This window comes from Andrographis paniculata, unplaced genomic scaffold (assembly GCF_009805555.1).
Source record: "Andrographis paniculata isolate CXL003 unplaced genomic scaffold, ASM980555v1 Contig74END, whole genome shotgun sequence".
Lineage (NCBI taxonomy): Eukaryota > Viridiplantae > Streptophyta > Magnoliopsida > Lamiales > Acanthaceae > Andrographis > Andrographis paniculata.
The window spans coordinates 578,032-650,120 of NW_026137611.1; the positions used below are offsets into that span (position 1 = coordinate 578,032).

Below are 72,089 nucleotides of genomic sequence, written 5' to 3' on the forward strand. Positions count from 1 at the left end.
TCGGATAGCGGCTGCGGGTTTCCACCTCATTTAAAAAAAAAAACACATTACATAATATTTGTTATTTACTTGATTTACTGAAAACATTCTAAAAAAGGAAATATAAGTATATCAATGATCGGTTGAAACAATCAAATTATAATAATTTTGTTGTGAACATATTTATGAAATATTGGTCTTAGAAAATAATTTTCAAAACTAAAGTTATTGAAAACTTATTGAATATCTTGTATGTCTCAATAATAGTTAAATGGCTTGGCTATATTGTGTATTGAAAAAAATGTTAGAAAAATTTGCTATCAATACAATACAGATGATTTTATACATAAAAATATCATAACAAAGAATTTAATTTAATTATTTATGTTCTTTTTACATGTAAAAATATTACTATACTATATTTAGGGGTCCCAATTTTAATATCGTCCTAGATCCCTGGGAACTGTATAAATCCATCCTATTTAATTGAGAATCTTTTCGACCTGCACGTTGGAATAACTCATCCTAATTTGGAAGCCACGTGGACTCATACACCACTAGGATTCGTCGAAATTTCAGCCATGCATGTACGACGAAATTCCGATCCGTCATTAATTACATAAACAATTTATTAATAACGCCGTTGCAGCTAATAGTATTATTACTAACTTGCATGTGTACCCTTCCCCAATAATAATAATAATAATAATAATAATAATAATAATAATTCAGAAACCAATCGGTAATGGAAAATGAAATTAATTAAAGCAACATTTACTTGTAAGTCATTAGGACACGTGGCTTTAGGGACGGTGATGGGACGGGTTTTGCAGACTCCGGGATCTTTCCTACACCGGCTTGCTTCAGCTTGGTCCCAAAATTTGTTATGTTTCGAATTCTCCGAGTTCAAAGTCAATCCGAAAATTTTGTTTTCTTTTTAAAAATAAAATATAACTTATTTAATAATATAATACTAAAAGAAAGTTTTTGAAGTATCAAAAAATTGTAGTTAAAAAAATAAAGATAATCAAATGTTAAGGGTGGTCCTTTGTAATGGCTGTTGATGACAAGCAAGATATAATTTTAGTTCAAAAAATAAAAATAATCAAATATTGTCGGTAGTTTGTAGCGATGGTGATCAGCGGCAGACGAGGGATGACAGATATCTCCATTGTGAAGATAATTGAAAAAGAAACAAACAAATTTGATTTAGAAAATAGGGTTCTATTTTATATTTTTAAAATCTTTTAAATAAATATGTAATATTATAATTTAATTATTAAAATATCTGAATTTGGATCTAGATCCAGGGTGAAATGGATTTTTAGTAAAATTTGTAATCAGCCTAAACACGGCTAAAAGTTGAAATTTAAAATTCACAATTGTTAAAATATTTTGCGGAAACTCAAAAGCTTGCCTTTGTTGATAATCAAAATAAGAGGCCTGTATATAGACAACCTAAAACAGGCTCGATAGACTCAAATCTAAACAACGTAATCTAATGGATATGACCAAATCTAAATCTAAATCTAACAAATCTAAAACTAAATATTGAAAATCTCTCGACACCCCCTCTCAAACTCGAGTGGGATCATAGAAACCAACTTGAGTTTGACAAGAAAGTTAAACAAAAACCAAAAGACGCAAACGCATATAACAGTTGCTTAATCCGTCGTTGGCGTCGCCGCTCTCGACTGAGCTTTTATTCTCGCACATAATAGTTGCTCGTATGACGTCGCCTTTGCCGCTCTCAACTAAGCTCCTGTTCTCGAACGTAGACATGATTTCTAACGCAAACGCAAATAACAGTTGCTTTGTCCGTCGTTGCCGCCGCCGCTCCGGACTGAGCTCCTATTCTCACACATAATAGTTGCTCGTCCGACGTCACCTTTGCCGCTTTCAACTAAGCTTTTGTTCTCGAACGCAGACACAAACTCTAATGCAAATGCAAATAACAATTGTTTTGTCCGTTGTTGCCGCCGCCGCTCCCGACCGAACTTCTGTTCTCGCACATAACAGTTGCTTGTCCGACGTCGCTCTCAACAAAGCTTTTGTTCTTGAATGCAGACAAACTCTATGCAAACTCAAACTCGGACAAAATTGTAGATATATCTCAAAATTAAAGATCTCCGGGTACATTCCAGGTTGAATGTACTCGGAGCAACGAGGTTTAGTAGGCTATGTCCATCCCAAGAAAAAAATAGACTTTGATATCATGTTAAAATATTTTGCGGAAACTTGAAAGTTTGCCTTTGTTGATAATCAAAATAAGAAGCCTATATATAGACAACCTAAAACAGACTCGATAGACTGAAATCTAAATAACGTAATCTAATGGATATGACTCAAATATGCGTTTGCGTTTTTTGGTTTTTTGTTTAACTTTTTTGTTAAACTCAAATTGGTTCCTACGATCCCACTCGAGTTTGAGATGGGGTGTCGAGGGATTTTTGATATTTAGTTTTAGATTTGTTAGATTTAGATTTATATTTGGTAATATCCATTAGATTACGTTATTTAAATTTGAATTTATCGAGTCTGTTTTAAATTGCTTATATATAGGTCCTTTATTTTAATTATCAATAATACAAATTTTAGAATTTTTGCTAAATATTTTAACAACAATGAGCCTCGAAATATATTTTTTAGATCCATATATGCCCCCATTAAAAAATAGATCTGGGACGGATCCCAGGCCAATCCGTCACATTTGACATCCTACGTTGTCAGTGTCAAATGAAATTGAGAGATTCATTAATTTCTACGACTAGAGTTACAACACGCACGCCACATTTCCATTAATAATTAATCTTATCGTGAAAACAACTTAATTAAACAGATGAAAAGATCAAATTAATTAATTAATAAAAAATAAAAATAATAAAAAAACCAATAATTTCATGAAACGTAAGGGCATTATTCGAAACCGATATGTCAATAAATAACAATTATTGGATGAAACGTAAAATAAAATTTGATGACACGTAAAAAAACATTATTGCACATTAAGCTGAGGTAATTAAATATTAATTAAATCAATGGTAATGGATCTAACAAACTATATATATATATATATATAGATAGGCAGCCCCACATATGCACTACCCACCACACTTGCCTATATATACACACACAAACACAACAATACAGACGTGGATCTGTCCCTGGGAGCTCAACCAAACCCTTTTTTTATTTTTATTTTTTTTATTTATAATTTTATTTTTGTTTGGATAGAGAATTACAAATTGAGTAGGCCGCAGCCACTTTAGGACATAATGGGTGCCGGTGGGTTTCATTTCAGCGCCGCCGTGGCCCTTCTTTTCCTAAATTCAATTGCGGCGGCGGCGGCGGCGGCGGTGAACGTGACGGGCAGCCTGCAGGGGTGCAACATATTCCGGGGGAAGTGGGTGTACGATGCGTCGTATCCACTCTACAATTACGCCACGTGTCCCTTCATCGACGACGAATTTAACTGCCTCAAATTCAAGAGGCCGGACCAGGCCTACCTTAAGTACAGGTGGCAGCCCTTCTCCTGCAACCTCCCCAGGTATAATTAATACATACATATATATACATAGGTTCAGCTGGGTTTAACCAGACCCATTTTTGGGTAGCGATGGCTGATTTTAACGTCATTAAAAAAAAATATATGTATATATGTCTTTGTTTGTCTATATATATATATATATATATATTATGGTAATTAATTAATATGATAATTGTTTTGATGGATTGAGCAGGTTTAATGGGGTGGCGTTCTTGCAGAGGTTTAAGGGGAAGAAGATCATGTTTGTGGGTGACTCACTGAGTTTCAATATGTGGCAATCATTGGGGTGCATGATTCATTCCTGGGTCCCCAGCTCCAGGACCTCCTTCACCAGACGGGATGGACTCTCCGAGATCGCCTTCCTGGTAAATATTAAGTTACATTTTGGATAATTACATTTACAAATTACAATTACATTAACTTCACCATCAAAAAACATATGCATATATGTGTATATATATATATATATTATGTGGATTTTTTTATTTTTTTTAATTAAATTTGTTTTCTTACGCATGTATGTCCGTTGTCTTTACACTTTTGCATCTATTCTGCGTCACATCAACATTTCTTTCATATTAGATAATTGGATAGGATGAATTTTTAAATTTGAATATTCTTTCTCTAAAAGTTTTGATGTCCATGCATGAATCATTTTGTGGTGCCATGACTTGCATTCCAATTCAAGATTTTGGTAGTGTTTTAATATTTTGGGTATTCTTTTTGGATTTTTATTTTTTTTTAATATAATGATATTTATTTGATATATATATATATATATATATATTTAGAAAAAAAATATTGTATTCTGTAGGAACTCCAAAAGAATAGAGAACAAAACTATAGAGTCTTATATAGCAATTTTTTTATGCGGAGATGTCATTAATTTAAACATGATAACTAAAAGAATAAATAAATAAAAGCACTCAAATATTAGTTAACAATATTGGGAATAAATTTTCAATTTGGAATTTGCTTTAGTTTTGACTTTTTGAGAAAAAGGAGAATAAAGAAAATGATTCATATTTTTATAAATCCTTACAAACAATATATATGTATATCTATATATAGTATATAAAGAGCCTGTGGGGTAGGGTGGGGGTGGTGGGATAGAATTTTAAGTTTATAGTTTATACAGACATTAATCAGCTGGAAATGAAAGTTTTAGGTATATAGTTAAGTGTAGGAAAACTTTAAGGCCCACAAATCCACTTTATTAGTATAATTAATTAATTAGAGTAGAACAGCTAATTTTCGACTTTATTATATATAGGCTGGCCATGGCTACATCAAAATAAATAAATATTTCCTATGTCTTTTTATTAGAGATCTAGATATGATTTTTATCAATTGGTTAAGATGCTCAATCGATCTTTTTCTCTATTTAGAAGCTCCAATTCCACTTAAAAAAGTGATCTTGTGGTTTCTTCCACTTAAAAGTGATTTGGGATGTTACCAAAATTTGAAATATATATATATATATACATATGAATTAAATATATACACACAAATACACAATAAGTTTTCAAATCAAAGTGCATGGCAACTGTAATTTCATTTTGTCAAAGATAGAAATATCCAGCCAAAAAAAATTACTAAACAAAAAGGGTAAGGAAATCATTACGATCAAGAAAATGAATTTAATCAATCAATCAATGAAGAATGGCAGAAATTTAGGTGCATGATTGATATACAAATATATAGAATATATCAAGTTGAAGCAAAATAATGTGAATAACAACCAATATTCAAAAAGAATTTCAAGATGATCACCTCATGATTTCGACATTGAATTTTATATATATGACACAAATAATTAATCTTGATTGCACATAACAAATAAATAAAAACCCACTTCGATTGAGACTTTTATCATGTTAATTCTTCTATTTTTTCTTTGGATTTGCTTTAAAAATAGTAAAAAGTTTCAATTATATATATACAGATATTCTAATTTGATTAATTTAGTATATGAATACCACACGTACATTAAATTATATTATTTTATATGTATTTTCTATTCTGAAAATTATTCTTAGTCACGTGTTTTGAGTTATTATATATATATATATATATTTTATAAAATATATATGTGGTGATGTTTGAACTATAAACTGAATGATTGGACTTAATTTGGAGATGTGTAGGGAATAGTGGGTGCGGGGTGAGGTATTCATTAATTGAATAATTCATTTATGGGTAGGGTCCATATATAATTAATTCTACATATAATTTGGAGTTTCTTTTATGGACTTTTCTGGGCTATAGTATATCATTCATAGTATTTTGTACTTATTATATAAACAATCTTAGAAAATAATAATAATAATAATAATAAAAAAATTAAAAATAAAGAAATTAATGAAGAAAGTCAATACTTTGCCTATAAATTTCTGAATCTCTTTATTAATTGAGAGAAATTTCTCGATGTTATCTGAAACTAATGAAATAAACATTTCAAGAGAGAATTGGTTTATTGAAAGTTAGTTAGGTTAGGTGTATAGATGAAAGACAATTTGGACATTACATAAAGTGCGAATGGTCCAATAAGATCACATTATTGTTATTATTATTATTATTATTATTATTTTCATAATATAATATTAAATAAAAAATTAATAATTAAAAAATAATTGATAGTAGAATAGATCCTGACCCAAAATCAAATTAATGTTTGAACAGTGGACCAAGACCTGTAGAGTTGGCTGAAAAAGCCTGAACTATTGTTGAGTGTGATATGACTTAAATTTTGTTTTTGAGAAATTTTTGGGTTGGGCTATTTTTATTTAGAGTTTGGTTATATTTTTTTTAGTATATAATTTTTATAAAAATATATTAATATCAAATTCAAATCAGCTTCAACCCAAAAATCTGGGGAAAAAAAATAATAAAAATAAATCAAACTACAAATAAACAAATTCAAAATATTTAGCAACCTTTTTATTGGGACTTAGTTCGCAAACTACTGTGTTTGATCCAAAATTTATTCAAAATGTAATCGAAAATTGTTTTGTTTTTAATTTTTTTCTATATTGTTTTGTTTCTTGAGGTGATATCAAATCAATATATATATATATATATAATAGAGATATATAATACACATTTCTGTATAATACGGTATTAGACACATATAATAGAAATATATAATATTATGTTTTATAGAAGTATATATTTTATAGTTTATATATTGTATTGCGTTGAAATTAAAAATATATTGAATTGTGTCCAACTTAATAATGAGTTTGTTTGGTTAGTGTTTTGATTTGAAAATATTTTTGTTTTTATCTAAAAAAAAATTAGAAAATTACTTAAAAGTAATATAAAAATATTTTTAGCTAATAAAAATATATATTTTGTTAATTGTAGGAAAAGCAAAAGCAAAAGGAAACTAACTCGTTTTTTATTTAATTATTTCGAATAAAAAAATTTAAATATAAAACAACAATTTTCTAAATAAAAAATTATTATAAAATTGAATAATAAATGCACCAATCAAAAGGGAATTAAAGAGAAAGACACTTGTTTGAATTTCGAAAGCCTTATATGTCTTCTGATTCATATATTGTGAGTCTGTCGTTACAACTTCTCTATTTTATCAAACAGATTATTAACAAAATGAAATTCAAATGCAAATGCAAATGCAGGATTATGACTTCCGGTTGCTGCTGTATCGGACGCCATACTTGGTGGACATGGAGAAGCAGCAGAACGTGGGCACAGTTCTGAAGCTGGACTCCATCCGAAGCGGCGACTCCTGGCTCGGAATGGACATGCTCATCTTCAACACCTGGCACTGGTGGACTCACACCAAGGCTTCTCAATCTCAGCCGTACGATCGATCACCTACAATCATCATATGAAATATACACATATATCTATCTCTGTATCTATCTATATGTATCTATTTCGATTTGCAGGTGGGATTACATCGAAGAAGGAGGCAAGCTCTACAAGGACATGAACCGTCTGGTAGCATTCTACAAAGGCCTAACGACGTGGGCAAGATGGGTCAATCGCAACGTCGATCCTTCCAAAACCAAGGTCTTCTTCCAAGGGATTTCCCCCACGCATTATCTGTAAGCACTGTAGCCATTTTTCTGATTTCAGATTGTTCAATTAATTTCTTTCAATAATTTTCAAATTGAATTTGGAATGGAATGGCAGAGGGAGGGAGTGGAACGAGCCGTCCAAGTCCTGCAAAGGGGAGAGTCAGCCGTACTTCGGATTGAAGTATCCGGCGGGGACTCCGATGGCGGGCGTGGTGGTGGAGAAGGTGCTGAGCAGGATTAAGAAGCCGGTGTACTTGCTGGACGTCACGCTGCTGTCGCAGTACAGGAAGGATGGTCATCCGACGTCTTACAGCATCCACAACGGGCTCGACTGCAGCCATTGGTGCCTCCCCGGATTGCCGGATACCTGGAATTTGTTGCTCTATACAGCACTATTTTCCGGCTAGGAATAGGATACTTTTGGATTGGATTGTCCATTTCTGTTTTGTGTTTTTTTGTGGGGAGAAGTGTTGAATAAGAAGAACTAATTGATGATCGATGATGTATCGATAGATGATTGTATTCAATTGTGTAGGATGAAAGGCAGACAGAGAAATTCATTGTTTTTTATATATATATTTATATTTATATGAAGTGGGAATTCGCAGTCGCTGCCCGAAAGTGCACACTGCTTAAACTTTCGGCCAAAGAAAAATTAATTGTTTTTGACATCATGGTGTATGGTGGTTTTACAAAAATGCAGAATTAATTAAGTAATCAGTCTGATGATTTGTTGAATATTATCCCAGAAATATATGGGACTTAAATTTAAAATATTTTGCTTGCTTGGATCTCAAGGGGTGTTATCTTTTTGGACTTTCCCCTCTTTTGCAAAATAAATTTTTCTAGATATATATGTGTGTATTTTTTTTAATAATATTTGCAGGAATCGAATATAGTGAAATCAATAAACACACTCTAAAACGTCCCAATTTGAAATTTTGGAAATGATTGAAATGAAATATTTAAGGCTTTGTTTTTCCAATTTTTTTTTCTTAACATGATTTTATCTTCTAAAAAAGTAATATTTAATAGAAAATATTATTTTTTATATTACCAATTTAATTATTTATATTTCACATAAAAAAAAAAAAAAATTCTTCAAATCAAAACACTAAACAAATAAACCCGAGGTGTTTTTCTTTTTTCATGTTCTACACATGTTTTTTACTATTTAGTGTACAAGTCCTACAAATATATATATTTTTCGACCATCAAATATTAAATCAAACATTATTTCAAGAAAAAGTCCAAATAGAAAAAATATATATATATATATTTCAAGACATGGGGTTAAGTTAACAATAATCGATTTCATTTAATAAAATCTATTTTTAATCTTCCTAAAGTATCCAATCATTAATAATGTATACCATTGACTTTCCTGTCGGGCCGATTTGCAGGGTATTAAATTCGGCTAAAGGTTTACCCAGTATACACTTATGAGTAGCTGCAGGTTTCCATGTCATAAAAAAATAGTCCAATTATGCTGATTCAACGAATTGGGAAAATGCTGAGTATTATTATGTGTTAATATTTTGGAACTCCAATTTATTCGTTGAAATAGTCAACACTCAATAATGTTACAAACATTATTTCACTTTTTTTTTTTTTTTTATCTTGTTTATTTCTTTTATTTCCTAGATATGAACTTTCCTTTGCCATAGAACAAAAACAAATCGAACACGCAGCTAACATATAAGGAAAAACATTATTAAACCATGAATTGAAGATCAATCCATTTGCTGAATCACTAATCATATCACAAAATTGCTAAAAATAAATCAAATTCAATCAAACCCCAACACAAGAACAAGAACAAGTTCTAAAAAAATTATATAATTCCACGAATTAATTACCGCACAATTTAACATCACAAAACAGATATTCCCAGAAGATAAAGAAGCTAAAACAATAAACTGGAATTCAGCAAGGGATCTTAGAAGTAAACCACTCCATGACATGAATGGGGGCTTTGATGAGCTCCAACGCGAGCTCGACCAGCACCGTCACGCAGAGGCAGCAAGGACATATGCAGCTCAACAATAACCTAATTAAGCAGTTCCCCCAATTTTACATAATTAAATCAACGAACAATCCACCATAGAAATTAAAAGCCAAATCAATCGAGGAAATGAGGTGCGTGAGGTAGGGAGAGCTGTGCTTACCCGACGATCCAGACGGCCACTCCAACGATGGAGATGAGGAGGGAAAGGAACGCGAAGGGAAGGCCGAGCAGAAACCCTAAAGGTCTGCACTCACCGTCGCAACACATACTTTAATTTGCTGATTTCCTCGATCTGTGTGGAAATTGTAACTGAATCAGGTCGGGTATCGTTTTTCCGGCGGACGCAGAGCGGGCGGCGCTTGCAGATGGGAATTGCAGAGGAGAGAGAAGGAGACACGTTATTGGTTTCGTTTGCGTATAGTCTAAGAGAAAAAAGAGTATATAAGAATTTAATAATATGGATAATGGTTGTGTTGTATGCGTTGTTATCAATGAAATGCATTGCCAGCAAAATCGCGTCAGATTTGCTGGATTATTATTATTATTATTAATGATTTTATTTCTATTAAACATATCTTATTACTACAACTATTTATTTAATTAAACCATGTATGTTAAAATTATTAATGTATCAATTATTTGTTATAAACTAAATATAAGAAAAAAAAAAAAAAAACTGATGTGATGCCGTCCTTAAACGTGTTCACTCTATAATAAAAAAATAATAATAATAAATAAATAAAATTTAAGAGCGGAGAATTTAGGTGTGATTTTGCATTATCACACTTAAGCAGAGTATTTAAATTGTTCTATCAAATTCTTTTACTTGAATCAATTGTTCTTTTTTTAATAAGAGATGATACCCACTAATAAACAACAAAAATAAAAATTTTTAACATGAAAAATTCCTTCAAAATGAAGGATAAAAATCACAAGGGCTATCACTCCATCTAAGACAAAATTCATTATATTAAAAAAATAGTACAATCAAATATAACTACAATCAAAAGGCTATTAAAGTTCATACTCAATTATAAGAATTGAACCACAATAACATGAGGTATGTCAACTAAAAACAACGCATTCCAATCAGCAACCAACAAGATTCAAAATCGAATCCAAATAAGTAAATAGTGAGAAATCAATTATACCAAAAAAAAAATATCCAAGGATGATGAGACCGTTGATCGGAATCGAGTTGAAGAAATTCTCTGTCTCTTTTCAAAATTGATCCCACTCTCAAACCCAACAAAATCTTATCCGAATACTCATTCGACCTAATAATTTTCAAGTTTAAATTTAGGTATTTTGGATTTTAAAAAATCAGAGGCTATTCGAACCCGAAATAAAAAAGCCGCGTTGGTTCAAATCGAATTTTGAGTTGACTTGATAACCTCGAAAAGGATCTTTGATGTCATAATACTACCAGCAATCTAACTTGTTACCAAACAGACCATGGCACTGGCCGTACACACGGGAGAGAAAGGAACCAAGCGTAGATAGAATAATGACAAGCAAAATTGCATTTAATTTATTATAATTAATTAACAGCCGTGATGTCATAAACACAAAAAAACATCTAATGGTTACCAAAGGGAAGGATGTTAGATTGTTAGGCTAGAATTAATTGGTGGGCAGCTTTGTTTGTTTCTTAGGTTCAATACAGCTTACGTCATGTCTTATTACTATGTCTGTCTGTATTTCCTTTCGTATTACTTTATCCCCTTCTTTTCGTAACAAAGTATTTATTTTTTTTTTTTATTAACTGTACTATCTACCTAACATTACAAATATCCTTACAACTTAAATATATTACACAAATATCATTATCTTTATATCACACATACTATTAAAGTTATTTTAGTTATTTTTACTTTATTCCTACTATATCATACTATAATACTAATATTTCTAAAACTACGTACAAAAAACAAATGAATACTTACTTCTGGAACGAAGAGAGTATTATTATTCAAAAATTTTGGATAAAATAGCCGTTAAATATATGAAATTTTGGGTGAAAAATAATAATATTATTAATAACAAAATATGTGATATATATATAAAAGAACAATATAGATTCAATAGACTCAATAGACTCAAAATAACGCCAATCCAATCTAAATAATAGAGATCCATAAAACAAAATAATCAAATAATATATATATACATATATTTCAACATCTTCCCTAAATAGACACCATAGAAGCGAGCTTCAGTTGATATAAAAAACGACTGAGTCTCGTAATCTGATGATGTGAGGATGGATTCGTGACCATAAAATCATATGTTCAAATTCCGACATCTTCAAATTCATCCGTCACACATGATTAATTTATATAACCTGATTTTCAATGAGCAATATATAATGACGAACAAAATGACAATCAATCTAAATATAATTTGTGCTTTCATGAAAATGTCATTATGAAAATTCTGAATAGCAATTCTATTATCATATTGATGTACTCCAAGGTCAGCATATAACCAAAGAAACCATAAAAGTTCAAAAGCAGCATCAACAATGACACGGTGTTTAGATTTCATGCTGGAACGAGAGCCGAGAGACAAACTGTTTGCTTTTCTCTACGCCATGTCACAAGAGAATCACCAAAAGAGAAATAAAAATAGCGACCATGTGATCCATGAAGCACTCTACCTACATTTATTAAATATACGCAAGCCACAGATCGAGACATATATTCATTAATTTTTTCTTTTGTGTTACATCCCACAAATTATTATTCATATATATATATATATATATAATGGTGATTGCTTATTAATTTACAATGAAATACAATTAGTTGTGACTGTCTTTAGTGTTCTTGTTCAACTTAGGAGGTGGATTATGAATTGGATCAGGCCCTACTGGTATTTTTCTCAACTCTTGTCCTAGATTTGCCCCGCCATTCGATGTCGAATCAGCTCTCTCCATGGCACCATTTTTTTCCATTCCGGATAGATCAAACCCTAGACGATTTTCGAATAGCGCTTGGGCCTCGATCCACTTGTGTCAAACACCAAGAACATAAGATGAATAAAATGCTAAGAGAAAAATCAGTAATGCAGTTGGAAAAGCCATTTTCTTGATTGAATTAGTTAATGCAAATCAAGAATGGATTTAGGGTTCCTTTATATAGGCCAACATTTGGTGTTTGCAAGTGGATAAGTGTTGGTTAATCATTAAGAACTAGAAACGTGTAGGCTGTGTAATGAGATTATGTAGACTTTCATTGCTCATGTATATTTGTTATCTAATCACATCATAATACTATTTCTCATTAATCTTTATGAAACTAAATAATACTTTCTCCGTCCCGCCACAGATGACTCATTTTCTTTTTTTGTCCGTCCCATTAAAGATGACCCTGTTCTATTTTTAATAAATTTATTCATTTTAAATATATTTAACAAATATAAATCAATTTACTTAAATTTCTAATCTTACACGTAGGACCACTCAAAATTCCTCTATTTTTATCCATCTCCTCAATAAATAAATATTTTTATCTATATTTAAAATTTATTATTTTTAATAAAATTAGTTTTAAGTTAATTATAAATAAATTAATTAAGCAGAGGGAGTATTAACTACGTAGATGATAAATATAACTGTATGTTTTTTCCTTTTTAGAATTTGTTTTTTACTTTTAATTAGTGGTTTCGGTAATATTTTATGAGAATAAGTATTATATTTATTATAAATAATAATAATAATAATAATAATAAAATTACAATATTTTCAACGTAGTTGAAGTAAAATCCACTTTCAGTTACCCTAGCTATGACGTGCATCTGTGGTTTAATCTATTTATAGGTAGATATTTCATATTTAGGCTGTATTTTATTTGGATTTTTTTTTTTTTTTTTCTTTTTTGTATTTATAAGAAAAATTTCTTTAACAAATATATTTAATTTTTTTTATATTAAGTTAAATATGAATTTTATATATAACAACAATATTTAATTATTATATCATGTTAAAGAATTATTTAAATTTATATTTTTATTGTTAAGAAAATCTAAAATCTAATATAATTATTACAATTACATGTAACAAGAGTCTCACCGTTATATGATTACAAAATTATTATGCTATGTCACAATATAATGTGGAAATACGTTATACTATTTTTTAAAAAAAATAAATTTATACCCACTATATATATATATATATTATGTTATGTTATAATATTACTCCATATAATAAGGATAGTTATAATAATAATAATTATTATTATATTATAATAATATAGTTATTATAAATATAGCTATCCTTATTATATAATACTATTATTATATTTTGTTGTTGTTGGTTCGTTTATGTAGCATTTTTTAAAATGAATTGATATTTTGTATATTATATGAAAAATTGTGTTAAAAATATAAATTTATTATTTTAAGTTAAATATTTAATTTTTTAATTTTTATGCGAGTATTTGAATTTTTTTGAATTTTTTGATTTTTGTAAAAGAAAAAAACTTATAATTTGTTATTACTTTTAGGAATCACAATTGAGAAATTTGTTCGGAGAAGAAAGCCGTTGTTGTTCTTATTTGTTTTATAAGGGTTTGTTTGCTTTTAATTTGAAATTGAGTATTTGATTTTAATTTTGGTTTAAACAATATTTTGATGATTATAAAAAAAAAATAATATGGACCAAATAGCGTTGATTTATATTTAAAGCACGAATCAGACACGCCATTGTGTTTCGGCATTTAATATTTTAAGTAGCGTAGATCAATGAGTTATTAATAATAAATTATAATATCATTTTATAATTTTTTATATAAATAGTATTATTGTTATTTTAAAAATATGAATTAATAAATATAATTAAAAAAATTAGAATATATATTTAGATATTTTTAATATTATATTTCAATAAAATAAAATGTTATTTTTTTTATATGATTGATACATTTCTTGTAGGTCTAATATAAAAAATAACAAAATTAACACATGTAATTAGCATATTATGGCACTTAATTGAAAAATTAGTCAATATACAATCAAAATTTAGCACATATAATTCTCACATCATTAAAATAAGAAATACTATACAAATAAAATAAGCAGGTTGGCCAGTCTTTTTTATCTTCTATCAATTTATTTTTTATTTTTTATATTATATTAAAAATCATTTTACATTCAAAGCATCACATCTAATACTTATTTATATTATATCACATTATACAACTATTTTAATTCAAATTTTTTATTAGGTCACCTGACACACATGGTTCGCCTAGTGTGACTTTCCCGCCGGGCCTGATTTGCACGGTGTTAAGTTCGGCCGGGAGTTTATCCAGTGCGCACAGCCACAGCAGGTTCTCACGTTCAAAAAAAAAAAAAAAAAAAAAAACATTTCTCGGGACAAAATCCAAAAATGGATGACCTGCAAGCAAATTAAAGTACTGCAAGATTTCCCTAAAGTAAAGGATAGATTCCAATAAATCGTATAAGCCTGCACACCTTTTAATTAATATAATTTTACTAATATTGAGTAAAAAACTGCAGGCAATATACGATGATCCATTTATTTGTCTTTTGAATGTTTTAAAATAATTTCAAAATTAATTAATTAATTAATTAATTTTTTAAAATAACCTAAAGAAAATTGATTTAGATTGTACAACACGTACAAAGAGAGGGTAGTATAAGGGAGGAGGAAGTTGATGATATATTACAAGGAATAAAAATAGCTTCTTTCCTTTGTCTTCACATAGTTTAATCATTGCACTACATCCAATATATATAGTTTAATAATTGATTTCTTATCACCAAAAAAATAAATTATATTCATCCAATATATATATATAACTGAAAAATTTCAAGAAGTTGCTCTGTTTTCTAAAGAACCAATTCTTTCTTCATCTTTCTTGAATCAATCAAATTATACCTCATGGAGAAGCCAAAGCTGAATTTCAAGAAACCACTTATATCCGTGAGGCGAATCCGCCACACAAATGTAGGATCGCCGTCGCCCCCGCCGCAGCCTATTGGGAGTCCCGGAGCTGCTGTACCTTTTCATTGGGAGCGAGTCCCGGGGCAGCCAAAGAACAACGAGCCCCGGGGCTCCGAGACCCTGAAGGCACATCAATCTCTTGATGGAAGCAATGAAAAGAAAATTTTCGAGAGATGCAGCAGTTGTAGTAAGATAAGGAATAAGATTGCGCGCGACTTTGATGAGTCGCGCCATGCAGCACCATTCATCGAACAATCATTTTCCTTTTCCCTGTCGAGGACTCAGTCATTCTTCTTACAATGCAGCCCGGTCGGGATTGAGGATTATTATTTACCTTCTGTTTCCGAGACTGGTGGCAATAGACTTTCGTCTTACGAGGCATTAATGGATATGGATATGGATACGGATACGGATTTCCTGACTAATAGTTTGGGACTAGACGATAATAAAAGAACACCAATGCATGTAGAAGTTGGGTCAGGGTCAGGGTCGGATCTTTTGGTTCTTCCTCTTCCGAAGATGCCTAAATCTCCATCGGATTCGTGGCTTCGGCGTACAATGTCCATAAAGAAAACCATGGATGATGGCCTAACACATGCTAGGACATAATTGGATAGAAAGCTATCTAATTCTCAATTTAATTCAACTTAAAAAACATAAAAAAAGAAAGGAAAGAAAAAAAAAAAAAAAAAAAAACGGATATTACAGCATAGTCCTTCTACTGTTATTTACCAATACATGCTTTCATTCAGGTTCTTTCGTATGATTGAAATTTTTAAAAAAGTGAAATTGATATTAAATTTTTAATTTTGATAAATTAATGTAATATCTAAAAATAATATATTTACATATGTATATATGTAGTCGGTGTTATAATTATTGAATTATTAACAAGACTGTTCTTAGGGTGTCTGATGTTGTAAAACTATAAGCACCCTACTTTTTTTACTATAGCCTTAGGATTAGATTTAATGATTAATCCAAGAAATATCAACAAATGAGATTAAAATTGTAAATTTGAATAATATATAATTAAAAATGTTACAATAATTAACAAATTGCATTATATTAATTATGGTTTCAAATTCTATCTAAATCTTTGATCATATTATATTGTGCTATCAACAGCATATAATTCAAATCTAACTCGATAATATGTGCAATGCATGGTGAATGAAAAATACATAATTTGGTTTCATAAAAATAACTATACTAATTTACAAAATCTTGATTAATTACATTGTACATAATGTATGCCATTAATTATACTTTTTTCTTCTCAACATACGTGTATTTGTCAATTTCCCAAACTATCAAAAAAATACATGTTTGGATGGGATTTTGATATGGATTTGAGGTTTAAGAATAATAAAATTTTAAGTTAAAATATATTTGGGATGGTATCTAAATAAATTTTCTATGTAATCATTTGAATAAAGATTGTAAAGTAAAAACATATATTTTATGTATTTGATTCAATGTTTTTTTTTTAAAAAAAATAAATAAAGAGTACGAATATAACTTCAGTCTCTTCCAAAATATTATTTTTCACAATAACAATCTCCAATTCATAGACATCAATAATCACACCAAGCATTTTATCTCAGAACGCCGGCATGCATTACTCTCATAATCGACTAACTCCTCGTAGTAGCCGATTCAGTCTTTAAATCACTTGGCTTCAAATTCGACAGCGCCTGGTGTTTGGTGATGATGGGGATCAGGGCCATCCGGCACTTTTCTCAGTTGGTATGACAACGACGGAAACGAGCCACCACCACTACGTAAAGTTCTAAATGACGACGCCATTTCAGTGTCGCTCGATTCATCATACTGAAGAACACGCGCCGATCGAGACATAGGAGTTGTGAGCACAAATGTTACAAGGATAATAAGTAAAGTGTTGCTTGCAACAGAATTGGCCATTTGTTTTTATTTAACAAGCTTAGCACATACAATTCAGAGAAATGGAAGAATTGAGATGTGATAACTCTCAAGGAGTTCTTATATATATACACATTTCTGTGGAAGGGATTACTAGTCAAGTAGTTAGTAATATTTTATATAGCATTACAAGATTATGTAATAGCTAATGGGATTTTTGAATTGCATTTGTAATTATATTTAGTAGTTACAAAATAATTTTACTTATTCTTATATTTTAAATAAAATAAGATTTTACATGTGGCGGTTTGTATTTTTGTAGGTGAATCCCATGTGAGTAATTCTAATGGAAACATATGCACACTTTTTTATTAGATTTATGATACAAGTGAATTGCAGATGACAATACGCAAATTATTGATATCCCAGCATCATTTCAATTCTCTTAAAGGGATTAAATTAGAGATTAGAAAGTTAACAGGAAAATAAACCTGCACAAAAGGGAGTGGGTGCAGCTCAGACAGTTGAAGATCAATTATTCAACAGAAATCGATGTAATTCACTGGAAAAGGCTGTGACATGATCATACCATTACCAATGATGTATTTTACAAAACAAACTCTTCATCTTGATTTTCTTCCTGGTCTTGCAACAGAAATTTAGTCCACAGGCTAGAACAAAAATGACAACTGTTACCTGGAGATACACCATAGTCTTCAAACCTGGAATAGAGCTCTTCCTGTGATATTCTAAAATGAAAGAGTATGATTCACAATTCAACAAAGAGACACAAAGAGTACCTCTAAGTTTCTGTGTTAGGTTCTCCATACGAACCCCAGTTTTTGTGTTGAGCCCTTCATAATTTATTTCCCCATCTAAAATGCCTCCATCCATTACACAAGTGTTGGGACACATGACAGTTCCATCATATTCATCACTTCCATCGCAACAATCTAATACAACACAAGTTAAAAAGAAAATAAGAATGGAGAAGTATAATAAACTACTAAAGTAAAAATGTCATGCAGGAAGCTCAAACTATCTCTTACAGATTTTAAACATATACTCCTTCAGCCCCCCCCCCCCCCCCCCCAAAATATGTCAATTTTGGTTTTTGGTTGTCATGTCACTTTTTATAAGATGTAAAAAATAACAAATTGTAATAACAATTAAATCTTAACTAATTTAAAATACTTTATTTAGTTTTTCTACTCATAATTATTTCAACAATTCATTTTTAATTACCTTTAATTAGAACCCATAAAAATAGGTATAGCCTGAAAACCTGACTTGGACATGATACGAAAATTGGACTCCAGCAAAGACCGACTAGAGTTTTTCAAAAAATAAAAATAATTTTCATTTCAATATTTTAAACAATGTATTCCATAATTAATAAACTCAAACGGTGCCTTTGCTTGATAGTTTGAGTTTTGAATAGTAAATTTGTTTTATTTGAACAATTGTTTGATATGATATAAATAAGTATTGATGTGATATTTTCAATGTAAAATTAATTTTTTTAAATAATAAAAAAATAAAAAATAGAAGTTTGATTTTATACTTTTAGGAGGACAAATTGATGAATAGTAAAAACCTTTAGAGAAAATCCAACCAAACACAAAAAATGCATATGCAATTATTGCATGGGTCAAACAGTTCAGTGACCTCGGGATTATGCCTTTCGAAGAGGCTATCGGATGTTTGTAGGCATTCGGGGAGCATGAAAAGGTACACATACCTATCAAAATTAGAGACAATAAGATACCACTTACTGAAAAGGATGAAAGAGGCGACAAAGGAACAAATGGAAGAATTTCTTTGATGGATGAAGCAATTGCAACCAAAGTGGATGCAATTGGAGAAACAACAGTGAAAAAAGAGAGCACAACAATGCACTAGGGATGGCGCGAAAGACTATGGCAGAAGTGGCCGAGACAAATGCCACATCAAATGCTTCAAGTGTGAAAAGATGGAACATTATGCATGATGTTGGAGCGTACATGATAAAGCAGAGGTCAACTTGCCTCTCTTGGAAGAAGAGGGCAACCTGACTTGCAATTGTAGGCAATATAGACTAAGGAGCTCAAGCAAGAACCTTAACTGAAGAAACTGATTGAAATATTACAAGACCCTCCCTATGATGGACGAATTTCTTAAAATTCAAGGGTATTTTGGTATTAATATTTGGATATTTTTACTATAATAGAAAAGTGATAATTTTGAGTGGGACAGACGAAAATAATAAAAATTATACTTTTAGTTGGGACGGAGGGTGTATAACTTACCACAAAATTGATCGTTCACACGAGATGAAAACAAGAATTTTGGTTTACTCCCCATAGTTCTGCAGTAGAATGTGCCAGAAGGGCATGCAGAAGTTCCTACATAACCAAAATATTATGGAACAAACTTTAAGTGACATAGGACTAAATAATATTAAAAAAATCAATTGCAATTGGCATGAAAAATTAACACATATTACATCGGAACTTTTATTGTCATTGTAAGATTGGCAAAAAAAGGGCTGTGTCTTATCAATAATGTGGTCCTGCAAGGATAGATTAAGTTTTCTTGATCTTACTCGTTCTTGCATCACTGTAACTAAAAATAAAGTCTACTGCGTAATCAAATCTCTACTAGATTGAAAATAAATATATAAATGAATAAATATAAGTGGAAATCTAGATTAAAAAGAAGTAGCATTTAACTTCTGTAACTAACATTTAACTTCAAAGCTCTCACTTATAAGTTCTTAATTACCCCAAATCGACTGTGATAGTCATCTTCGTGTCACATATATGTCTTCCATATTTAAACCTAACTGTAGTGCTTTTTTTGGTACATCATCTAATGAGAAAAAACAAGTTTGGTATGTGAAGTGTCCATTGCCATTTTTCATGTGGAAAGAGTATCCTATCATTAAGACTCATAAATAGTTAAACTTCTGAGATTTGGTACTACATTTTAGTTCAAAGATCATAAATGGAGAAAAAACTTAGAGCAGAACTTATGAACTATATACAAAAAACAAATAGATATTTAACAGGGAGCAAGCATCTAAATACTCCGGTAGTGTTGAGTGTATCGCCAGGACCAGAACTTATTTAGCATAGAAAAAAGGAAAGAATACCACTTCCACTTATTCAGCTAAGGAAAGGGAAGTACTTGCAAATACTACAATCCTTTAGCTGGTTTGGATAATAGTAATTTCTATAAGAAGGATTGACACATACAAGGGGACTGATACTGCCTCATTCTTCTCGAAATTTAACCATGTTTCGTTTTCTCATTTCTATCTCACTTTAGAGCTTCTGTGGTAACATGGACTAAGATAAATTCTATCAAGATATTAACGTCGCAACAGAATTAAATGATATCTTCACCTCTGGCAATAATACTAAAAGCGCCCCAGGCCACAAAATCAAAGAAACTATGGATCTCCTTCATCAAGATATGAGTCAAATGCTGATTGAAAATGACAAAAGAATAAGAAAAGTAAGAGACAGAACTAGAAATTTACCAGGCTCATCAGAGCCATCAACACAATCGCAGAAATTGTCATTGAGACGGTCTCTGGTAAAGGATTTCGACCCATCTTTGCATTTGATTATCTCCGCTTCATAGTACTTCTCGTCTGCGAATTCAAATACAAAATACTGATAACTTAAACATGCGTTCCCTCCCCAGTGTATGAGACAAAAATAAAGAAATTGAAGATAATATAAACCTCTAGGATGGGCTCCAACCGGCAAGCGAGAAGGAGAGGAATATGACAGGTTGATCCAGGAAGCAGAAAAACACAAGCAAGCGATCATGACTGCAAGACTCATCGCCGCTTCAATTCCCTCACAGATCGGTAACAGAATCATCCTCTATCAGTCATACATAGCGTCAATTGATTTGGGGCTCTAGCAGCAGTCCACTCATTTCCTTCAGAAACTGGCGTATAATGAGAAGGGTTTATAGAGTCAGGCATGACTTGGAGAGTTTTGAAATGAAGTATCTGATAGTCTCGTTCAAATCAAAGCATCGCATCGCCTTCTGAAATCTACAGCCGATCTAGAAGCCGAAAGGTTAACGGAATTTGGCGATTTGGGCGGTCCTAGTGCTAGCAGGAGTTGGGCTTTTAATAATAACACCTTCACAAACGTGGGAATTGGGGTTTTAACAAGGTATCAATTTTTTTAAATTTCTTACCCTTTCAATTTATTATCTATTTACATTTATCACTATTACATTTTAATATAATATTAATATTTTTAAAATTTTTTAAAAAAAATAAATAAATAAATAGATATCGAACTAAGGGAATAGTATTCAATTTTTACAATTACTACAAATCTCTACTTAAAAAATATCACATTATTATTCAAATAAAAATAAAAAATAAAAGATTAAATTAAAAAATAAATAAATAAATAAATCACCAACCAAATACATACTTAAAATGTACCTAAAACTTACTTATATCTCATTATTATTAAATTAATTAATTTTAATCTCATTGATAAATTTTAATTTCATTAGAAATATTATTAATTAATTTTGGTTGTCCTATTACTTTTCCAATAAAATCGCTTACATAAATTGACTTGAACACAATTAGATGACTTAAGAAAATTACTGAAATCTACTTATAAATAATAAGATTGTGTTAGATCCAACATGATTATGTTAAAACATATTAAGATAATTTAAACATATATAGATCAATATATCCTCTAAGAGATGTTCAGAGTAGTGTACGATGAACGGGTGATTATTAAGTCATCTGTACAAACCTTCGACAATTTTTGCATCTTATCTGTAATATATAGTTAGTTTAGTATGACTTATAGTTGCGGGTTTGTAAATTCACTATAAAATTATTTATCGATCTTTTCAACTAAAAATCAGTCAAGACTAGAAATCCCACAACCATGTATAAAACAAAGCATTTGATTTCCAAACCCTAATCCTTGATAGGGTAAGAGGCCATCAAAGCAATGCCACAAATACCACCAATCTCAATAGAGCTATGCACCATTTTAATGTATCCTTCTTCACCCCAAGAAGTACCCCATGAGTTCTTCACAATCCAGTACTTGAGTCCATTTTCGACGCCATATCCGACAACGGCAACCCCGTGGTTCAAATTCTTCCCACAATAGCCCGAAAAGATCCCTCTTGAGTAGAGCTGAAATTCATAACCACCGGCATCAATGGCAACCGATACCGGCTGTCTAGCTACGGCAGCTTGCAACGAGTCCTGGTTGCCGGGAGGTATCGTTTTGTAGCCGCTTATTGTTGCTTCTTTCTTTCTTTTGTATTTATCGCACTTGCCATCGCGGCCCTTGTATGGATAATCCTTTTCTGCGCTTATGCCGCGGTTCTTTATAATGAACTCGAAGGCTTTTTCCATGTATCCGCCATTGCAGCCCTGGTTATCGCGATTGACATCGCAGTCGATGAGCTCTTGCTCTGATAAGGAGACCAACTTGTTGGTCTTGATCTTGTTGATGCCTTCTATTGCTGCAACTGCAGAGAATGCCCAGCAACTGCCTGCAATGAATATATATATGTACATATATGGATGTATGTTTGTGTTTGTAATTGAGAAATTTTGCACAAAAATGAAAGGTAACTTTAATGTCATTCTACCAATGAAGGTGAACCAAAATTTTAGGTGTGCATGTTTCTTACAATGTTAGAGCCTAACTTCATAAAATTTCTTTTACAAGATTTTAGCAAATTTACAGTATTCACTAAATTTTTGTCTATAAAAAAATCAAATCTAAGTAATTATTTTTTTTTTATTTTTTATATTATACTGAAATTTAATTTTATATTCAAAACACCACGTCTAATACCTATTTATATCACACCATATAACTATTCAAATTCAAAATTTTTACTATTGAAATCTAAAAACCCAAAATCCAAACTTTCAAACAAATACATTTTCTCAAAAAAATTAATATATTACACATATTTATTATTTTTATATTATTTATATAATTTTGTATACTTCACATAAAAAATATCATTTAAAACTATTTTACAAAACAAACATACTCTCAATCTCTTTCAAGTTGCCTGAGGTTGACTTTGTGAAGTTGGGTTAGCTCAAACCGTAAGGTCATGAATTTAAATCCTGACACCGCGTGTCAATAACAATTTCAAATGTAAAACTATTTGTCTTATGTGAAAATCACAATACCACAAGCTTATTTCTCAAGAGTTGAGAACATGATCGGAATCTAAATCTAATTGATAGATGATGTTAAATGACCGTCTCCCGTATCACGTAACAGTTTAAACTTTTAGGAATACACTTTATAGCTTTGTATAAAGATACCATGATAGACAATGACCGTTGTTTATTTATTTATATTTTACCGAAGTCAATCAAACACTCACGAAAGAATGCAATAGGAAATAAGATGACAAAAACATTCGTACCGCAAGAGCCTTGGTCCTTCATCGGAGTCACCGCACCCTTCTTCCTCCAATCCACACTAGATTGTGCAGTAAAGGTCACATTCGTCGTCGACACACTTTCATGCATTATAATATTCGATCTGTTACTTTTTCCGTAGCCCATGTACATCGATTGGAACTCGAGGTTTGTCATGTCTGCAAACTGATTGTCGGTGAGGACGTAAGAGAGATTCTGAGAATTGACGAATTCGATGAACTGAACATTGGACTGGTAGATCCCGAACCGCATGTTCCATTCGTCCCTGTTGTTGTATCGGCGTTTGTAGCGGCTGAGCCATTCCCGGTACCTCTTCTCCATGGCGTCGGTGTCGTTTTGCAGAGCGACGGCGGCGGCGATGAAGATTGTGGTAATTAGGAGGATGAGGTTTGTTGTGTTCATTGTGAGGGTGTGATTCCGATAGAATGAATATTTTGAGGCTACTTAATTATGTTATGTTAATTAGTATGTGTTGGAATTGGGAGTTTTGATTCAGTTAGAGTTTTTGTGCTCATGTTATGTTTATGTAGTTGCAGTTTGTTTGTTGTGTTGGGGGAGTTAGGCAAGTTTCTTGTGTCCTTTCTCCTAGGGATTCTTTCTTCTTCATTTACGTCTCTGTATACCTACCACTTCTCTTCTCTTATGCTGCAGAATATTTATACTTCCTCCGTTTCAGAAATAAATACCTATTCATTTTTCATGTAATTTTAGAAATATTAATATTATATTGGAATATAGTATGAATAAAATATAAATAACTAAAATAATATTATTAGTGTGTGTAATATAAAGGTAACGACATTTGTGTAATATATTATAATTTTGTAAGGGTATTTGTAATGTTAAGTAGATAGTACATTTACTAAAACATGAAATGAATACTTTGTCATGAGAATGACTAAAATGAAAAAATGGATACTGTGTTATGGGACGGAGGGAGTACTAGGGTGTGTTTGTTCGGGGGTTTGGATTTTAAGTTGGGATTTGAATAATAAAAATTTTGAATTTGAATAGTTGTATAATATGATGTAAATAAGTGTTGATATGATGTTTTGAATATAAAATTGATTTTTAGTATAATATAAAAAAATAAAAAATAGGTATTTGATTTGATATTTTTGAAAAAAAAAGAAGATAAATAGCATATTTAAAATCCAATCTCCCAAACAAACACACATTTAACTGTAGTAGTTTATTGGTGAGTATAAAACATGCCTATAATTTATACGAAAGTTAAATACTACCTCCCTCCCTAAAAAACAGTACATTTGTTTTTTCGTGTAAATTTTTAAATATTCGTATTATATTAGTTTATAGTAAAAAAGACAAAAATATCCATATTAGATTATGTGATAAAAAAAGTAATGATATTTGTGTAATATATTGGAAGTTATAAGAGTATTAATTATGTTAAGTAGGTAGTACAATTGCTAAATTAGGAAATAATATTTTTTTTGAAACGGACAAAAATAAAAAATGATTTCCTTCTTATGGGACAGAGGGGGTACTATATTTTTATTCTCCCGTCCCAGCTAGTTTGTCCCTTTTAGCTTAGGTACAAATTTTTACGTATTATGTAATTGGTAAATAATTAAAAAGTGTATGAGTGAAAATAATTATGAGTTTTACTTGTCAGAATTGATTTTCGATTTACTATTTCAATTTTTTTCCAAAAAATATCAAATCAAATACCTATTTTTTATTTATTATATTATATTAAAAAATTAATTTTATATTCAAATTATCATATCAATACATATTTACATCACATCAAACAATTATTTCAATTCTAAACTTTACTATTCAAAACAAAAACCCGAAATCAAAATTTTATAAGTAAACACACCCTATGATTTAATAAATATTTGTAACGGAATTCCGTCCCTAAAGTTCACGTAGCTAACGTAATTTTATTCCTAATTCCGTCTCTAATGTCATTAGTAACGAAAAAAGTAGATTTAGAAACAAAAAAATTTTGTTACACAAATGATTTTTTCTTGTAGTGGTTATTGAGTTATTAGTCTAGGATTTCTTTTTTAACCATAGGAATGCTTTCTGGAGCAGTGTGGGCTAACGAAGCATGGGGATCCTATTGGAGTTGGGACCCGAAAAAAACTTGGGCTTTTATTACTTGGATCATATTTGCGAGTTATTTACATGCTCGAACAAATATCAAATTTCATAGTACAAATTCAGCAATTGTAGCGTCTATTGGCTTTCTTTTAATTTGGATATAAATAGTTATAAATTAACATTAAGATGACTAAATAGTTTAATTAAATTATAACTTATGAATTTTAAAATGTAATTAAAGTATATAAGTATATTTTCAAAAAAAAAAGGAAATAAAAAATCAAAAATAGAAAAAATGAACAAATTAAGTGGGATTGAGGCAGTATTAGTGTGAAGATCATATTTACGTAAATTGTTTTTTTAATCATGTAACTGATTAATTATCTTTTTAGTTTCGTAACGGGAGTTGTCATAAACTAATTTTGTAAATAAAATTTTTTTCGCATTTTTAGTCTTCTTGCGTCGGAGATGCCTACGTAACACTTGCGTGGCTCGCCAGAGGACACAGCGACACCTGGCGGACATGTCGATTTTTTTTATAAATTTTTTAATAAAAAGGAGTTTTTTTTAAAAAAAATTAAATATTTTCAGAAAAAAATTGAAAACTGAAAATTAAAAAAAAAAAAAAGAAAGAAAGAAACTAAAAAAAAAAATTCATGTGTTCGCCGGATGTCATTCACCTGGCGGACACGTGCCATCCGGCGAGCCACACAGGTGCCAGGTAAGTATCTCCAGTGTCGGAGAACTAAAATTACCATAATTATTCAGTTACTGAACTAATTTGCGATATGCTCCAACTTCGAAACTAAAATAATTAACGGGTTAGTTACGAGACTAAAAAAATCAATTTATCCTTATTGAAAATATATATACATATTTCTATAAAACAGACAAAAAATAGCAAAATATAAGCATTTGGATGAGACTGTATTATTATTTTATTTAGTTTTATGCTTGTTGGATTTGTATTTATTTTTGTAATTTTATAAAAAAAAAATATATATTTTTTTTAATTTAAAAAAATGTCAATTTTATATAATAAAAACATAAAACAAATTTTAGAAAAAAATATAGACTTTAATTAATTATTGTTTATCTTTGCTACAGGTAATTATTTGTACTCTCGCTACAAAAATAAAAAATAAAAAAATAGTATATTTAAACGAAATTATGTCCTTAAAATTCACGTAGCTAACTTAATTTCATTTCTAATTTCGTGTCTAATGTCATTAATAACGAAAAAAAGTGAATTTAGAGACAAAAAAAATTCGTTCCAAAAATGATATTTTCTTGTAGTGTTTGATTTAGTTTTGGATTATTTTAAACATTGAGCTCTACTTATATGTCCACTTTTGAAAATTTTGGCAATAATAATAATTTAAAATATATATATATTTGTTATGTTCTTTCAATACTATTTTGTTTAATTACAATTCCAAAAAATAATAATAAACAATACAAAATATTTTTTACAAAACTAAAAAAGTAGAAATAAATCCTTCAAATACTCATTACAAAAATTAAAAATAAAAATAAAAAAAACACTCAAATATGCATTACAAAAAGTAAAAAAAAAAATAAAAATCAAATATTCAACTTATATAAAACAATATATTTTATACTTTTGATATAATTTTTTTTATAATATATATATAAAAAAAAATCAATTTATCTAAAAGCGTTGAATCAACGAAACTATCCTTATCGTATGAAATTTATATTTGTATAAAATTAGTGGATGGCCAATTGAGGGGCATAAGAATTAAGATCATATAAAGAGGAGTATGGCTAAGATTCTTTCTTACCCGAAGCATGCTAATAGTGCTCAAAGAAATACTGCATTATTAAATTGATACCATTGGCCCTCCAATTACTGCTAACATATAATATTTATGATGTCATATGTCGTGTGTGGATTATTATTATTATTATTATTATTATTATTATTATTATTATTATTATTATTATTATTATGATCTCAGTTTATATGTTTAGTATTTAAGTTAGATTAAAAGAAATCATGTATCCTCAAATTATTATTTTTTATATACATTTAATACGATGTCAATAAAGTATTGAATGATCCAATGCCCTAACTGCCTCGGCCAGGTTTAAATATATTTATGATCAAAGTCATTTTTTAACCTCCTTTTCTTCTCCCTCTTAATTTATTTTATTTTTACAGGTTGTAAGATAAATCGAAACAAGAATCTTTACACTTTTTATATTCAACACACAAAATGATAAATAAGTATATAAACAATCAAGAAAATATATATGCATATATATTTCAAGTATTATATATATATATAATATAAGTGTACTTATTAATTTACTATATATGTAACAAAATCTAATTAAATAATTATCTTTAATGTGTATAGAGTGTTTTTTTTTTTTTTTTATTTATTTATTTGGTTTTATGATGGATGTTTTGAAAGAAAAAAATACATATGCTCCATCCGTTCCATTGAAAGTTTATCATTTTCCATTTTCGTCCGTTCCGAAACATAGGTATCATTTCCTAATTTAATAATTGTACTATCTATCTAACATAATAAATACCATTTCAATTTACACTATATTACACAAATGTCATTACTTTTATATTACACAATACTAAATATGGGTATTTTCGTCTTTTTTACTACAATCCATTATAATCCTAATATTAAAAAATCTACGTGCAAAAAGTAAACGACAACCTTGCACCGAGACAGAGGGAGTATATTTTTTTTTTGAAAAACGTAAAATTTAAATAATAGAAATTAGGGTTTTTAGGCAAAAGAAACACATAAATATTTTATGCTATAATGTTTGAAACTCTATTAAGTATGGAATTTGGATGGACGCACTTAATTAATACATGTCGTATACTTGATAAAATATTGAACATATATATATATATATGTATATGTATGTAAGAAAAGAGGGAATTGAAAGGCACGAGCATGTGGGCAGATATATATATATATATATATATATATTATGTATATATCGCTTGGAGACAAAGTAAAGAGGGGAAGCTGAGGCCTCTGCAAACATTTCACATGGCCATTTTCTAGCACCCTCACTTTCCACAGCTCATTCCCCTCTACCCCCACCCCCACCCCCACCCCTATATCAACAATTGTTCCAACTGGATATACATATATATATAAGTATAAATTATTACTTTGTCCAATCATTGAAGGACATGCATATATATGTACATGTATGGTACAAGTAAATTCCATGTGGTTTTACACCGTGTATGAGAGAGAGAGAGAGAGAGAGAGAGAGAGTTAAGGGTGTCATATGTTGAGCACTTATATGTAGATACCCATATACATACATATATATATATATCTATATATAGATACACAATGCATATAAACAATTTTTTTTTCTAACCCCACCTATACGTATCGAATTCTAAGCGAAGATATCTAACTATTTGATCTACAAGGGTGTGACAAACGTATACATATATTATATACAATTTAGATACACTCATCTCATGATGTTTGAGTATTCTTCCAAATTATCTTCTCCATCGTTAGTTTAGTATTTTAATTAGTTTAATGTATTTTTATGTAAAATATAAAAATTTTCAGAATACAAAAAATTATATTTTGAGTTTAATATCAATTTTTTTTGTCAAAAAAATAAAATATATATTATATATTGAAAATCATATAGAAAAAAATATATATATATTTTGAACGAATAAAACCTTAATTCTTATTTTTATATGTATGTATATATATACAAATATTACAATGAGGCTCATTAACTATATTTAAAATATATGGATCTCACATATATATTGCTTTTCAAAAGAATTAATTATTTATAACAAAAATAGTACAAAAATGTAGAGTTCACTCATAAATGTAATGAGTTCAAGATATTGTTGTTAATGCGGGTGTTAAAAAATAATTAAAATATTGATACAAAGGTCCGATTTAAGTGTTGATAGAGTCAAATTATATGGTGTTGATTTAACTCGATTAGTACAAATATATAAAGCAGACAATACATAGATGACATTACATAATAATACAATACATAACATATATAAATCCTCACAACATAGGAGAATACATCATATACTATTTCCTCCGTCATAATAAATTAGAACATTTGGATTTAGCACGGAGATTAAAAAAATTAATATTTTATTGAAAGAGTGATAAAAATAAGAATAAAAAAGTAGTTTGAATTATTTTTTAAAATTTAGTTAAAAATTAAAGAAATAGGGAGAGAATGTAATAAAGACAATAACATTTCTTATAAATAAGTGTTGAGTGGAGAATAATAGTTAAGTATCGATTTGTTGAGTTTGTCAAAATTAGTAATGAGGACAATTTAACGGACACACTGAAAAGGAAAATGAGTAAATTTGGCGGATGAAAAAAATATTAATTTTCAGTCTAACAAATATATTTATATAGGGCCGTCTCGGACTTTTTTGGGACCTGAGTGAAAATAAATTATAGGCCCTATAAACACATAATTAAAATATATTTTCACAATAATATTACTGATTGACATCGATTGGACAAGAGGTTGAACATGTCTGTGTCTGACAATATCAATTTGAGAAAATAAGATGAAAAACGGTATATCTAAAAGTGCGAAGAGCGAGAAGGACTGAAGAAGGGTGAAAAAAATAATTGAGAAGGTGAGACAAGTTTGATTTGAGTCAGTGGGCGCAATGCGACAGAGTGTGTGGTAAAAAAGTGTAGACGACGATTAAATTTGGAGACATGGTTAGAAAGAAAGATATAGAAAAAAAATGATTAAAATTTAAAATTTAATCTTAAAATTAAATAGAATAATTATGAAGAAGAAAAAAATATAAACTAAAAGTTAAAATTTATTTTTAAAATTTAATAATAATAATGGATAATATTTTAAAATACCGGTCTTCTATCAATTAGGGACCTGAGCCGTCGCTCACTGTACTCTTGCTATGAACCGCTTTTATATTTATACAATGCATACAATATATATATACTGCACAATATATACTTTTATACAATATAACATTATAATGTTTTTCTTGTGGTTAGATGTTGATTCATTGATGTTAGTACACTGATCTGGTTGAAATATATATGATACTAATGAAAGAAATAAAACAACTAATGGAGGGATGTAATAATAATAAAAGGGCTCTTAATTCTTTAATTATATTTCTTCTGTTGATAATATTTATAATTTATGTTGAGTGATGTAATAATTATAAAATGGCTCTTAATTCTTTAATTATATTTCATCTGTAGATAATATTTATAATACATGTGTTCTAGTCTAATTTACTAAATAATATATAATTAAAATAATATTTCTTTCGTTCTATTTCAATGTAAGTTACTTTAGATTCTATTTTAATTAAGAAATAATTTATTTTTTTCATCTGTTAGATTTATTTTTATTTATTTATTTTTTTTGTCTTTTAAATTTATTAATACTATATTTGAAAAAAATAGTATTTAATTATAATCGTTTGCTAATATCTTTTTATTCTCTTTAATTATTAATTAAATTTTTAAAAATAATTCGAACTAATTTTTTTTTTGTTTATTTTTTAGTTATTTTTATGAAAATTACACTTTTATGTAAAATTGTTGATTGTTGTGTTTTAGGATTAATTAATAATTATTTACTTAGTCAATTTTATTTTTATGGAGTTGTTAGCTGTGGAGTCAAGTGCAGTTGAGGTACCTAAAATTTAGGGATAGTTTGTTATTTCTTTATTTTATATATTTGTATCACATTCTAGTAAATAAAAAAATGGTGTTGTATTTTTCCTTCCAGAAATTGTATTCTTTTGTGCTCTATTTAGCTTTGTTCAATTTCCAACAATTGGTATAAGAGCAATTATCCTACCGGACTTGCTGAGCCATATCCATGGAAGCCGAAACCAGTTATACTTTCATAACTCCACTAATCTTTTATGGAGAAAATTATCAAATCTGAGCAGTACGTATGGAGGCATACCCTGGGAAGCAGTGGAAGCACATTATGATGTTCCAGAGCTTCCAGATAATCCTACCATGGCGCAAATCAAAGTGCACAAGGAGAAAAACAAAAAACAAAAAAGGCGAAAGCAAAAGCGTGCCTGTTAGTTGCCGTTTCATCCACTATTTTCACTCGTATCATGTCTCCTAAATCAACAAAAGAGATATGGGATAAACTCAAAACAGAGTACAAGAGAGATGAAAAAATACGTGGAATGAAGGTCTTAAATTTAATACGAGAGTTTAAGATGCGAAAGATGAAAGAATCTGAGACAATAAAGGAATACTCAGACAAACTGCTTGGCATTGTTAACAAGGTACGGTTACTTGGCAGGACACTTGATGATTCTAGAATTGTAGAAAAAATTCTTGTGACTGTGCCTGAAAGATATAAAGCATGTATAACCACCTTGGAAAATACAAATGATCTTTCAAAGATCACGTTGGCAGAGTTGTTAAGTGCCTTGCAGGCCCAAGAACAACGAAGGCTTATGAGGTAAGAGCATGGTGTTGAAGGTGCTTTACCAGCTAAGCATCAAGAAACTAAAAAGTTCAAGAAGAAATTTCACAAAAAAATCATGGTACAAGCCATGGAAATGATGCAGATGGCCAATCTAAGAAAAAATGGAATAACGCAAAGAAAAATGACTATCCACCTTGTAAGTATTGTGGAAAAAAGGGGCATCCTTAATTTAAATATTGGAGAAGGCCAGATGCTAAGTGTATAAAATGCAACCAAACAAGACATGAAGCTGTTATATGCAAATATAAACACCCATATCAAGGTGAAGAGGCTAAAGTGGTTAATGAAAAAGATGAGGATCAACTTTTTGTAGCCACGTGTTTTGCAGGTAGTGAAGCCAATGAGAATTAGTTAATTGATAGCGGATGCACAAATCACATGACCAATGACAAAGATTTGTTCAAAGAATTGAATCCGACTAATATCGCCAAAGTAAGAATCAACAATGGTGACTATATCTCTGTTAAGGGCAAGGGGACTATTGCAATGACATGTTGCATAGGTACAAAGCTTATTTCCGATGTCCTTTATGTTCCTGAAATTAAACAAATTTTGTTGAGTGTTGGTCAACTGATTGAGAAAGCCCTGAAGGTTTTGTTTGAAGACAAATATTGTGTGATTAAAGATGAAGTTGGTCAAGATAGTTTTAAAAGTCAAACTGAAGGGTAAAAGTTTTACTCTAAATCCATTAGAGGAGGAGCATATTGCCTTGTTAACCCTGGAAAATGTCACATTTGGCACAAAAGGCTTGGTCACTTTCATCATCCATGAATGCTTCGAATGAGGACACAGATGTTGGCAAAAGATCTTCCAGAATTTGATGATCATATTCCAAGTTGCAAAGTGTGCCAATTTGGAAAGCTAAATAGAAAAGCATTCTTTAGCACCACTAGTAGGGCAACAAGAAAGTTGCAATTAATCCACGCAGATGTTTGTGGATCTCAAAGAACACCATCATTCAATGGTAGCATCTATTATACTCCCTCCGTCCCATAACAAAGTATCTAGTTTTCCATTTTAGTCAATCCCATAACAAAATATTCATTTCCTTTTTTAGTAACTGTACTATCTACCTAACGTTACAAATACCCTTACAACTTACAATATATTACACAAATGTCGTTATCTTTATATCACACATACTAATAAGGTTATTTGAGTCATTTTTACTTTTTCCTACTATATCCCAATTAATACTAATATTTCTAAAACTACATGCAAAAAGCAAATGGATATTTACTTCTGGGATGAGAGTATTATCTTTATTGATGATTTTACTAGAATGTGCTAGATATTTTTCTTGAAATATAAATAAGAGGTGACTCAAGTTTTTTGCAAATTCAAAACAAGAGTTGAGAATGAAAACGGCTACAAAATTCAAAGGGTGAGATCTGACAATGGAAAAAAGTACACTTCTGCAATATTCAACCAATTTTGTGAAGATGTTGGCATTGAACATCAGCTTACTGTTCCATATATTCCGCAACAAAATGAAGTTAGCGAGAGAAGAAACATGTACATTATGGAGATCTCAAGCATGAAAAGAATTTGCAAAAGAACTTTTGGGCTGAAGCTGCAAACACTGATGTGTTTCTACAAAACAGGCTCCCAACAAAGGCATTGAACGATCTTACACCTTTTGAGGCATGGTATGGTTATAAACCACTTTTGAAGGTCCTTAAAATATTTGGCTGTCTATGTTAAATATTTGGCTGTCTATGTTTCTCTCATGTTCCACAGAACAAACATGATAAACTAAATAGAAGAGCATCGCCAAGTATTTTTATAGGCTATAGTACAATCTCTAAAGCCTACAAAATTTATCAGCCCCAAACTGAAAATATCATTGTTAGCAGAGATGTTCATTTTGTTGAGGATGAAGAGTGGAACTGGGACGATGCACAAACAAAATTCGTACAAGGACAAGTTTGAAATTCAAACTTTCAGGTTCAAGCAATGATGAAGAAAAAGATCTACAGAATGAAAATGCAGATCATGTCCCTGTAAGATGAACAAATTCTGTCAATTATTGTTATGGAAATCATTACATATGTATTTAATAGATGCTATTAGTTGAGTTGCTTCATTTTTGTATAACAATACATAAGTTAGATATTAACCATTTTTAATAAAAGGCTAATCACGTATGTTCTTTTTTTGTCGATTTAAATATTAAAATCAAATTTTGTCAATTATTGTTAGGGAAATCATTGCATGTGTATTTAATAGATGCTATCAGTTGAGTTGCTTCATTTTTGTATAACAATAAGTTAGATATTAACCATTTTTAATAAATGCTACAAATATTTAGAATAAAATATTAGACATATTAGTAAATGTAATTATAAAATTAGGTCAAATTCAATGAATATGTTAATTAGCAGTGACTAATATGTTTATTTTAATCTCTTATACGTCATTTTTAGTTTAAGTCAAGTTCAATGAATTGAATATTGATATGCTAATCTTTTATTATTTTGCATCACATTCCAGTAAATGAAAAAAACGGTGCTGTATTTTTCCTTTTAGAAATTGTATCTCTTTTGTGCTATTTAGCTTTGTTCAATTTCCAACAAAAATATACATATTCCATCTGAAACATGTCTTGCAATTTTTATTTTTAACACGAAAATTTAAGAGGATAGTATTAAATAAAATAATTTGAAAATTAGGTGATATGGAAGAAAAAAAGATATATATTTATTTAAGTGATGCAATAAGATAAATATAAATATAAATTAAAATATATATATATATTTTTTTCTATATTAAAAATATTGTAGAACTTTTAAGATATATCAAAAAAAAATTGTAAAGTGCCTAGAACGGAAGGAACATAACTTGTGTATTTTTTTTGATGAGTTTGAAAAAAAAAAAAAATTGGTTTGAATTTGGTATTAAAATAATGTTTAATAAAATATTTTGTAAAAAAAAAAATTATTTCAAAAAATATAGAGTCTAAATAATAAAATTTAAAGAATCTCCGCTAATGAAAATACCTTTAATAAAAAATAAAAAAAATAAAAATTAGTTAGCAGAAAATGCAAGAGTATTATAGTGTTGCTTTGGAAACTGACTACTAATAGCTCACACTACTTCTGTCCTATTCCCAACTTGTATTCACATTGTCTTAGATTATATGTTAACGAACAACAATATGTACTCTACTCTACTGTACTAACTTGTACAATCTTTTTCTTTTTTGACAAAACAGAACAGTAGTAGTATTTCATATGCATACACACACTACAACACTATACTAGACTAGACTGGGGGGCTACCCTATCTATCTATATCTGTATCTATCTATCATAACTGTTACCTGTAGAGTCACATGACGATCCATCCAAGGCTCACTACACTATGAGAGGAAATTAATGTTGTCTCACCGCACACTTACAGCTCATGCACCAATTCAATTCAAGAAGAAGAATAGTTAAAATCTTGTTTGTTACACATAATTTGCTTAATATGACTTATCGAGCTATAAAATATTTATATATATATATATATACATACATATATATATTCCATTTTGATAACACAACACAAAAGTGGTTGATGGATTAATTAATGAATGTGGAGTGGGAGAAAGAAATGTAGGCACGTGGCCTCTGAGGATCGATCGGACATACTAAACTAAACTAAACTCCTGCCATGGTAACTGCTATTTGTAATGATATAGATATAGATATAGATACAGTGTTGGAGCAATAGCTGTTGATAGCTGTCCTAATCCATCCATCCATGTGACCCCACTTTCCATTTTCTATCTTTTTTTTTTTTTTTGTTAATTCATCCATCATCATCATCTTCACTACACAAATATATATATATATATACATATATACGCTCCGCCGTAAGTATCGAATCAGAAATGGCGCAGTTGCCTCCGAAAGCGCCGACCGCGCCGGTGCCGACCTGGCCGGACTTTCCCGGCCAGGCGGCGGCGTGGGTCGACGAGTTTCTCGACTTCTCGTCGGCTCGGCGCGGCTCGCACCGCCGATCCATGAGCGACTCCGTCGCCTTCCTCGACGGCCCCATGGCGGACCAGTGCCGGAGATCCTCCATCAACAATGACAATAACGATATGATCGTCGACGACAAGAGCTGCTGCAATCCAGGCGCCGGCGCCGGCCACGACTTCGAGAGGTTCGACGACGACCAGCTCATGTCCATGTTCGCCGACGTCGGCCCCACCCTCTCCAACGACGACCCCTCCTCCTCGCCGTCCGATCACAACAGCATCAACGACGACGACAAGATGATGATGATGATGATGATGACGAATCAGCAGCAGGTGCAGCTCAAATCCGAGCCCGACGAAGTGCAGAGCTCCTGCAGATCTGACGCATTCCTCATCGCCGCCGCCGACGGCCTCCATGCAACCTCCGGCGACATTTCCGGCGATAAAATTGTCGATCCAAAAAGAATCAAAAGGCACTGTATAGTATATCAATTTTTACACAAATTAAAACCCCCCACAAATTAATGCATGGAAAATTTTATAACAAAAAATTTGTCCAATTCGATCGATCAATTGCAGAATTCTGGCAAATCGGCAATCTGCTCAGAGATCAAGGGTTAGGAAACTGCAGTACATTTCCGAGCTGGAACGAAGTGTCACATCTCTTCAAGTATATAAATATGCCATTATAAATTTCACATTTTTCTTCTTACAAGCATCAAGAACTGTAAATCGATTTAATTTAATTTTTGTTGGTGAATTATATAGGCTGAAGTATCAGTGTTATCACCGAGGGTAGCATTTCTGGACCACCAGCGCCTGGTCCTCAACGTAGACAACAGTGTCCTCAAGCAGAGAATTGCAGCTTTGGCACAAGACAAGGTCTTCAAAGATGGTAATAATATCAATATATATATATTTCAAAATTAACAAGTTTATACAAACTTTTAACTTTTTTTATACTATTCATTAACAACTGTAATTTTAATATTTTTTCGATCATAAAACATCAATTTTCACTGTATTATAATTAAGTCCGCGGGCATGTGATTTATTTTATTGCATACGCTATAAATTTAATTTAAATTATAATTCACTACAATTGGATCATTATTAATATATAGACATTGTAAAAGGTAGTTGCTTTCTGGTTCTTCTGTAAATATGCACTGTGTCTCCACATGCACATGCATCAGTATAAATAATTAATTAAGCCCCACTTTTTTCATTCAGATCTGGCTTTCTTTAATTACTAAAAAGGAAAAAATTAAAATTTAAAAAATGTTACTACAAGATTATTCCTTGAGGATCCCAAAGGCCTTGCATGATTGGAATTCAGATTTCCCAAAGCTAGCATATTAGTAATAAATTTTCAAAATGGCCCATGTAACAGATGCCCATAATAAATGTGATAGTGATAGCTTCCATTTTAACCAAGCCTGAAATTGTGAGTTAGGAACATTTACAAGTATCCTACATGCATGCTTGTAATGATCCTTATATCACAGTGAATTGGTTGAATTATTACATAAAAAGTAATCTATCTATCCTTAATCCAAATTTATTCTCGTTTTATTTTTTTAGTAAAAAAAAATATCATTTTTCTACTTTTTCTTTACCAAAAAAGTATATTCTTACCTATTTTTCTTAAAATTTGTATCCAGTCAAATGAGCACACAATTAAATGATGTAGAGAGTATAAAAGATTAATTGATTAATTATTTTGTGGTGCAGCACATCAAGAAGCATTGAAGAGGGAAATAGAGAGGCTTCGGAAAATATACTACCAACAGAACCACCTCAAGAATGTCGATATTGCTAATGGGCCCGGCCCGAAATCGCCATCTCCAGCTGCTGATACTAACTCTCCTTCTTCTCTTGAGAAAGAACAAATGGCTGCTGTCGTCAAATGATCATAAATTCTCTCAGCTAAGGACTAAGGTACACACACTCAAACTTATCAACCAAATAATGTGTATATACATATATATATATATAAGTTTTTAATATAGTATAAATTTAAGTGAAAATTAGATATTGCATATAGTATCATCATAGGTATAACTGTATAAATTGGATGGAATATTACATTTTTAATGGAAATACATGTTTATTTGGTTGTATTTTTCTGTTTACATACCCATGAAATTAGATCAAATACATATTTTTACTCAAAAAATTATTATATTAAATTCACATAATTAATAATAATATAACCTTTGTTGTTTGTCATTGTGGCAACGCCACATAGACTTTTTCAAAATGTGAAGAACAGCTATGCATATGCTTTATATATATATATATATATATCTGAATTGGAATTAATCGATTCATGTTGTGGTTTGATTTTATTAATTTAGTGTCACTCATATATATATATATAATTCATTTTCTTATATATGCAGGTTCCATTATATTTGAAATCTGAAGATTGACGACTCGTAATTAAGCCACTCATCCTCACTAATAAAAAGGCCCTTCTTTTTCTGGGCTTCTGTTAATTAGGACCAAAAAAATCTTCTTCACATATATATATATATATAAATTATCGTCCTTATTAATTAGGCTAAATATGGTGTGATTATAATTATTTTTTATTATTGCTTCAGTTTTCTTGGTCAGTGCCGTCAATATGTGATTCTTTGAAACGTGTCAATTAATTTTCTCTGTTAGAAAAAGAAGGGTGAAAAAAAAGAAAAGAAAAAAAAAAAAAAAAGGCTATCTTGTATGTATCATTGGATCGATGTACTGAAGAAGAAAGCATCTATCAGTAATCATCAGTGTTTGTTTGTGATTTGATGTTAAATTTACGGTCTTCCCAATTCCCATCTCTGAACTTTATTTGGTCAATCAACAACCAAACACAAATTCAATCATGTATATATATATATATATAAACTATTCTATCACATGGTGTCTTTGGAGTGAATTCGTGACCGCAAGATCATGATTTTAAATTCTCAATATCTAATTTGCAAGTTTTTAAGTTCAAACGTATTTTAGAGTGTTATATGAAGAATATAAAATGTCCTCGTAATTTGGAGCAACTATTATTAATTTTATAATGTGGGCATATATATAGAATGATCGGGCCGTTGAGGAAAATTTTTATATCTATGTTTAAATAACAAAAATACTACTCCCTCCATTCCAATACAATAGTCTTGTTTACCATTTTTGTCCGTCCTAAAACAATAGTCTTATTTTTCCATAAATAATCATATCACTATAAAAACTACCCTTATTTTTTCATTATTATTACACAATTGTCACTACATTTTACACTAATACACTCGTAAAGACAAAAAAGTTTTTTTACCCGTACTTTTTACCCACTACCAATATAATATCAATATTCCTTAAATCTCGTGTCAAACACAACTCAAACTATAATTTTGGAACGGAAGGAATAATAAATATACATTTCACGAGGAAGTCACATTACACCTATGTATAGGATGTGTCATCTAATTATCATGCATAATTATTTCATAGTGAAGTGTTGATATTTTTGAGCAACTACAAATGAAAATAATCTCAGTCCCCAAAAATAGCAAGCACATACAATACTCTAGGCTTGTTGTAGATACTAGAGTCGATACACGTCTGTGACAACCAGTACTTGTGCAATAAATGCAAGGTAAACTTTTATGGAGAATATTAGTTAAGTGAATTTGTAGTTATTTCGTACTATGTTCAATATTGATTATAGTGAACTATATTGGATTGAGATTCCACAGATGTAGGTTGATTAATAACCGAACTGGATTGCCAAACATCTGTCTCATTTATTGCTTCAGAGTTCAGTATTTATTTCATTGACAATGCGTTGTTACAACTGTGAGTTATCACGCTTTGGAGAGTTGACCTATTTCTTAATGTTCGAAAGAGATTTGGTTGAGCCCTAATTTTCCAACAAAAATAGGGATAATCAAATTATTGTGCAATTACACCCACACCGGTTATATGCCGATGACAACTTTGGATTAGATCATGGTAAAAATGAAGGTATATCAACTCCCTTCTTTTTTTCAAAATACATTTATTAATAAGTGCTTTTATCAAAACTAAGCAATACAACACGTAGTATATTTGCGCTATCACCATCTTTACATAAAATATTTTCTACGATAGCACCATGAATAGAACTGGTGGATCCATATGTACATTGAGATCCTTTGAAGGATATGTTATTATTTTCGATTTAATAACCAATTTGAACTATGAGTAGATAATAAACCATTATACGAAGGTTATGTTGGTGAAACACAATTTTCGACCGTGATTGAGATCTTGCGTATTAGACACATAGTAACATATATATCAGATCTTGTATATAATGATCTGTGCAAAATTTTTGGTTGAATAATGCCAATGTGTAATAATATGTAGTTATAATTATGCACTAACAAGTCCGCTCTACTTGGTAGTTATGGTGGAAGTTAGTCTTCTAATCGGCATGGTGTTCTAACCTCGTACAATCTTCCATCCAATATTTGTAGAAAAAAAAAATATATGTTTTTATTAGTTATCATCTTTGGACCGAAAAATTCAAAAAAGATCATTGATGTTTATATGCAACCATTTTTCAAAAGGTTTGCTAAAATTTGGGAAGAACGATACATAATTTATGATGCATATACAAAACAAATTTTTTGCATGGGTGTTGATCTACTATGGACCGTAAGTGATCTTTCTTTGTAGGGTATGGTATCCGGATGAAGCACACAATTGTGATGCTAGGATACACTATATTATAGATAATAATCCGGTATTTTGAATACAATAGGATGGAAAACTTTGTTACTTGACTTTCATCGGTAATATCTATCATTAGATCATTTTTTTTAGAGTGATCACAAAAGATTTATACAAAGAAAGGTGGATAGTACAAAGTCATATGTATAGAGAGATCATATAGGAATGGATGTGTGATGATTCACTTGGAGAACTATATCCAACATTATATTGTTTCACATTTCTTATTTGCGTTGCTGTTTCAGTATGTTCCATAATTATTTATTTATTTGAAAAATAATATATTTTAATTTTATTTTTAACTAGACTAATTAATTTTTTAATTTTAATTTATAATTATTTGTATGATAGTGTAATTATTTTTACTAATATATTTTTAATTATTTACTAATTATATATATTATTCTTAAATTTTCGTGTTTACAATAACTATGACACAAAATTTGAGACTAAGGCAGTAATATAATGCAAAATAATATATCCAACAAATACAACTTCAAATATTGATCATCCACCAATATTAAATAATTTAGTTTAAAAACTCTAATTTAAAGAAACATGTTTATTTTTGTAGACATGTATATATGATCTAAGGTTTAGATTACCTTAGACAAATATGTTTATATATCTAATTTACAATATTCACATTCCTCAAGAAAAAATATACTATTCTCATTAGAAAAAATGAAACCAAATTACGAAGCAAGTATAAAATAGAAATACAAATAATTGCATATGGCCCAATGACATGCAAATTCGAAGGAATCGAGTATGATCCATTGCCAATAAAAGAAAAAATGAAGAGTTAATAAAGGAAGAAAACAAGCCTTGTTACACTTAAATCAATAAATTATAAATTGAAGGATATTCAGAGATATTAAATGCAAAATGAATAAAGTAAAGAAAATTCTGATAAGCAATATTGTACAAAGTTATACAAGTAAGAAAGATATATGCAAGGGATAGGAAGGATGATTCTTGAATTTTATCATTTATCCATTCCCTTTCTTTATCATATTTTTCTAATATTAATTCGATATAATTTATTTTAATCAACTCCAGCCAATTTTTTTGTCACCTTTTTTCTTATCAAATATTGTTCTTTTATTTATTTATTTATTTGATGCGTATTGAATTGTTTGGAAACTATATTTGATTCTCTGGTTAGAGACTTTTTAGTCGAAATCAATTTGCAAACCAATAATTTTTTTTTATGAACATTGTTCTTTTTCTTTTCTTTTTTTAATATGTTTGAAATCTCTATTCCACTTTCCTTGATTTCAAACCAATAAAAACTTTTAGTGAATATCGAATAAAAAAAAATGTTTGAAATCTTTATTCCACTTTCCTTATAATTTAAGCCGAAAGCACCATTTGTTTCATTTCATTTTTCTCTCTCATTTAATATGTATCACGTCGGCATATGTCATCTTTTCAATTATTTTCCAAATAATTGCTTTTTCCTGTTAATCTATACTCTTACAAAATTACCAAATTAACAATACCGACAAGCATTTCAGCGACAAGTCTCAAACAAATCTAGGCATGCATACATACATTTACGTGTTTGTTACTGTAATATCACGTCCGATGTAGAATAATTTTATCACTTAAAAAAAAAAAAAAAAGCATTATTAATATATTTATTTGAAAACAAAAATTCCCAATAGATATATATGTTTTAAAAAAATTTGTTTATTATACATATTAAAAAAAAAACAAAAAACACTATTCTACTACAGTCCCTGATTGATATAAAATAATGCTGCAAAAGATGACTTTGAAGAAAACACTGTCTGTGGCCATGCCGTTTGGTTCCCATCGCAATTCGAAAATCGAGAAGAGTTTCATCGAAGCGTAGCAATGTATGTATATATTGTATGTACACATTTTTTTTCCCGTCTTGTCTAGATCTCGTTTTGTCTGCACAGCACAGATCTCGTGAAGCCCCAACGGTCTAATTCTCTGCGCCACTGCTTCCTGCCTCGATATTTTTAAACAATGTGCAAAAAACCGTCGCGTAGGTGTATTGTACTCTCTTTCTCACTCATCCATTTTAACCGATTCTTCTTCAATTTCTCCCTCCTCCACCCGCAAATGGGTTCAGCCTCAACCTCCGTTACCTCCCTCCTTTTCCTCTTATGCTCTCTAATGGCCGTGGCGGCGGCAGCCCAAGGCGGCCGAAGTGCCGGCGCCGGAAGGCAGCTGTGGTGCGTGGCGAAGAACAACGCCGAGGACGCCGCCCTGCAATCCGCCCTCGATTGGTGCTGTGGCTATGGCGGCGCCGACTGTGGGCCCATCCAGAAAGGCGGGCCCTGCTACGACGCGTCGGACCTGCAGCGTACGGCGTCGTTTGCCTTCAACGATTACTACGTCAAGCACGGCCCCTCCGATGAAAGCTGTAGTTTTGGCAGCACTGCTGCCCTTACTTCGCTAAACCCTAGTTACTTTCTCCAATCCCCTTTTCAATTTATTTAATCCTGTTTACTTTTAACCGCTGTTGTTCTTATTTAATTTTCATTCTTCTATTGATGTTCAGGTCATCATAACTGCAATTTTCCATCCAGGTGAGAGAATTTCGGTAGATTTTATGCTCTGTTTTGTTCACTAATTCGAATTTGAATGCAATCATTTGGGCTTCAATTAGAATAAGATAGTATGAGTATTGGGGGAATTACCATCTGCATCATTGAATTAGCTCTAGAACTGGTGAATTGTTGTTTTACACTGGAATTTAAATCTGTGCAGCTTAAGCTCGTTGAATGGGAACTTTACGGCGACGACGGCGGCCGGATCCGAATCAGGATCAGGTAGCACAGCTTATCTGAGCAGCAGTTCATTAGCTCTCAATAGGGCCTGGGAATTACTTGCAATTACACTTCTCTTTGCAGCCTCACGAATCTTGTAAGGTACTCGTATCGTCAGTTTTGAATGTAGCTAGAAATTCGGATTCTTGCCGAGAAGATTTTAGCAGAGAAGATAATGGATGATTCTTGGTTTCTTCACTGAAATACGTCAACTGTATATTTCCTATCTTTTTGTTGTGCAATATCTCTACATTGTGTAAGCGAATTCGGGACATAATTTGGTTTCCGGCAATAATATTCGTCTAATATCAAAATGGTTGTGAGTTTGGGATCTTAGTTGTGATCATATTCTTATTATATGCTCTGCTGCATTCCAAGTTGAGTTATGATTTGGGCATTACGGATTTAGTTGGATACACAAATCAAATGTAGGATTTATGTTGTGCATTGGACGTTTGTTCTGAATAGTTTTCCGATAAGCTCTATGCATTGTGTCTTGGTGATACAACTTCTAACGAATCAGGGATCGAATCTTAGTTGTGCAGTACTATGTTAGTTACAACTACTGAACATTTGCCGGAAATGGATCAACTCTTGCCCAATTTGACATTGTCAAGAAGACAAAGGTTTGTTTGGCTTGAAGTGAGCAACAAGAGATGTTGCAATAGGTTCATATTTTATGCAGGTTGAAACATTCCAGGAATTTCATATGTAGATGTCTCATTCTCAAAACTTTTGAATATCAAACTTGCTCTTCATCATGTAATTGAAATTTTGAATTACACTTATGTTGGGCCATATTATCATCTATAGTTCTAGAAAGAACAGAACAATTAAATATATCTTGAAAGAGATCAAAGAGACTTGTTAGTTCATCAGCCTCTATCAAATCATTATATATATATATATATATGTTGAGCATAAAAGGAAACAAAGTTACAACTATAGATGCAAATTTGATCTAAAATCCACCAAATTCAGATAGTTTTCCTAAAAATTCAATTTTCTTTGTCATTGCAAATCTCTGATATATAGATTTGATTTGATTTGATTTTGACTTGACTGGGACTATATAGTTTTGCCTTTATTTGATTGAGATTATGATTAACTAGCTAGGATATGATTAAGTCATAGGTTGAGAATCTTTATGGTGCCTTTCTTTTCGACTCGTGTACCATGTAATCATCAAATTTTTATTTAGTGAGAAACTCTACTATTTCTCTGAATTTTCCTCATCTTCGATGCCTTTCTTTTTGACCTATATACCTTGTGTTCATCAAATTCTCTATGATCAATGGCCTTGCACTCAGAACATGTGTTTCAATTTTAAAATTGTGGCGCAAAATGAAATATATACATTTTTCTTCAAAAAAAAAAAAAAGGATTTTGGCGTCCGTTTGTATGGCGGCGGTGGCTGGTGGTTGAAGTTCCTCTGGAACTTGTCGTCGCCGCTGTTACTGCATTTTCTTTGTTGGAGAGTCTTTAGAATAAGCTGAAATTGCGAGAAGGGCCGTTGTGGCAGGTGGAAATGTTCGAAGCCCCAAAACTGAGGAATTTACGGAGGCAAAAAATGAATACTCTTTAAAGTAGAAATCTTGCTTCTTGAATGCAAAACAACCTTAATGTTCAAGGAGGGGGAAAAGTGGCTCGAAGATGCCGTGGGCCTATGTTGGGGTACAAACCCAAGTCCTACATTGAAATATGCAAATAAAATTTCACATTTTATAAATCCCAAATGAACTCCACTAGAATGAGGCATTTTGAAGGAAGTCTAAAAACAAATCCGTGCGGACTAAGCTCAAAGCGGAATAAGCTCAGAGCCTGGTTCAACGGTGAAGTGGACTGAACAGCATTGGACATTGGTTGTGGTGGTGGGCTTGCCCTCGTGACCTGCTGTGGAGGTGCCTTGTGTCAAAAGTCTCCTTTTGGTGTTGGGTCGGTGTCGACAGTTGTTGTTGGTCAGACAGGTCCCTTTATATTAGAAGGTACAAGGTGGCAGAGAAGGCCCATAAGTTGGTCTTGGTTTGAGGGGAAGTGAAAAAAATTCATACCTTATAAGTCCCACATAAACTTCACTAGTACGATGCCTTTTTTTGGAGAATATGCAAAAACAAATCCTTAACTACTGGTCATACTAGTGTTGAGTTGATAGATAGGTATTTTCCAAAATATATTATTTACACCCGAACTGAGTCAATAAATTATCATATTTTTTTACTTTCTGTGGTAAATTGAAAGTAACAACGATGTACACAGAGCCAAATTTGTTTGTTTGGTTTTTCCGATCCGATCCCAAAAAAAAAAAAAAAAAACCAAAATAATAAGAAATAAAAATCAAAATTACAAAAGAGAGTATAAATCATAAGTTTGAATTCTTCATAACTTAATATATGTAATAATCTTTCCCGTTTTTTATTTATTAAAAAACATATATGAAAACCATTTATGAAAGTAACCAAACTTGAATGTCTTCTCACAGTATTGTTTCACATTAGTTAGATCTATAGAAAAATCTTTTACCTTTTTCCTTTATTTTTACCATAAACTATTTTATTCAATACTTATGTCAAACTTAAAATATTATATTCAAATTTTTTTTTGGATCTTTAAAATTATATACTTGATATTTATTTTTTATTTAAAAATTTCTAAAAATCAAAAGATCATCTCAAACTCAAACTACCCCAAAAAAAAAAAAAAAAAAAAAAACACAAACACAAACACAACCACCCACACACACATACATGATTCCTATCAACATCAACACAAACACGATACATTTATTACAATGGGATCGAAAAATTCGATGAAACAATCCTTAATTAAGTCTCCATCTCCTTTTCTTTTCTTTTGTTATAATGTATGCTTCTTTCTTTCTCTTTTGAAGTCTTGCATGTTCTTTTTATCAACTTTGGTTTCCTTTCCTTTTTTCTTAAGTTTTTATTAGTTATTTATTTATCATTCTCCTTGTTCTCCCACTTTTTACACTTTGGAGCTTGCTTATGTAGGGACTTCATGAATTAATCATCAAGATTCCCATTGAGTGAAACATGTATAATTCATATATTATCAAGGTAAGTATTGCGTATGGGTACAACATTGCTTTTGTGTTATATAGCAACGTAAAGTTGTCGCAGGCAAAAACTTTAAATCGACACTACATTTCATTACTATTTTTGTTACAATTTTTTTTTTTTTTTTTTTTTTTTTTTTTTTATGAATATTGCGTGTTCATACTATATTTGTGCCAATTTATACTATCCTACTAAGAAAAAATTATAAGTGACTTAAAACCCCCAACTCTCTTGTCGAGCTCCGTGGGTGTTGGTCCTTTGACAAAATTTTCTCAAATTTTTTTATTTTAACTTTGTATGTCTTACTTTTTTTTTTTAACGAAATATAACATCAGATATTATTTAAATACTAGTATTATGGGGATAAGCAATCAAGGTTGTTATAATGAATGGTATCTGCAAAAGGACAGCTTTGTATTATTTTTTTTTTTTTCATTAAACAAAATCGATCAATATTTGCTGACACAAAGAAACACAGCAGCAGCTAGCTCAAGTTGGCTATGCCTGTTTTAGAAACTTACCTGGAATTTTGAACCAAGTAACCAGACATCATGCAGTTCTCATTTCCAGAATCATGGAAAATAATAAATAATTGTTAGAGCTCGAAGATTTCAAACTTACTTGAAAAGAGAAAAGTTAATTAAGAGCAGTAAATTTTTCTTGTTTGTACTACAAGCCTACAATGGGCACATGCAATTTAAGAAGCACTGTTTCTTGTTCGTATGATTTCTTTCAAATAATCATTCTATGAATAATAATGGAGTTTGTACGAAGCCCTTGCCTTAATAATAATAGCAACAGTAATAATACTCAAGAACTGAAAATCCCCTTCCTGTATTAGACACTAGCTTATACGAACTTTCGATTCTTGCAAATAAATTAATTAATACCCTTTTTCCTGCAAAGATTTGGCCTCAAATTGAAGGTGTCTTTATGATCAGACATGACCGAATCGATTCCAGAATGCACTAATTCTAAGTATACAACCAAATCACCAAAACAGTAGCTGTGTCAGAATATGGAGTTTGGAGAAACCCACATCTGTTAAATAAATTTAGTCCAGCAAAAATGATAACATATTGATCAAGTGTACGTAATGCAAGAATTAATGAAATCCCACACTGTTGGATGGATTCGATCGATCCTAATATATGCTGCAGTTTAAAGTAGCTAGCATCACAAGATTAATTCAAAATGGAATATTAATTCAGGGTAAAATAAGGTAAAAAAGATTACCTATTTATTAAAGAAGAAGAAGACGAAAATCCTTTGAAGCTAGCTAGACATGGCTGTCGGGTTCTTCCTCTCCATAAATAATTCTTGCAGGGGTGCCGAATAATCCGAAGTCGAAAGGGCTTCCGAAATCGGAGGATTGGCAGCCATTGGCGTGCTGCTGAAACACGGCGGCGGTAGGCAACGGCCTCTGCAGGTTCCATGATTGATCCCCGAAATTGGACTGAAGGAGTTCCCTGTTAGAATAAGGCAGCAGCCCTTGGGAGAGCAGCGCGTGAGGCTCAACCGCCGCCTGTGAATTCATGGCGCCAAATCCAACCCTACCATCCAACCCGTTGATTCTCTGATAACAGTCGGGGAACAAGTTGCCGGAATTTCCGCCGTCGCTGTGGAGAGACAGCCCTAACTCCGCCGCCTCCGCCCTGGTGGCGGCGGCGGCGGCGGTGGTGGTGAAGCCCGGGAAGGAATTATTCATTGCGTTGACGATGGAGTCTGAAGCCATGAAAGAGGAGTTGCTACTGCTGCCGGCGGCGATTAAGGGGGCGGCGGAGTGGGGGTCGAGGGCGAGGTCGTTGGAGCTAGGGTTTGAGTCTTCTTCAGCGGTGGGAGGGTGCCATGGTGGGAGCTGTGTGAGACCATCAATGGCGGATTTAGCCTTTCTGATGAGCCAATCGACGGCCTTGCTGGGGCGGTCGTAGCCGAGGCGGTCCTGGACGTCGTAGAACTGGATGGCGGTGTGGGCCGATAATCGCACGCGCCGGTCACGTGGTCCCTTGGAAGTGTAGACTTTGCTGTGTCTGTCTTTCCGGCCGGTGGAGCGCAGAATGTGCCCACCCTTCACCTGTACAATTTCTCCTCCTCCAACTTGACCTTTCATTGGCTCATCCGATCCCAACAAACCCCTTCTCATCACTTAATTAAATACTTAATAATCTTAGCTTGCTTACAGATGTATATATATATATTTGTATGTATATATTGCTATGCTCCTTAAATTTGCCCTTCTGCTTCAGCTTTTATCTCCTCTGAAAAACTGCCTTCACTTTCCTAGGCTTTCCTCTTTTCCACAACCTAATCTTGCTTTTACAGCGTGTAGAGTAGACTGACAGCTGCCAAGATTCACAGGCCTGCTTCTTCTGCTTCTGCTTCTGCTGGAAGAGATCCCAAGAAAATTTGAGAAATAGAAAAGCCAAAACACAGCAGATAAGTCAGATCTCCCTATAAGATGATCTGATCTCTAGCTAGTTAATTATAGGTCGAGAGATTAATCAAGCTGAAGATCAAGAAAGTAGTAGTAAAAGACAAAAAAAAAAAAAACGATATAAGAGGGGCAATATTTTCAAGGGTTTTTCAGATAAGAAGAAGAAAGTTAATTGATAAAAAGTGTAATGGCTGCTGCTGCTGCTGCTTTATGGTGACTGAGAAAATTGCAGAGGCAGAGATTTGAGGGTGCAGACGACATTGTAATTGTATTTCGGCTCCTTCTCATCTTCTTTAATTTAATTCTGACTGAGCTGTGTGTTAAGATTGGGAGTAAAAGAAGATATACAGAAATGAATGGAACAGTAGATCTAATTTGGGGTTTGTTGGGTGGGGGTGGGGGTGGGGTGGATGTACTTGTTTGTATCTTCTTCCCTAGCTCTACTATGGATGGATCTCTTACAGTACAGTACAGGGCTACAGCATGCAGCTATATAGGTAAATTGATAGCTGTAAGGTTGTGATGATTTTTGGAGGTTATTACACATATGTACTATTTAGCTACCTCTACAGTCTACACCAACCTTGTAGAATAGAAGATGCTTAATTCTTACCATCTATCTCTTTCACTTTTTTCAATTTTTTCTCTTCACTTTGCTTTCTTTTCAGTGTTCTTTCGTTTTTTTCTTGTTTTTTTGAAAAGAAAAAATAATGAAATTAAAATTGTTTGTTAATATGTCATTTTTGTTCCATAGGGCCCTCCACTTCACTTCTCACCCACTTTCATTCATGCTTGATTGCTCTCTCTCTCTCTCTCCATCTCTCTCTCTCTCTCTCTCTCCATCTCTCTCTCTCTCTCTCTCTCTCTCTCTCTCTCTCTCTCTCTCTATATATATATATATATATATGTATGTATGTATATATTTGTATGTATGTATGATACACAATGTATGTTTGTTTTGTAGCTGGAGTGATCAGAATGAAATGTCAAGAAGAGATTGATTAACCTCTCTGGATATTCATTCATATCTTGTTGTACAATAAATTAATGTCGTAGTCATATATGTATAATACATACACATGCATGGCTAAAATGTTTTGTAGAAAGAATTTTGAATGTCTCTTCAATGTGTGCACCTAAAAATATGAACGCCTTGAATACACTTTTCACACCTCACATGGACCATTATAATTATTACTATAACACACCATACCATATGAATATATATTGTGATATCTTAATAATTAAATACAACTACATCACATCTGTTAAATACTATAATAATAACTGATTCATCTTTTCAAACAAAATCATTGCTATATTTTAATCCTTTTCAATATTGGCTGTTGGTTCACTTTTATATATCTAACAACTCCCTATATATATGCTATATTAATTTACCTCATTTTGACTACATAAGTATCCACAAAAAGGTTAAAGAAGCGTGACTTGTATTCTTTATTTTCTTTTTTTAGGATAAGAGGTTTATTTGATAATTATTATTATATGGAAATCATAGATAGGAAAGTACCATGGTTCAATAATAATAATAATAATATATATATAAGACATGTATATTGTAGATATAATTTACCCAAAATATATTGTGTTAACTTTAATTTATTAAAACCTATAGGGCCTTCTTCAAATAGTTAGGTATATGAACTTTATATAAATATATATATATCTTTTAATTGCTTCAATATTGCCTTAGGTACAGAGAACAAACATTATAATGATTGGCATCATGTGTCACGGGTAGATTTTTTGTTAAGGAATCTTTTCTGGATAGGGACATCCTTCCAATTCTGTGCATGCTTATTTTATTTGCATAATTAGAAATTAATTATTATTATTATTATTATTATTATTCAATTTGATTTTCTCAGTAGTTAGCTAATTAAGTTCCAATGTTGCATTAAGGTTTGGTCGGTATCAAATAAATCAATTGATTCCAACTTGACACAATTTAGGAAATTGGTCCAAACTGTGTTACCAATTATACATATAGTTATATTTCAATTCAAAGGTATATTTATTAAGGCCTCTATGTCACAACTTTATTCAACACGTTATTCACCAAAACGGATCTTCGAAAAAAAAATACCTACATGCTTCGCCAGATTAATTCTCTTGGAAATTTTTTTGCTTTACTTAGGACAATCTTGAAATTGAATTCCGAAAAATTATCATTAATTGAATTCAAGAATAGGTTCTTTCTACTACGAAATTCCCAATAATTAGGAGGATGATATTGTTTGATTTATTATTGTTTTTGTATGTAGCAGTGCAAACCTATAAAGAGGTGTAATCGTATTTGCGAAAATTGCAAAAAATCGTATTTATGTACTGATGTAGGCACATAAATATGTATCTTATATTTTATAAACTTACGATTTAACCAATATTGTTATTGAATTGCAATTTAGTTGTCTTCATCATATATATTAAACCTTAACGTGCAAAATCATTTCACAACTTATATGTTATTCGATATGAGTCGTGCCTCGCAAAAAAATTGTCCATTTTGTCTCCAAATAAAGGGAAAATATCAAGCTTGACATATAAGTTGTGAAATGATTTTGCAAAGATGTAAAATATATTTTTTCTATAATTTTGACACTTTAAATGTAACGAATGACTCAACTCAGCAATACAGAATATAATCACGACGAGACATTCTTTTCTTTTGTGCCTCCGGACAAAGAAAATTCAGATTTTGGTGCTTAATGCACTGACAATAATATAAATTGTCCATTTTTTTATATTTGTATATCTGACTTATATAATAACATTTTGGCCTAGTATAGTATAATAATTTTTTTATATATATTGTACGTATAGATTATTTTTTACCATAATAGAAATTACATACTTTTAAATGAAATAAATAAAAAATAATAATAATCAGTATATTGTCATTAGAGTAAAGAAGGTTACTCACGTACGTGCATGTAGATTCAACACATCATTAATTAATTAAATGTAGTAAAGTTTCTTAAAGATTGATTACACAGACAATTAGAGGATAGGTGAAGAATGTACGAGGTAATGTTGTCCTACCTACCTACCTACCTACCTACCTATCTATTATATATATCTACTGGAAGGTTCTAGGTTCAACCATGATATGTTTCAACTTATCAGCATGGGATTGGCTTATAAGTTTCTGCGGTTGGATTTGGATACACTATGCTCCCTTTTTCCAAATTATTTGCTAGTTTTGTATTTTCTTTTATTTGGCACTAGTAATATAATTTAGATATTTTTTTTTGTTTATTTTGTTATTACTTTTTATTTGAAATTTTAAATTGTATGTATAAGAATTTTTTTTTTTTAAAAAAAAAAAAAAGAGGAAAGGGAAAAATTATATATAAGTGAAATTTTGAATATATCAAATCTAATAGTAGAAAGAAACAGGGTAGATGTATGTGGGGGTAAGGGGGCTCCCCCTCCCCCCATCCCACCCCCTTATAATTTTTAATTTTTTGTTTTTATTTTATAATATATAATATAAAAAATAATAAATAAATTAAAAAATTGATAGAATATTTATGTGAAAATTTAAATTTTGAATAATAAAAAAAATTATATCTTAATAATTTTTTGATAACATAAAAATAGATATGAACAAAAAAGTAATAAATAGTAATTAAAAAAATCTTCAAAAATTTCTCAAGCAAATACACATAAAATGATATTTTTAACGGCTTTTTTTTTAATAAATGTTTTTATTATTTGTCAATTTCATATAATACAAAATTTATCTTGTAATATGCAGTTGTCAATGTAAATTGTATTTTACAATGTTTTCGAAATATGATAACTTCACTGATAAAATTATTGGATAACAAATAGATAATGATCGTTTCAAAAATTTTAAAAATTAACCCCCCTTCCATCCTGGTCTAGTTCGCCTCTGGAAAGAAATATGTCATTTTAAAAAGAAACTTACTTTAAAAGTATATAAATGTCTCGGTATATTTATAGTTGAATGATTGAGGTAAATATTAGGAGTAGTATTTTATTCAATTTTTTACTAATATACGTATATTAGTAAAAAATTGAATTTGTTAACAATTGATTTTTATTCTTTTATTTGTGATAACTTGGAAATCTTCGCTGTTATTTTTTAGTGCACTTTGAGTAAATCCCGTTAACAACTGATCTTAAATTATAGAAATATGGAAAAAATTTATATACATATATATATATATTTATATACTATTGTTTAATATTATGTGTGATATATTATGGTTTGCTAATATAGAAATTTTGAATTATTATTTATAATTGTTCTAGGTAAAGACATTATTGTTGATTTGAAAGAAAATATTGAGAGTTTGAACTCATGATATAATTAAGAACAATTATTATTATTATTATTACTATTATTATTAGCATTATGATTTCTTCTTGTTGTTGACTTGTTGTTTATTTATGTGTTGGCGACAATTATATAAAATTGAATGTATTTTCCGAATACTTATATGTATTATGATGATTTATAATACAATATATATATATATACATATATAATTGTTGAATATTTATCCATACTTGTGTTGCATCTTTGTTTTGTTCGCAATTATTTTTTGTTTATCGATTGCTTATATCAAATTACTCGTATTTAAAAGAACAAATTTTTACAAACCTAAAAACCTTCTCAAAACAATTTAGACAAAAAACTTCTATTTGCAATCTTTCAAAAACTTGGTCCGAATAGCCAAATGTAGTCCGATCTAAGTAAATGTCTTGATGAAATTAGATAACTTCCAATATATTTATATTTTGGATAGAAAAAAAATAAATAAATAAAATTTGAACAATTAAAATCTTCATATATAAATTTAAAATTATTATGTATTTTATATGAGATTAAGTATATACTAATAAGAAAAAATTATTATATTGTCCTTGTCAATACGATTTCTACATCAACACATGATTCACTCTTAATTAAACTAATTGTATTATTGTAAGGAACGCCAAACCAATGTATAAACTACAAATCATCTTATAATTATTTAACAAACACACAGTAGCATTATATTGCATGTGTATATATATATATATCTTTTGCTACGTACCATGTATGTTTAATTATATATAGTTTTAGCTGACTCTAATTCTTACTTAGACATCCTCTACATATGTCATTGTTATAACCCTACTCTACCCTACCCTACCCTACCCTACCCACCATTCTTACTTCTCATTTTAACTTTTCATCATTTAGAGTGGGCATATACTTTGGGTTATTATTATTATTATTATTATTATTATCCAACTGCATTTTACATTTTCTGGTTAATAATATAATTTTTGGTTTGACACCAAAAACAAACACATTACTATAATTGAAAATGAAAATTTTTAATAGAACGCACAAAAAATGGATAAACAAAAATATACATTAAATTGAGACGAAAAAAATATTATATTGCATATCTTTCATTTTTTTTCCTTTTAAATCATCACATCAAATATTTAAATTTTTTTTTTTATTATTCAAAGTAATTGTAGAACTTCGTATATATACAAAAACTTTTGTCTAAATAGAGCCTAAGTTATTGAGGAAATGTGGGGGAAAAATAGTGAATATAAATAAGAACAAGTGATCTGGTTATCGCGCCAGCTAAGTTAAATAAGCACGATGCTAATTTAACTCAGTTAGCGCAAATATACAAAACAAACAACACATAAATAATACTTTCTCCGTTCACAAACTAACGTCTTATTTTTTTATTTGGAATGTACTATAACTATTGCCTTATTTTCCTTTTTTAAACACAAATTTTACTTTTTATCTTTAATTCATTTACTACTTTTAATCTTTATCATACCCTTAAGGGTAAATTTGTCAATTCATACCAAAAAGAGAATCACTTAAAATACCGTGCAAATATATTTTAAGACAATAGAAATTGGACCGATGGAATAATACATGATAATATTATATATAACATATATACATATGGCAGTATATAAAAATATATATACAGTACAACTAAATATATAAACTACATAGTATATATTTTTACTTTATGGTTGCATGTTGATAGCCGCAGCAATTAGTATGTTGATTGAATCAAATCAATATAGGTAAGAGAAACAAAATGAATTAAGGGACCTTCCTATTATTCCTTCAATGATACTTACACCAATCCTTTATTTGTATAATCTATTTATTATATTTGTTGAAATTGATCCACAACATTATGACTCTGTTTATATGATACTCCTTTCGTTCATTTACAAGGATTACATTTACTTTTGGCGCGGTATTTAAGAAATAATAGTATTTTAATTATAGTGAATAGTTAAAAGTAGTGTAATGACATTTTTGTCCTTACTTTTTGTGTAAAAGTAACGATGTGATGTAAAGTAAAGGTATTTGTGGAAAAAAATAGGGTATTTAATAAAATGTAAACTTTGTAATTGGACGTCCCAAAATAAAAACATGTAAACTTTATAAGCGGACGGAAGGAGTATTACTTTCGGATTTTTGCGCTATTTAATTTCCTTTTTTTTTTTTTTGAAAAGATCAAATATATTTTTTTTCATCAAATTTCACATTATTCACTAACATTTTTTAACATTTTTATCATTCTCAAAGTATTTTAGTATATACTATTATATAACGAGTTTTAGTAAAAGTATACAAAATATCTCTATATATATTGTGTGAAATTTATTTGTGTTAAAGTAAAGTATACCTAAACCATACTCTTAATTCAAAATTGATATTTTATTGTAAACATATAATACAAAATTTATACAAATAATTAAATAATGTAAAATATATTAAATAGTATTTGTTGAATAAAAATAAATAAATAAATAATTTATCAACAGTTCATTGAGTAGTTTTTCTAGACAAACCGTTGCCCAATTTTTACAAAAATATATAAAATGAATAATTGAGCATTTATTTATTTTATTCAAATAAAATCATTTAAGATATTTTATTTTTTCTATTTGTATAATTAATTGTGTATTTACAATCAAACATCATCTTAAAATTGAAATGATAGTTTGTGGATAGTTTAAAATAACATAAAATAATTTTACACAATACATAAAATATTTTATGTATTTATACTAAAATACAAAAAAATATTATACAATTTCCGTGACTTTTTATTATAAGTGGTAGTTCTCAATCATCCATTATTAATAGCAAAGAGGTGAGATATGACACTTCATATTTTGATATAATGTCAAGATAATCCTCTCATTACGTCTCTTGATAGTGAAATGCAATGTGATCATTATCTAAGTTTTCAACGGAATTAGGATAGTACTTATCTTTTGATAGAATGTGATCATGCTAACTTAGAAAATAGACATGGGTTTCACTACAAAAAAATGACACTTTTGTAACAAAATACTTTTTGTCCATAAATTTATTTTTTCGTTAGTAATAACATTAGAGACAAAATTATGAATAAAATTACGTTAGCTACGTAAAATTTAGAAATGAAATTTTGTTATATATACATATATATATATATATATATATTTGGTAGTGTTTGAGCATGAAAATTCATGGTACATGAAAATTGTTTGATTTTCTTTATATAGAATACAAACTATGTAGTCCCATAAGAGATCACCCGGTTATGTAGTGATAGACTCGTGACCGTGAGATTATAAGTTTAAATTTCTTACTCATTTGAATTTTGTCTGTCACAGATGATCGTCTAGTATGATTTGCTTTGTCGAGTCTAGTTACATACTATTAGATTCAATTGCGAATTTTTAAGTTATCAAAAAAAAAAAAAAGTGTAACTTCGCTCACTTTCTTGAAAATAAAGACTAATCAATTCGAGAGTACTTATGAACTTGAATATAGATCCATTTAAAAGTGTAATTAGACTAAATCTGTGAAGTTTGTAATTTGTTTTGTAATTTTTTCATGTTAAGCCATGCTTTACAAACAAACAATATGCTTGTTCAAATGACAAACATTCTTGAAAATTTGGGGATATATAATGTATACTCCGTCCCATAATTAAATATTCATTTGTTTTTTGCACGTAGTTTTAAAAATATTAGTATTATATTTGGATGTAGTAGGAATAAAGTAGAAATGACTAAAATAACTAATAAGTAGAAATGACTAAAATAACCTTATTAGTACGTGTGATATAAAGGTAATGACATTTGTGTAATACATTGTAAATTGTAAGAGTACTTGTAATGTTAGTTAGATAGTACCGTTACTAAAAAAGAAAATTGATACTTTGTTATAAGAAGGACTAAAATGGAAAAATAGATACTTTGTTATGGGATGGAGGAGAGTATATCTTTATTAGAAATCAGTTCATTTTATTTCAGTTTTTTATTTTATTATTATTGTTGGGATGGAAATGAGTGCAACTCCAATAAATCCTCGTACACAAATCCAAATGGGCCAACCTCCCGAAGCGTAGTTATATCACAGTTATGACACCCACTTGTCGATGAAGTAAATGAAAGTATTTCAAAGCAATAAATGAGATGCTATTTGTTTACCCGGTTCGGATATAAACCATCCTACATCCGGGGGATACCAATCCAGGAGGTGTTCATTAATCAGTGCTGATTAATAACAAAACACTCAAACCTCCACCAACCCACGCTACAAATTAATTACCCTTCAAGGTTTCAGTTGTTACAAACTCGTACTAACAACCGTCATAGCTGGGCTGCACAGAGTTCGAATGCTCCCCTGATCAGAACTCCAGTCTTCCTTTGATCTCCAAGCTTCTCCAACAGAAATACAATGAAAATCACTTACTTAATGCATGGAGGTGGAAGGGAAGTTGTTGAGAGGATAAGCACAATAATTATCTTACTACCCAATCTCTCTAAGATCACTCTCACCACTTCCCAAAACTCTAATACAGTGAAACATACAACCACAGCAGCCATGAAATGACATGCATTAAATTCCCTTTGTTCTAACCAAGGAATGATGTTGTATCAAATCAGTTCTGATCACAAGAAGACAAATTCGAAATGTCCAATTTGTCTTTGAGCAGCCACCAACGAGAGGGGACACAAAGGGCTGCATGATTGGACTTAACCAGCAGGGCCAGAGTTGCTGTTTTTGAATGCCAACGACCACAGAAGCAAAAAGTGTTTTTGTCACTATGCCAAAAATAGATGTAGAGGAATTGAGATTATCTTAACAATCTCCCCCTTTTTGGCATATGTGACCACACACAATGCAGGAGATAATCTCCCACACATGTAGATTAACCCAAATTAAGAGCAAGTTAAGGTTAGGTTTACATGCCATCAATCCAAAGAAGGCTACATGCAGCCTTTACAGAAATTAAAGTCCAAGAACAGCAAAACAAGAGTCTAAAACAGCAACAGGCAGTGAAGAAGTCATGACACAGTGATGCTACAAACACAGTTCAAACAGAGCTCCCCCTTTCTTGATGATCCGATGATCCCATTCCTTCCAGTAATGCAGCAGCAATCCCCCCTCTCTCCTGCATCTCTCCCCCGTGCGTGGACAGATGCCAAAAAAGGCTGGGATGCTTATAGGAAGTCAGGGATTTCCTCCTCCTCATCTGGACCGGAGGCAAACCGAGGATGAAGATGCAGAGCACGAATGATTTTCTTCCTATGTTCAGCTAAGGTGGAGTGAATAGAAGCTTGTTCCTGCAAAACTTCAAGAAGTATCCTTCGGGCTTCCAAGAGCTGACCGGACGGATCGGCTGGGAGAGGTTCCTTAAAGTCGTTGAAAAGCTTGTGCAAGTTCGACCTAGGCTTGAAAAATGTTGTTTGAATTGAATCTTCAGTGGGATCAGGAAGGATCCCATTCTGCTTCAGTAACAGTGTAATGAGGGCCGGATATGGGAGGTTCGTTTTGTCAAATGACTTGCCGCGGGCATACTTCATCATTCTGGAGATGACAACAAAGCCGAAATTGATGTCAGCACAAAGTTTGTCAATGCAGAGAAGTAACTTACCCATCTCATATCCAATGTTAGTCCCATTACTGGTGGGAAAAACATTCATTGCACAAAATCGAAACAGACACTGATATTTCATAGTCAGTTCAGTTGCACCCAGGCCAGCTAGTCCAAAGTCATCTGATTTCCATGCAGATAGTCGAAGTGCCACTTCTCTTCGGGATTCTTTGATCAAGGTAGAGGGAAACACTTCAGGATTATCAGACGGAAGATGTAGTAACTTGTTGATCACTTGAGGACTGAGTTCAATCATCTTTCCCCGTACATAAGCCCTGTGGAACCAAGGACTTTCCTCTTCCAGTACGTCTCGTGTGAGATTGGCATAGAACTCCCGGACAAGCTTCGGGCAATAGGATTTGAGACAAACTGCCCAACGTCGCAATCCTTTCATCCTCAAGAAAGCGAGGAAACCAACATCTTTGTGTAGGGGATCGGTAAACCGAGCCTCAGGAACAAATTTCCGATTGGCTAAGATATCGTATTCGAACAACTCTGCTCCATCGTCGAAATGTGTAATGTCCATTGCTTGTTCAGCCGAGACTGGGGGAAGTGTAGCTTTCCTTTTTCGAGATTTTGACTTCTTTTGCTTCAGTTTCATCTTGGCAATCACTACCTTCTTTCTTTCCTTTGAAGGACCAGAGAAGTCATCAGAAATCTTCCTTTTCTTCTTTTGTTTTCCAGAGTGGCGTTTTCTCAGAGTGGCAAGAGGGGCATTGTCCGAGTCGTCAGACTTGGTTTCTGGTTCAACCGGTGCAGGCATCACCACAGCATTTTCATGCTCCATTCGTTCAGAAAAAAGTTTGTCAACAGTTCTATCTATGATTGTGTTGAGACTTTCATCAGAAAGAGACAAAGAGAGTTCAGCAGTTGCACCTTCATGAGTAACCGCTGGTTCCTCAGGATGAAGGGGTGAAGTACCCTTTTCGATCCTCTGTTGTTCAGATTCAGGGGCTCCCTCGGAGTGTATCATGGTGTCTTCCTCAACATTTCTGGGATCAGCTTCACCAATCTCTTGTTCCTTCCCATCGTCCTCTTTTTCAGCATGATCAGTCGCTTGATCTCCAGGAATATCATCCTCAGGACTATCATTTTGAGTTTCATCAAGGGTTTTCTGCACAAGTTCCTCGGCATCAGCAATGTGATCCCTAGGAGAGGGCGGAGTCACACTGTCAGTGACCACAGCCTGAACTTCCTCGCTTGCTTCAGGTTGAGTTGGAATCTCACTAACTGGTTCGGTGGGAGGTGGAGAAGAGCTGATTCGTCCACCACGGCGCCCACGACCTCTGTTTCTTCCACGACCACGTCCTCGAGCAACTGTACTTCCTGACCCTGTTTCCTTTCCAAAGCGAGTTCGCACCATTGTTCTCTCCAAGAGAGAATTGTAGGAAGAAGAGTAAGGATAACCCTCACCACTGTACTCAGCGAAATATGAAATCACGCGAAATGAGGAAGACGAGTGACCTGTTCGAGTTATGTATTCAATGTCCTCTGAAACACCACTTCCCATAAGGCTGTGATGACATCCAGAGCAGTGACGCAGAGCCGTCAAATCATCTCTTTTTGGGTTTTAAACTTAAAACCCTTCTCAAAATACCGATAATATCCTTGATGCAGATTTTCTCTTTTCGCAAAATGATCCTTCTTCTTTTTGATATTTTCAGAAGACTATTTTTAATCTCCAATTTTCTCCCAAACAAAATGGAGATGTTTATTTATTTATTTAAGCATGCATCATCAAGGAGGACTTGAGCACATACCCAAATCCCTTCGTAGCTTTTCGAATCGATCAACATCTAGAGCCTTTGTGAGAATATCAGCCTTTTGATCATTTGTTCCAATGTGCTTTAAATCACATACTCCATTTTCCACCAAGTCTCGAATGAAATGGTACCGTATGTCGATGTGCTTTGTTCTTCCATGTTGAACGGGATTCTTGGAAATATTGATGGCGCTAGTATTGTCACAAAACAGGGTGAATGAGTCTTGAGCAATACCATAATCATGTAGCATTTGTCGAATCCACAACAACTGAGCACAGCAACTTCCAGCAGCTATATATTCAGCTTCGGCAGTCGATAAGGCAATGGAATTTTGCTTCTTCGAACTCCAGCTAACAATGTTATCTCCAATATAAAAGCATCCACCAGTTGTGCTCTTCCTGTCATCACAACAGCCAGCCCAATCTGAATCTGTGAATCCGATGAGATCAAGACCAGACCTGTTGGAATACCACAATCCTAGTTCTGTCGTTCCTTTGACATATCTGAGAATTCTCTTTGCTGCCTTAAGATGTGATTCCTTAGGAGCAGATTGAAATCTTGCACATACACCAACACTGAAGGAGATGTCTGGACGACTTGCAGTCAGGTAGAGAAGGCTTCCAATTATGCTTCTATAGAGTTTCTGATCAACTGTTTTTCCACCATCATCTTTCGACAACTTTTCTTGTTGTCCCAAAGGAGTTCTGACTCCTTTTGAATCTCGAAGTCCAAACTTCTCCACCATGTTCTGAGCATACTTGGTTTGACTCAGAAAGATACCATCTGCATGTTGTTTAACCTGCAATCCGAGAAAGTAATTAAGCTGACCGATCATGCTCATTTCGAATTCGGCTTCCATGAATTTCACAAATTCATTCTTCAAGGATTCTGCAGTCGACCCAAACACAATATCATCAACATACACCTGTGCAATCATCAAATCTTTTCCCTTCAACTTGATAAACATTGTCTTATCAGTTGATCCTCGAACGTATTCTTTCTCCAGCAGATAATTTGACAATCTTTCATACCACGCTCTAGGCGCTTGCTTTAATCCATACAAGGCTTTTCGTAACCTGTAGACATGGTCTGGATGGAAAGGATCCACAAATCCTTTTGGTTGTTCTACATAGATCTCTTCTTTAATCCATCCATTCAAAAATGCTGTCTTGACGTCCATCTGGTAGAGAGTAAAACCCAAGGAACATGCAACAAACACCAGCAATCTCACTGCTTCAATGCGGGCAACAGGAGCGAATGTTTCATCATAATCAACCCCTTCAATTTGTGTGTACCCTTGTGCAACTAATCTCGCCTTATTTCTGGTAACATTCCCTTTTTCATCAGATTTGTTCTTGAAGATCCACTTAGTTCCAATGACATTCACATCAGTTGGTCTTTCAACCAGATACCATACTCGGTTTCTTGTAAACTGATTCAACTCATCCTGCATTGCATTGATCCAGTATTCATCCTTGAGGGCCTCGTCTACTGTCTTTGGCTCAACTGTAGAAATAAAACAGTTTATCCCAGACAAATTCTTGAAATCAATCTGTTTCCCTCGAGTCAGTCGACCACCAATTGGATCACCAATAACTGCATCAATTGGATGATTATGTGAAATTCTTGAACCATGTCTCCTCACTTCAGCATCTGATTCAGTTTCAGCAGGTTGTTGATTGGTTGTTGTTACATCCGTTGAGCATTCAGGTTCTGACCAATCGAATCTTACAGAACTTTCTGCAGGAATGTTGTCACCAGTCTGTGGCAGAACATCTTGGGACTGAGGAATGACTTGAACCTCTGAAGGATTCTGAGTCACCTTAACATCTGGTGCAGTTTCATCATCATCATCATTTGAGTGAATAGATTTTTTCTCTGAGATGGTATCATCGAATATCACATTCATGGATTCCATCACTTTCTTGGTACGGTTGTTGAATACTCTGTAAGCTCTCGAGTTCAGTGAGTATCCCAAGAATATGCCTTCATCTGATCGAGTATCAAACTTATGAAGTTGATCTCTGTCCTTCATTATATAGCACTTACATCCAAAGGTATGAAAGTAAGAAACATTTGGTTTCTTTCCTGTCCAGATTTCATAGGCTGTCTTCTCTGTGTGAGATCTGAGATAAACTCGATTAATCACATAGCAAGCTGTGTTGACAGCTTCAGCCCATAGATATTTGGCTACTCCCTTTGCATGCATAATTGATCTAGCCATCTCTTGTAACGTTCGATTCTTCCTTTCCACTACTCCGTTTTGTTGTGGAGTCTTTGGAGCAGAGAATTCATGCCTGATTCCCAATCCATTGCAAAATCCAGCAAATCTTTGATTTTCAAATTCCTTTCCATGATCTGTTCTCAATCTGTTAATCTTTGATTTCTTCTCATTCATGAGTCTCGTACCCAGTTTCTCAAAAACATCAAACGCATCACTTTTCTCACGTAAGAAATCGACCCAAGTATATCTCGAAAAATCATCTACACAGACCAAGATATACTTCTTTCCTCCAAGACTGCAAACATCAACTGGACCCATGAGATCCATATGTAACAGCTCCAGACAGTTGCTGCTGAACTGTTGTTCCAACGAGGAATGCACAGCCCTTTTCTGCTTTCCTCTTGCACAGTCACCACAAGTAGTATTTGGAATCTTTGAAAATTTTGGTAGTCCTCTGACAGCTCCAATTTTGCTGATCCTCAACAGATTCTGTGGATTCACATGACCTAATCTGGTGTGCCACAGCATCGATTCATCATCCTTCAATATCAGTGCTTCCATTTGAGGATATTCCAGTAAGTAACAATTGTTCTTCGAACGAATACCAGTCATCACACATTTTTGTGCAGTGTCATAAACTTCACATGAATCCTTGGTGAACTTCACATGTAGATCATCATCGCATAGTTGACTTATACTGATCAGATTCGTACTCAGCCCTTCTACGAAATAGACTTTTGATAACCTTGGAATTCCTTCTCTTTCAAGAATACCATAGCCACTGATCTTTCCTTTTGCTCCATCTCCGAAAATGACTTCTCCACTTCGGTCTTCGACAAAATTCTTCAGAATTCCCTTTTGATTAGTCATGTGCCTTGAGCAACCACTATCAAAGTACCATCGATCAGCTCTGGTAGACTCTTGACTTGACAAGATCACATTACACTCGAGCTGTTTCTGAGTCTCCTTAGGTATCCATACAAACTTGACCTTAATGTTCTGTTTCAGCTCTTCAGTAGGCCATTGAATCCGTCTCCCACTGATAACATCTTTTGCCAGCTTCAAGCACTTCACAGCCGAATGACCTGGATACATGCAGTACTTACAGTTAGTAGATTGTGACAGCTTTGTCATCTCACTCTGAGTTTTTCTGTGGTTTTTGTTTCTGATTCTGCTTCTTTTCTTTCTTGAATTCTGTTTCCAGACTTGAGTTGATTTCTTTTCTGGAAGTTTGACATCAGTAAGCAGACCACCTCGCACAAATGTAGTTGGTCTACTTTGAGAGGATTCACAGAAGCCTAATCCTTTGTGATCACCAAACGGTTTACCAATTGAGAGGACTTCATCCAATTTTTCCTTCCCTTTCCGAAGTCTATCATTTTCATTCTTCAACTTCAGATTATCTGACTGCAATTCCTTTGATTCAGTAAATTTAACTTCAATGATCTTTGTCAACTTCTCAAGTTCATCTTCAAGTTTCTCCTTTTGAGCTTCCAAACGATAAATGGTATCCAGAAGTTCTTTATTTTTTACAACAGCTTTCTTTTGCTCGGCAACCATTTCCTCATAAGCCTCAATCAACTCATCAGTATCAAGTTCTCTTGACTCATCAGTAGTTTTAGAACTGGATTCTGTCTTCTCATCACTGGAATCATCATCATCTGCCATGAATGCAACAACTTCATGATTCTCAGTCTGTTCATCACCACCAGCAGATTCACCATCTTCATTGTCACTCCAGGTAGCTTGATATGCCCTTTTCTCCCTTTTCTTAACTGTTGGGCACTCAGATTTAATATGTCCAACACCACCACATCCATAACAGGTAGGTTCTTGAACCGTCTCAGGTTTTGCAGACACTACAAACTTCTTCTTAAATCCACCATCAAATCTATCTTTCGGTTTGCTGTATGCAGTAGGTTTCTGCTCAGGATACTTTCGCTAAGAGCTGGATGTACCTCCTCCCTGATAGCTATTCCTGTTTTGAAACTTCCCAAACTTTAGCTTGGCAGCTCGTTTCTCACTGATCATTCGAGAAAGTTTACGACTCAGCAGAGCCATTTCTTCATCAGACTCAATCATCTCCAAGTCTTCAGCACTCAGAGCCACACTTTTGGGTGCTTCATCTTCAAGATAGTTCATTTCATAGCTTACCAGTGTGCCATATAGTTCATCCAATGTCATGTGTCTCAGCTTTGGTGGTTCATCGAGCATAATCACCTTTGGCCTAAAATTTTTTGTGAGACTTTTAAGCATTTTTCTCACCAGTCTCTTTTCTTCAAAGTGCATACCAAGAGCTTCAGCTTGATTTACAACATCCATGAATCGGTTGTGATAGACAGCAATTGTTTCATCTTCATTCATCTTTAGTGCTTCGAACAGAGTTTCAACATGATCCAGCTTTGATTCTCGAACCTGCACAGACCCTTCAAATGCATTTTCAAGAATATCCCATGCTTCCTTAGCAACTTTGCAGTTTGATATCAGCTTCGCTTGAGTTTCATCAACAGCATTGAAGATCGAAAATAAGGCTTTCGAGTTGGCGATTGCAGCAGCCTTTTCATTGAGAGTCCATTCTCTTTTTGGTTTCTTCACAAGAGTGACAGTATTATCTTCATTTTGAATGGTCTTCATGGGATGAGACCATGCAGACTCGACAGCTTCAGAAACATCTTCACCTTGTAACATCAGAAATGCTTCCATTTTGTTCTTCCAACTTCGATAACTTGTTCCATCAAACAGTGGAGGTCTCGATGTAGATCTACCTTCTTTACTCATCTTTGCAAACTGTGAGAGAATCTACTCAGCAACTTAGAGAACACTGCTCTGATACCAAATGTTGGGATGGAAATGAGTGCAACTCCAATAAATCCTCGTACACAAATCCAAATGGGCCAACCTCCCGAAGCGTAGTTATATCACAGTTATGACACCCACTTGTCGATGAAGTAAATGAAAGTATTTCAAAGCAATAAATGAGATGCTATTTGTTTACCCGGTTCGGATATAAACCATCCTACATCCGGGGGATACCAATCCAGGAGGTGTTCATTAATCAGTGCTGATTAATAACAAAACACTCAAACCTCCACCAACCCACGCTACAAATTAATTACCCTTCAAGGTTTCAGTTGTTACAAACTCGTACTAACAACCGTCATAGCTGGGCTGCACAGAGTTCGAATGCTCCCCTGATCAGAACTCCAGTCTTCCTTTGATCTCCAAGCTTCTCCAACAGAAATACAATGAAAATCACTTACTTAATGCATGGAGGTGGAAGGGAAGTTGTTGAGAGGATAAGCACAATAATTATCTTACTACCCAATCTCTCTAAGATCACTCTCACCACTTCCCAAAACTCTAATACAGTGAAACATACAACCACAGCAGCCATGAAATGACATGCATTAAATTCCCTTTGTTCTAACCAAGGAATGATGTTGTATCAAATCAGTTCTGATCACAAGAAGACAAATTCGAAATGTCCAATTTGTCTTTGAGCAGCCACCAACGAGAGGGGACACAAAGGGCTGCATGATTGGACTTAACCAGCAGGGCCAGAGTTGCTGTTTTTGAATGCCAACGACCACAGAAGCAAAAAGTGTTTTTGTCACTATGCCAAAAATAGATGTAGAGGAATTGAGATTATCTTAACAATTATTATTATATACTCTCCTGTCTCATTGAAATTGACCATTTTGATTAAAGACACGATATTTAGGTAAAAATATTTAATTAGTTAATAATAATGAGTTATGATATTATTATATTATTTTTATGTAATTAATAATTTTTATAATTTTAAAGTAAATTTAATATATATAATTAAAAAAATTAAAATATATGTTCAAATATCTAAAAATTATATAGAAATTAAAAAATATATGTAATATTGATATCATTTTGTATAGAATAAAATTTTCTATAATACAAGTAAATAAAAAAATATTTTTTTTATTTATAATTAACATAAATTAATTTTATAAAAGATGTGTAGTTTTAAATATAGATAAAAATATTTATTTTTTGGAGGAGGTGGATAAAAATAAAGAGGTTTTGACTTTTGAATGGTCCTACATCATATATGAGTTGTATGTTATGTAGTTAATTAAGTTAATTTATATTTGTTTAATATGTTTCGATTTAATAATTTTTACCAAAAATATAAATATGTCAATTAGTACGGGACAAAAAAAATAAAAATAGTGTTAATTGTGGTGGAGGGAGGAGAGTACTTTTCATACTATTCCATATTTTTTATTTCATAAAAGAATAATTTAAAATAAATTTAAACTAAATTTTTAATCGAAAAAAGAAAAAGAACACTGGGGACTTAGATATGGATATCCGAGTTTAAATCATATATAATATAAAGTGATTTCTCAATGTAGAGTTGAGCCAAGAATCAAATTTGGTTTCTCTGAATTTGATTTGGGAATTTTTTTTTTTTATTCTATATTTAAATAGTATTTTTTATAAGATATTTTGTGATATAAAAAAATATATATAATCTTTTCAAAAAAATGAAAATTCCAAAATAGTAAAATTTTAAAAAATTTGGGTAAAAAAACATAAATATTTATTATTTACTCCACCTGACAGTGATCAATTAGGCGATTATGAATGATCTATTTACCACTATATAAAAGGCATTCGGTTATGGTCCTCAATATACTAAATTATTTATTGTTTTTTATTCTTCTCATCCGAATAGACTACGAAGAACCTATTTGATGGTTTAGTTAAAGAAGACTATAATACCAATCGTTCGAGTTAATAATTTCGCATAAAAAAACTCGTCATGAATCCAGGTATGTTTCCATTACGAGGTTTTATCATGTAAATCGCTATAAATATATGAATTGGAGATGTGTCGAGTGGCATTATATATAAAAAACTTCCTAACAAATGATCTATAATATATATTATATATGTTGAAAGTGTCTGGGCCAACAATACATATGTCATCAACTCAATTAAATTATTAATATGGATTTTCAAAAAAAAAAAAACACCCTTGCACAGAAATTTAATTATCCAACGATAATATATGACAAAATTAATTTTCAAAATACATGTATATATATACATTTAAAAAAACTATAAATACATATAATCCATACAATATGGCTCTATACCATTTATCGGAGAAATTTTATATATAATGCACTTGGCACAACCCCAATTTATATACATATATCGATTTATATAATAAAACTAAAAATATATCTAGATCAATGGTGAGTTCCTTGATGCGAAATTTACGAGCTTGAAATGTTAGTATTATGATCTTCCTCAACTAAATTATCGAATGAATTATTCGTAGCTATTCCGATGTGGAGAATAAAAAATAATGATTGATTTAGTATATTGAAAACTATAACGGAATGTCTTTTATATAGCAATCAATAGATCACTCATATCACTTAATTGATACACTATCGGGTATCTGCCAAATTTATCTAATATCAATAAGATAGTAATTGATTTATTTCATTACATAATAATTTAAATCAATCAAATAAATTATTAATTGTCTCTATAATGAAATCACATAATTTAAGTCTATCAAGTAAATTATTAATTATTTTTATAATTACATTAGGTAATTTAAATTAATCAAATAAATAAAAATAAGATATATGAATTAGATATTTACCGAGTGCATTATATATAAATTTTCTCCAAAATAGCCTATTATTTTATACGAGTGAATGAGATTTATATTAGAAAATCTGCAAAATAAACAATATCTCATATCATTCTCGACGCATTGTATTCATTTTCTTCTATCAAAATCAATATTGTTCTACACGTGATTTTTTATTTATTTATTTATTTAATGATTGATTGGTCGAGTGATTAATATACAAGCAAAATGCCAAATATGGATTTTATAGGTGGTCTTCATTTGTTTTCTTTTCAAACAAGTAAGAAATTTTTTGGACAAGAATTTTAAGAACGATGGGATTTTATGACCACATCCTTATCTATTATTATTCAATACATCTAAATCCTTGCATAATAAAACAAATTTGCAAATAAAAATTAGAATAGAAGATAGAAAAAGAAGAGAAACATCAGCTCTACACCCTCGTACATATATGTAATATAGTGTAAAGCATCACAAAGCAGAAATTGCTAAAAGACAAGAATATTTAAAAATAAACACAGCTCGTAAATAATATACAATCTCAAAAAATTAACCTTTGGAGTTCTTTGCTTTTTGTTTCGTGAAGCTTGAGACTCCCGATTTGATTTCTTCACTTCTGACTCTGTGGAGTTATAGTAGAAGTTTAGCGAGTTAAGACAATGCGAAAATTGGACATTGTTTTTGCTATCATTGATTAAGGTTTTTTGGCTTGTTCTGCATTATGCAAGTTGGTTTGCTTGTCTTTTTTTTTATGATTTTTGGGACCGTGCCTCAAAATATTGTTTTATATAATATATATTTGATTTATTCAATATATTTGCAATATTTTTAAAATAAATAATAATTAACTATATTTTGTCTTATTACACTATTCAAATAAAAAAATATATATATTTTTAGTACATCACTTAATTCTAATTTTATTCTAATCACTTAAATTCTCGTGCTGGAATCAAAATAATGCACCTTACATGAGACAAATGGAGTATTTCTTATGGTTGTCAAATATCACTAAATTAAAAAAAGTTAACATCAAAATTCCGCAAAAATGGTTTCGTATATTGTTTTGTGATAAATAAAAAATTACTAATTTGTATTAAAAATGTTTTTTTTTTTTTTTTTTACGGCAATTTTAGCTCGGTTTTGTGGTAGTATACTCAGTCCCAACAAAAGTATATATTTGGGTTTTGTATATGTGTAATGATATGTACGTAGTTTATTAAAAAAAATATATAAGATATTTTGATACTAATGTGTGATTATTTTTATTATAATATGAATATTTTTACAAAAAGAGTATAATATTTTATGAGATGAAATACTCTCTCCGTCCCATAACTAAGTATCCATTTATTTTTTGCATGTTAAAATTTGGATATTAATTATTATATCAAAACGTATTATAAATCAAGGAAAAATTGCAAAAAATATTTCTATTAGTGTATTGTAATACTAATATAATGACATTTATATAAAAAAATTATACAAATATTAAGATATTTTTAACGTTAAGTACAATGACGCAAAAGGTAAATGGATACCTTGTTATGGGACGGATGGAGTATCATTGTTTTCATGAAAATTCAAGGACGGTGACCATTTTTTTATGGGCATGTTGAAATCGAAATCGAAATGGATTTTTTGACTTATTCAATAAAGCATCCGGGTTCGATCGAAACGCAGTAAATTCAGAATTGAAAATATTGGCATCAATAAACTAAAATTTGAAATAAGAGCAACAAAGATGATGAAAATACACTGAATTGGATAAAAGGTGAATGAAAAATAAAGAAAAAGCCTAGATTGGTTAAATTGATAAAATCAGATTTTATAGCTGCATTTGGCTTCCCCATCTCTATTTGGGGCAGCTACCATGTCCAATATTTTTTTGGGCTTTTAATTTCTCCGTTTACAAAAAAAACAAAAAAACAAAAAAACAAAAAGACAAAAATAAAATAAAATAAAAAATGAGAAAACAAAAAAAAAAAAAAAAAGAAAACTCATATGTTTAAGTACAAATTTTTAATGTTGATAGATAATAATTGATATTTTATTTTTATAATTAGAAAAAATATCTTCACAAATAATAATAATAAAAAAAAGAATATATTTTTCTACTAAAAAAAATACAAATATTGTTAGATGACATAAGGGGAAAAAAATTGACTATTTTTTTTTATAATTTAATATTGATTTTAAATTAAATATTAATTTTAAATTTTATTTAAATACTATTTTGATTTGATTTAATATTTTTTGAAAATACTATATTTTTATTGAAAATGGTATATAAAAATATATATATTTTGTTCAGTAAAAATTAAGACATGTTTTGGTAATTAATTTTTTTTACCATTTACTTAAAATGTAATTCTTCATCGTAAAAATTATTCATTTTAATAAAAATATTTTAATAAAGAATTATGTTGGGAAATATATCTTCATCATTTATAATATATTTTATTTATATAATTTTCAAAATTATAAGTTATTTACTCAATGTGTTGGAATGCTGAATACATCTTGAATATAATATTTAAAAATATACTCCATATTGTTAAATTTAATATTTTCTCTTTCATTTCATATTTATAGCACTAATCTTTTTTAGTTATTATTTAAAAAATACGTATTCATATTTTCTTTCTTTATAAAATAAAAAGTATTATTATTATTTTTTTTAATTATGAAAGATAGAAAATCACTTAATACTAATACAAAGCCGAAATACAAATACAAATTAACATAACATTATTTTACTATTAATTATCACTTAGGGTGTGTTTGTTTGGGAGTTTTGATTTTGAGTTGAAATTTGAATAGTAAAAATTTTGAATTTGAAAAGTTGTATGATGTGATATAAATAGACGTTGATGCGATGTTTTTTTGAATGTAAAATTGATTTTTAGTATAATATAAAAATGATAAATAAGTGT

At 31.3% G+C, this 72,089-nt stretch overlaps 8 protein-coding genes across 12 annotated transcripts; 3 read left to right on the forward strand and 5 right to left on the reverse strand.

Moving 5' to 3' along the window:
• The first annotated feature begins 3,130 nt into the window (after window positions 1–3,130).
• On the forward strand, window positions 3,131–8,169 carry LOC127266113 (protein trichome birefringence-like 39). 2 transcript variants are annotated; one of them, XM_051296243.1, is made up of 5 exons: window positions 3,131–3,526; window positions 3,720–3,891; window positions 7,171–7,355; window positions 7,444–7,602; window positions 7,691–8,169. In XM_051296243.1, exons 1-5 carry the CDS (start codon window positions 3,255–3,257, stop codon window positions 7,980–7,982), a joined length of 1,080 nt encoding a protein of 359 aa, XP_051152200.1. In that variant the 5' UTR covers window positions 3,131–3,254; the 3' UTR covers window positions 7,983–8,169. The 2 variants fall into 2 exon arrangements, with proteins under 2 accessions (XP_051152200.1, XP_051152201.1); XM_051296244.1 differs by having other exon boundaries at window positions 3,378–3,526; window positions 3,745–3,891.
• A 1,227-nt stretch (window positions 8,170–9,396) lies between these two features.
• Window positions 9,397–10,036, reverse strand: LOC127266023 (signaling peptide TAXIMIN 1). The gene is made up of 2 exons (XM_051296096.1): window positions 9,744–10,036; window positions 9,397–9,625 (listed from the first exon to the last, which is right to left on the reverse strand). Exons 1-2 carry the CDS (start codon window positions 9,848–9,850, stop codon window positions 9,502–9,504), a joined length of 231 nt encoding a protein of 76 aa, XP_051152053.1. The 5' UTR covers window positions 9,851–10,036; the 3' UTR covers window positions 9,397–9,501.
• Window positions 10,037–17,878: 7,842 nt separating this feature from the next.
• Window positions 17,879–21,550, reverse strand: LOC127265816 (glucosidase 2 subunit beta). Of its 4 annotated transcripts, XM_051295822.1 has the most exons (6): window positions 21,169–21,545; window positions 20,962–21,075; window positions 19,727–19,822; window positions 18,239–18,391; window positions 18,028–18,160; window positions 17,879–17,929 (listed from the first exon to the last, which is right to left on the reverse strand). In XM_051295822.1, exons 1-5 carry the CDS (start codon window positions 21,308–21,310, stop codon window positions 18,030–18,032), a joined length of 636 nt encoding a protein of 211 aa, XP_051151779.1. In that variant the 5' UTR covers window positions 21,311–21,545; the 3' UTR covers window positions 17,879–17,929; window positions 18,028–18,029. The 4 variants fall into 4 exon arrangements, with proteins under 4 accessions (XP_051151779.1, XP_051151778.1, XP_051151781.1 ...); XM_051295821.1 differs by having other exon boundaries at window positions 17,879–18,160; XM_051295824.1 differs by lacking the exon at window positions 19,727–19,822 and having other exon boundaries at window positions 17,879–18,160; window positions 21,169–21,547.
• A 651-nt stretch (window positions 21,551–22,201) lies between these two features.
• LOC127265814 (ervatamin-B) lies at window positions 22,202–24,375 on the reverse strand. Its single transcript, XM_051295820.1, has 2 exons — window positions 23,883–24,375; window positions 22,202–22,982 (listed from the first exon to the last, which is right to left on the reverse strand). The coding sequence occupies exons 1-2, from the start codon at window positions 24,298–24,300 to the stop codon at window positions 22,393–22,395; spliced, it is 1,008 nt and encodes a 335-aa protein (XP_051151777.1). The 5' UTR covers window positions 24,301–24,375; the 3' UTR covers window positions 22,202–22,392.
• An 11,976-nt stretch (window positions 24,376–36,351) lies between these two features.
• Window positions 36,352–39,263, forward strand: LOC127266028 (basic leucine zipper 61-like). Its single transcript, XM_051296103.1, has 5 exons — window positions 36,352–36,942; window positions 37,049–37,139; window positions 37,238–37,364; window positions 38,204–38,410; window positions 38,875–39,263. The coding sequence occupies exons 1-4, from the start codon at window positions 36,380–36,382 to the stop codon at window positions 38,380–38,382; spliced, it is 960 nt and encodes a 319-aa protein (XP_051152060.1). The 5' UTR covers window positions 36,352–36,379; the 3' UTR covers window positions 38,383–38,410; window positions 38,875–39,263.
• A 3,766-nt stretch (window positions 39,264–43,029) lies between these two features.
• On the forward strand, window positions 43,030–44,385 carry LOC127266018 (PLASMODESMATA CALLOSE-BINDING PROTEIN 5-like). Its single transcript, XM_051296088.1, has 3 exons — window positions 43,030–43,670; window positions 43,767–43,794; window positions 43,976–44,385. The coding sequence occupies exons 1-3, from the start codon at window positions 43,229–43,231 to the stop codon at window positions 44,133–44,135; spliced, it is 630 nt and encodes a 209-aa protein (XP_051152045.1). The 5' UTR covers window positions 43,030–43,228; the 3' UTR covers window positions 44,136–44,385.
• A 3,765-nt stretch (window positions 44,386–48,150) lies between these two features.
• Window positions 48,151–50,120, reverse strand: LOC127266170 (transcription factor TCP10-like). The gene is made up of 2 exons (XM_051296333.1): window positions 48,345–50,120; window positions 48,151–48,262 (listed from the first exon to the last, which is right to left on the reverse strand). The coding sequence occupies exon 1, from the start codon at window positions 49,249–49,251 to the stop codon at window positions 48,388–48,390; it is 864 nt and encodes a 287-aa protein (XP_051152290.1). The 5' UTR covers window positions 49,252–50,120; the 3' UTR covers window positions 48,151–48,262; window positions 48,345–48,387.
• An 8,959-nt stretch (window positions 50,121–59,079) lies between these two features.
• LOC127265858 (uncharacterized) lies at window positions 59,080–61,023 on the reverse strand. The gene has a single exon (XM_051295874.1). The coding sequence runs from the start codon at window positions 61,021–61,023 to the stop codon at window positions 59,080–59,082; it is 1,944 nt and encodes a 647-aa protein (XP_051151831.1).
• Between the last annotated feature and the right edge of the window lie 11,066 nt (window positions 61,024–72,089).

Bases quoted from the DNA above. Each gene is read 5' to 3' on its own strand.
- LOC127266113 (XM_051296243.1), top strand. From the start codon at position 3,255: ATGGGTGCCGGTGGGTTTCATTTCAGCGCCGCCGTGGCCCTTCTTTTC. The intron at 3,527-3,719 runs GTATAATTAATA...TGGATTGAGCAG, and splicing joins TTCTCCTGCAACCTCCCCAG to GTTTAATGGGGTGGCGTTCT. The intron at 3,892-7,170 runs GTAAATATTAAG...ATGCAAATGCAG, and splicing joins TCTCCGAGATCGCCTTCCTG to GATTATGACTTCCGGTTGCT.
- LOC127265814 (XM_051295820.1), bottom strand. From the start codon at position 24,300: ATGAACACAACAAACCTCATCCTCCTAATTACCACAATCTTCATCGCC. The intron at 22,983-23,882 runs GTACGAATGTTT...TATTCATTGCAG, and splicing joins GAAGGACCAAGGCTCTTGCG to GCAGTTGCTGGGCATTCTCT.
- LOC127265816 (XM_051295822.1), bottom strand. From the start codon at position 21,310: ATGATTCTGTTACCGATCTGTGAGGGAATTGAAGCGGCGATGAGTCTT. The intron at 19,823-20,961 runs GTAAATTTCTAG...TTGGTTATGTAG, and splicing joins TGATGGCTCTGATGAGCCTG to GAACTTCTGCATGCCCTTCT. The intron at 18,392-19,726 runs GTAAGTTATACA...GTGTTGTATTAG, and splicing joins TGTGAACGATCAATTTTGTG to ATTGTTGCGATGGAAGTGAT.
- LOC127266018 (XM_051296088.1), top strand. From the start codon at position 43,229: ATGTGCAAAAAACCGTCGCGTAGGTGTATTGTACTCTCTTTCTCACTC. The intron at 43,671-43,766 runs GTTACTTTCTCC...ATTGATGTTCAG, and splicing joins CCTTACTTCGCTAAACCCTA to GTCATCATAACTGCAATTTT. The intron at 43,795-43,975 runs GTGAGAGAATTT...AAATCTGTGCAG, and splicing joins AACTGCAATTTTCCATCCAG to CTTAAGCTCGTTGAATGGGA.
- LOC127266170 (XM_051296333.1), bottom strand. From the start codon at position 49,251: ATGAGAAGGGGTTTGTTGGGATCGGATGAGCCAATGAAAGGTCAAGTT.
- LOC127266028 (XM_051296103.1), top strand. From the start codon at position 36,380: ATGGCGCAGTTGCCTCCGAAAGCGCCGACCGCGCCGGTGCCGACCTGG. The intron at 36,943-37,048 runs GCACTGTATAGT...GATCAATTGCAG, and splicing joins GATCCAAAAAGAATCAAAAG to AATTCTGGCAAATCGGCAAT. The intron at 37,365-38,203 runs GTAATAATATCA...TTTGTGGTGCAG, and splicing joins AGACAAGGTCTTCAAAGATG to CACATCAAGAAGCATTGAAG.
- LOC127265858 (XM_051295874.1), bottom strand. From the start codon at position 61,023: ATGGGAAGTGGTGTTTCAGAGGACATTGAATACATAACTCGAACAGGT.
- LOC127266023 (XM_051296096.1), bottom strand. From the start codon at position 9,850: ATGTGTTGCGACGGTGAGTGCAGACCTTTAGGGTTTCTGCTCGGCCTT. The intron at 9,626-9,743 runs GTAAGCACAGCT...CTGCTTAATTAG, and splicing joins GTGGCCGTCTGGATCGTCGG to GTTATTGTTGAGCTGCATAT.